The sequence below is a fragment of the Chiloscyllium plagiosum genome, unplaced genomic scaffold, assembly GCF_037043375.1.
Source record: "Chiloscyllium plagiosum isolate Xiang-an unplaced genomic scaffold, Cpla_swu_hap1 HiC_scaffold_48, whole genome shotgun sequence".
NCBI lineage: Eukaryota > Metazoa > Chordata > Chondrichthyes > Orectolobiformes > Hemiscylliidae > Chiloscyllium > Chiloscyllium plagiosum.
In genome coordinates, this window is record NW_028270186.1 from 40,324,863 (window position 1) to 40,396,951 (window position 72,089).

At 43.1% G+C, this 72,089-nt stretch overlaps 1 non-coding gene across 1 annotated transcript; it reads right to left on the reverse strand.

Annotated features, from left to right (window-relative positions):
- Window positions 1–32,223: 32,223 nt before the first annotated feature.
- On the reverse strand, window positions 32,224–32,296 carry trnar-acg (transfer RNA arginine (anticodon ACG)). Its single transcript has one exon. It is a non-coding gene; the product is annotated as a tRNA-Arg (tRNA).
- Between the last annotated feature and the right edge of the window lie 39,793 nt (window positions 32,297–72,089).

The window sequence follows — 72,089 nt, forward strand, 5'->3', positions numbered from 1 at the left end:
TGAATGCATTGGTGCGTATTTTCAAATATTTGCATCTTCTGTCCGATGGAAGAGGTTGGGAAACAGCATTGCGGTGGTGGGAGGGGCCTTTGATTGTGTTGGCTGCATTCCTGAAGCAGTGGGAATTCAAGACCGAATCAATGGAAGGAAATGTGACTTGCGTGATGGATTGTGTTAGGTACACGCATCTCTGCAATTTCTTGCAGTAAGGCCAGAGCAGTTACCAAACGAAGCGTCTGGATAGAATGTTTTCTGCAGTGCAATATTAAAATTGATCAGAGTCATTGCCAAAATGCTACATTTTCTTACCCGTCTGAGGTGGTAGATGCATTGATGTGCTTTTTTGGCTGTAGAGTTGACATGGATAGACTGATTGTTTGTGATATTTATTACTCGGAACTTGAAGCCGTCCATCACCTCCAAATCAGCACCAATGACAGAGACCAGTGTGTGTCCTTCAGTCCAATTCCTGAAGTCAATGGCCAGTTCCCTTGTTTTGCTGTCATTGAGGGGAAAATTGTTGTCTTTACACCATGTCACTAAGCTCTATATCCTGTAGGAGAAAGTGAGGACTGCAGATGCTGGAGATCAGAGTTGAAAAATGTGTTGCTGGAAAAGCGCAGCAGGTCAGGCAGTATCCAAGAAGCAGGAGAATCGACGTTTCGGGAATAAGCCCTTTTTCATGAATGAGGAGGGTGTGCCAAGCAGGCTAAGATAAAAGGTAGGGAGAAGGTACTTGGGGGAGTGGCGTTGGGAATGCGTAGGTGGAAGGAGGTTAAGGTGAGGGTGATAGGCCGGAGTGGGGGTGGGGGCGGAGAGGTCAGGAAGAAGATTACAGGTCAAGAAGGCGGTGCTGAGTCCGAGGGTTGGCACTGAGATAAGGTGGGGGGAGGGGAAATGAGGAAGCTGGAGAAATCTGCATTCATCTCTTGTGGTTGGAGGGTTCCTAGGCGGAAGATGAGGTGCTCTTCCTCCAGGCGTCTGTTGCCATGGTCTGGCGATGGAGAAGGCCAAGGACCTGCATGGCCTTGGCGGTGTGGGAGGGGGAGTTAAAGTGTTCAGCCACAACGTGGCTGGGTTGTTTGGTGCGGGTTTCCCAGAGGTTTTCTCTGAAATGTTCTGCAAGTAAGCGGCCTGTCTCCCCAATGTAGAGGAGGCCACATCGGGTGCAGTGGATGCAGTAAATGTTGTGTGTGGAGGTGCAGGTGAATTTGTGACGGATATGGGATGATCCCTTGGGGCCTTGCAGAGAAGTGAGGGGGAGGTGTGGGCGCAAGTTTTGCATTTCTTGCGGTTGCAGAGGAAGGTGCTGGGAGTGGAAGTTGAGTTGGTGGGGGTTGTGAAACTAACGAGGGAGTCGCCGAGGGAGTGGTCTTTCCAGAACGCTAGTAGGGGATGGGAGGGAAACATGTCCTTGGTGGTGGGGTCTGTTTGGAGGTAGCAGAAATGACAAAGGATGATACGATATTTGGAGGTTGGTTGGGTGTTAGGTAAGGACCTAAGGTGGGGTTCTGTCCTCGTGGCGATTTGACGGGCGCGGTTCAAGGGCGGAGGAGCAGGAAGTGGAGAAGATGCGGTGGACAGCATCGTCAACCACGTCTGAGGGGAAATTGCGGTCTTTGAAGAAGGAGGCCATCTGGGTTGTTCGGTATTGGAATTGGTCCACTTCGGAGCAGATGCGGTGGAGGTGAAGGAATTGGGAATATAGGATGGCGTTTTTACAGAGGGCAGGGTGGGAGGAGGTGTAATCTAGGTCGGTTTTGAGACCTACGCACTATCGTGGTGTCATTAGTAAATCTGTAAATGGAGTTAGAGCTGAATTTGGCGGGACAGTCATGAGAGGGTAAGAAATATTGAAGGGGGCTGAGTAACAGCCTTGAAGGAACTAGTATTGCGTACTATTGAAGAGGAGGAGATTCCAACTATCCTCATTCATTGTGATCTGCAGGTCAGAAAGTTAAAGATCCAGTTCTCGATGTGAGGAAAGTCCTAGGACTCAGAAATGTCGATGAGTCTTATTGGCATTAGGGTCTTTAAGGCAGAGCTAAAGCCAATATACAGAAGTCTGATGTAGTTGTCCATGTTATCCAGATGTTCCAGAGATGAGTGAAGTGCCAGAGAGATGGGGTCTGCATGGATCGATTACGATCGAGGCGAATTCTCGAGGACCTGATCAATCTCGGAGGTAATGTTTGCCCCCATTCCTAACCTCTTCAAGCACTTCATAGATGAGATCGGCCATGATTGTATTTAAAATCGGAGCAGGTTCGAGGAGCCGAATTCCAGACTCATGCTCCTATTTCTTGTGTTCATTTGTTCTTTATAGCTCATAGGGAAACATGTTAACGAGTTGTCCTGGCAGACAATGAAGATCCACACACACAAAACCCATTTCTCGGCTATAAGCCCATCATCCTGAAGGTTTCAGCAATGCATGGGATTATTGAAATACCCCACAGGTAATATGAATGCTTATGATTCAAACATTCATCCTCGTAATGAGAGTGTGTGTGAGACTTTACGTTCTTCTGGGTGTATGGTAGCCGACTGTAAAATGAACCTCAGCAGGAACTGCAAAGAAGAGGGTATCAGAGTCAGGAGCATAAGCAGTCCAAGTGCTGCAAATGTTGTTAGGAAGAGGGCAACCTGCACAAAACTACTCAAGACAGGGGAAGTGGGGCCTGGGAGTGAGGATGTCGATTCAACATTACCAGAAGTGTTAACGTGAGTTGATCAATCAATGAATTAATTAAAATTTGATGAAGAAATGTATCTGACTCTCTCTGTCACTGTGTGTCCCTCTTTTTTATTAAAGTGATAAAATACCGCCCTCTGCTGGCCTCCCAGTGTCACTGTACACGCAGCAAGTTTTTTTTCTCTCTGGGACACTTTGCTCCTGTCCCTGTACATTCTTTTATTTCTGACAGTCTCTTAATGCCCTGAATGACTCAAAGGCGCAAGCGGCTGCGCAGTGACGTCACAAAAAGAATGGCCACAACCAGTGGGGAAAGTCTGACACCGAGGAAGCGAGACGAGGCAACAGGTGACTCGTGCCGGGGCCGTGAGGTGAGGGAGAGCGATCCCCTCTGGCCGCCACGAGAGGAACCAGCAAACACTTTTTGAATGAAAGCAACTAGATATTTTTGGAGAACTAGGTCATTTATTCTCATTTCATCATTCCGTAACAAGGCAGCACCCACCCCCTGAAATACTTCAATACTATAGTACAGGAAATGTATAAATATTAGGAACCACAGAACGATGAAAAGGTTTAACATTGTTGCTTGGACAAAATTTCAGCAGTGGCCCTGTTTTCTGCCTCCCTCCACTTTCAAATCGAAAAGTTACATTTGTTGCCTCCGAGTTTAAATGAACCTTCTCTGAATTTAATTATTTAAGAAAACAAAAGAAGTGGAGAGCAATAGTGATAAGGGGATTGCATTGTTTGGGCACCAGGCAGATGTCTGTGACAGTGCAGATGCGACACCAGGTAGCACGCTGCCTCCTTGAGTCTGGGATGTCACTGAGTGGCTGAAGGACAGTCTGAAAAGGATACTAGCAAATATAAGATGTGGCAATGGATGGATCCTTGAAAACAGTATATAGCAAGCTGTGAGATCAATTGACAACACTGGGTTAAATACAGAGTAAAGTTCCCTCGATGATGCCTAACCAAACATTTTGAAGATATGTATAATCTGAGAAGTGATAGAAAATTAACTCACTCTCAATTATCACCACAGAAACGCACGTCCATACGCATGCGCGCACACACACACACACGCGCACACGCACACACACACGCACACACACACACACACACACAGAGGCAGTAATTCTCGATTGTTATCCAAGAGGGTTCCCATTTTCAACGAAAATAGATGTATTCCAGAACTTACTCACAGAGTTCTTGACTTGATTGTTTCTGTTAAGTTTGGATTCCCAATTATATTCCTGATTCGTAACATCCACATGGACAATTTTCCTCAGCCCATGTGCTATGTCCTGCTCACAAAAGCTGCATTTGATTCCAATACCGTATGTTGTTTGATACAGGAACCTTTCTGTGTCGGGGGGATTGGGGCTTGAGTCCGACCCAGGTGTGTGAATGTCCTGTTTATCTGACATCCAGGATTGTTTATTGAAGCTTTGATGTTTGGAAATCCCGATTTTTTTTTTTTACAGTCCCTTAGTAGAAGTGTATTTACTTTCAGTCAAGTACTCCTTTAACCTGGATCTTATTAATTGATTCAACATCATAGTCCACCACCTTGGACACAAATCGGGAGAGTTAAAGTGGTGGCGTCACCAAATATTTGGAGAGTTTGGCAATTATGACCAGGACTTGGGCCTAGGGAGGTGAAGACGTTTTACTGTGATCGTACAGGAGGTATGGACACCATGAAACATCTCCAAAATAATAACGGATGAACGTGACAATTCATAGATATTCTGGGCGAGCAGAGCGAAACAGGCAGACACACTGAGTAAGGAACAGAGAGCGACAGAAGATTTCCAAAAGGCATCTGCTCAAGTCAGTCTTGATCTAAAATCTGAGTATATTATTGGTGAAACTAGTTTACAAGTAAATTGTGAAGTGGAAGTAAGCTGCTGTCAAACAGATCGATGTAGCGATGGTAAGTGAATGGGCAAAGCCCTGTCCATTACAATACAAAGTGGAGAGTGTCATGGAGAATCGACAGAGACTTTAGTTTAAATGGGGAAATGTTATAGGACTCTGACGTAGAGAGTGATGTGTGTGTCCTAGGATATTAAAACACATAGAGTTAATCTGCAGGGGCAGCAAGGTATTAGCAAGGCAAAGGGATGAAGTTTTCGTTTGTTCATCGGACGTGAGCATCACTGGCTGGACACAGAATTTATCCCTTATTCCCATCAGCCCTTGAGAAGATGGTAGTGAACTACCTTATTGAACTGATGTACTCCATAAAACTTTATTTTTGGAGAAACTGCAGCTTTTTGTATTCCCAGTCCCAATTTTAAACTTAACTGTTTGGGTGGCACAGTGACTCAGTGGTTAGCATTGCTGCCTCAGAGTTCCAGGGACTCGTGTTTGATTCCAGTATTGTGCGACTGTAAATGGAGTTTGTAAGTTCTCCCCGTGTTTGCGTGGGGTTCTTTCGGATGGTCTGGTTTGCTTCGACATGTGCACGTTCAGTAATATTAGCCATGCTAAATTGCCCATAGTGATCAGACATGTGAAGGTTAGGTGCATTAGTCAGGGAAATGTACAGTGATAGGGCAGGGGAATTTCACACCGCTGGGATTATATATTCATTTACTCTCGTCTGAGTGAGAGACTGGAATTCCATGTGTTGTCAGCAAGCTGATGTACAGCAGAACAAAGTCTCTAAGCTAATTGAGGGGAGCAATTCGTAGAACAGGGAGAGAATAGGGAAAAAAACAAATTGCTGATAAAAGCTCAGCAGTTTTGGCAACATCTGAACAGAGAAACCAGAGTTACCACGTCGTATCCGGTCACCTTTTATCTGAGCCAGACCTGAAACTTTAATGCTGATTTCTCTTCAAAGATGCTGCCAGACCTGCTGAGGTTTTTCAGGAACTTTTGGGTTTGTTTCTGATTGACAGCATCTGCAGTTCTTTCAGATTGTATTTCGGTAGTGAATGGAGTTAAGTTCAGAGTAAAGCTGTTTCTGCACTTCAGCTTTTCTAACTACCAGACCATGTTCACCGTGGAATTAGATAATGACGAATCAACCCCTATCCCCAAACTGTCCCTATCAAATGCACTTAGCATAGTTATATCACTGGCTTATAGGCAGAGTACATTTCCCTGTACACTTTCTCCAAATAAACCTCCTAGGGTCCGGGAAAAATAGGGTTACATACAATGTACAGATATGTCCACAAACAGTCCCATGTCAGGGAAGCTCTGTGTTAGATTACAGAGTAAAGCTGCCTCTATAGTGTCTATCACAAACTCTTACATAGCTCATACGCACAGACACACTGTCATGCAGTCACACATGTTCAGTCACACGCACAGTAGAGCATTGAAAACTCCAGATCTCAGAATCTCACACTCGAACACAACGTCTCACTCAGCCAACCTCAGCCACCAACTCTCAGTCAATCAGTCACAGACACCTCAAAGCCACACTCGCTCATTCACATACACAGTTACTCTTTCACAAATTTATACTAATGATACACATTCCGATAGGCTTGCTTGATGGTAAATCAATTTCTTTATTTTTAGAGAACACAAAATTTGAAGGCAATTTACGTCAGGCTGGTCCTTGATAAATTCCTGGTATCTGGATAAAATACATCTTACTCCACGCTAAATCTCTGACAGATTCTGAACAAGACCACGCACCTACAATTCAGTAGCTGACCTGTCATATTACTACCGTATTTTCCTCTTGAAGTTTGGAAAGTTAGACAGACTTTTAAAAATCTCAGGGCACGGACCTTAAAAGGCTTCTGGAATCTGCATCTTAATCAATGGAAACTTTTTAACAGAGTTCTCCATATCCTGCTTTTACAGTTTAATTTATAAATTTACATTTCTACAATATAGGAATGTATCAATGGGAGAAAAAAAAACTTTTCACACATTTGCCCCTCACCTGTGCTGACAGAATTCAGACTCAAACTGAAGATTCTCTGCTCCTGCATCCAGTTTACCAATGTACCATTTGATTTAGATTATCCCTCCTCTAACATCGAAATTGCATCGATTCACATGCCAATTTATTTCATCTGCAGGACGCCGAGAGATGAAAATGTATAAAGTGTGCAATGTGTTTTAATCTGCCAAACCAGGACAAATGATTCCAAAAGTGTCAGTAGCCATTATAGGTTTGTTTCAGGTCGTCACTTCATGTCAGCACAGCGCTGACAGCGACTTTATAAACAGAGAAAGGCAAGAACGGGTTGGGGACTTGGGAGTCCATGTGCAAATGAATGCAGCGTAGATTCACAGAACTATAGTTGGACGGCACGGGTTCAAAAGCCATGGAAATGACACAAACCCTGGACAGTATCCCTGGAATTTTGAATAGTCTAAAATGATGAAAGTTTGAGAGTCAATGAGAGCAACTGCAGGATTAGATAGGGAGAAAATATCGTTGTTGCTTCTGGAATCTATAAATAGGTTCAGTGTCGAGTAATCTAACAATAGACTGGAACCCTTTGAAATCTCAGGCCACGTTCAGCATGAGGTTAGGTTTTGTTTTAATCACCCGACACTGTCCCCATCAATCTCTAACATAGTCATAGGGTTCAGTACAGATTAAAGCCCAATTACACTGTTCCCATCAACCACTCCCAGGGCAGGAACAGCGCTGAGTTAGATAAAGAATAAATCTGCCTTTGCATTTTCCATATCAAACCCTCCCAGGACAGGGACAATACTGTGCCAGATAGTAAACAAAACATCGTCCATATAACCAGAAAATGACTGCATTCCATCTGTTGCTGCCTTGCCTATTGTGGGTCACAGAGTGAGCTCCGAAACACCTCCATGGCAATCTTATCCTGTACCTGTGGCTGTGGCTCTCTATCTGTGCCTGTAAGTCTCTCTCGGTTTCTGAAATTAGCTCCCATTCCCTCGACAATGCTGAATAAATTTCAAAACCAACAATTACATTTAAAACATTTTCGGATACCCTTAAGATTTTTTTGCAGGGTTTATAAATATCATCCTCACGTTACTTGCGGTTATCCAGTGTAATTCCTCTACATTTATATAGTCCGTAATCCACAAAGCAAATTAACATCCAGGGTCTGTGAACAATCTGGAAGTTCCATGAAGTGTCTCTCTTTATTCTATGCGATTGGTCATTAACAGTAAGGAAGCGTTCCTATGATTTTTTTTTCATTGAGACGCCATCAGGAATCCTGAGGACCACTTTTATTCTCAGACTGACTGTTCATCGTCACTGCAAAGAAAAATCAAAGTTTCAAGATGCAGGAAAATCTCAACGAAAACAACTACTGATGTGCTTCCCCAATGTAATCACTGATACTTTTTAGGATGAGATTTTGAGGAGGACATTTAGCGGAATGAAACCAGGAGCAGGACGAAGCCATTCAGCCCCTACAGCCTGCTCTCCATTCAATGTGATCATGCCTGATTCCCTAACTCAACGCTATATTCCCACTCGCTCTCCAAAGGTCGTGGTAGAGAATGGTACAATTACAACAATTGGTTCACGTTTGTCGGAGGAATCGAACAGAAACTGAATGATCCCGTTGAAAATGGTGAGAAGTTCTTAAACATTATCATTCAGGGGGATATATGGTATCAAAACTTTAACTGACAGTGGAGTCAATAATGTGGAGGACAATTGATATAAAAGAGTACAGTACAGGCCCTTCAGCCCTCGATGATGTGCTGATCGGTAAATCTATTTTATGATCAAAATAATCTGCATAACCTATCTTCCATGTGCCTATCCAAGAGTCGCGTAAACATCCATAATGCATCTGATTGAACTACCACCGCCACAGAGTCTGGTCGGTGCATAGAAAGAACTTACCTCTCATCTCCCCAATAACCTTCCTCCAATCACTTTTAAATTATGCCCCCTTATGAAGACATTTCTGTACTGGGAAGAAGTCTCTGGCTATTCATTCTATCTGTGGTTCTTATCATTATATACGCCCTTATCAATTCACCCCGCATTCTTCTTCACATCAATGAGAAAAGCCCTCGGCCCCTCAATATTACTTCATAAGAAATGCCCTCCAGTCCAGGAAGCATGGTGGTAAATCTTTTCTGCAGCGTCTCCAAAACTTCTGCCTTCAGGATCAATCTAGTCAGATTGCAGATTTAAAAAAAATCTGTGACTGATTCTGAACCAGCTTCACGTGGAATATGCTTTACAAATCACAATCCCTCAGGTAGCTGGAGGTTTCGCCATGTCAGAGTGTGATTTTGATTAAATACAGGAAATGTCTCCCCCACGGTCATTGCGTGACTGTTTTGCTCTTTATGACAAACAGAAAGCTCTCGCCTCTCTCGTGTCTGTTTCATAGGAATTCTGTGCTTCATATTAATTGGCCACGAACAATAAGGAAGTCTGGCTCTGATTGTGAGGATATCAGGATCCTGTGGACCACGTTCATCCTCAGACCGAATAGAAATAACTTCTGCATGTGTCCTCCTAAATTCTGCTACTCTTCTCTTCCCTGTTTTCTGCATTTTCAATTTGTGTCATTTGCAAATTCTGAAGACATGTCCCGTTGTCTGGAGGTTGACAGTGAGTAAAGCTCGATGTCCACAACAAAGACTCCTAAGCCAAGCGTCAGCATGCTGACATCTCTTGATGTCAGTGACCAAGTCCTCATTGACAAAATGGGAGTTTGAGGTTCAGAAACTAAATAACTGTGACACTCTGTTCTGTCCATTGACTCTCCACCCCACAGTGAAATTCAAATAATGACCGAGTTCCCTGTTAAAAGCGTCAGTTGGAGCCGCCTCCATTCGAACTCCAGCAGGGCCCTCCACACAAACACCAAGCGTTGTGTCAACAAAAAACATCTCTCACTACACATCTGTTACTTTTGCAGATAATTCCAGCCTGTGTTGTCTCATTCTTGAACCTTATATTCGGGGAACAGTTTCTTCCAGAGGTGTCATGATTTTTGAAAATCCCATCAGATTCCCAATCTGAAAAGTTCCATTCTTTCCAATCCATCCCCATGATTGAAGGTGCGGACCCAGGAACAAATGCACACAATATTCCAGTAATCTGTAGTGATTAAGGAAGTGAGCTCACTCTCCACCACCTTCTCGGGAGGAATAAGTGACAGCACAGACAGTGAAGGCCACATGTCCAGGTTTTTGCAGGGGCCTGACATGCAACGCCAGCCTGTGCTTCTCCAACAAATACCTGACCAATGGAATGATTCCTTTATGAATGAGTTAATGCAGAGAATTATTTATATTTTTCAGTGTAATTCTCTGGTTGTACAATCGACTAGAATCTGCTGTAAATGATAGTCTCCATGAGGTGTTTGGAAGTATATCAGGTATTCGTACAGTAGATATTCGATCCTTTTGAATGGCTGGATTGAACCCAGTGGATGAGTTCCTTTCCTGAACACACGCAGGTTCAATTACCAAGCAAGGTCACAGGGCACAGGTTTCACGTCGGTTCCCTTGGAACTAGCTGTCCAAGCTCCATGTGTAATTGTCAGTGTCCCTCTGTGCAGCCTATAGTGAGGCCCGCAGTGACTCCTTCTTGGATGTGCCTTTCCCCTTGGGGAACACAGACATGGAGATTCTACAGAGGCTGCGCAGTGGGGCCTGACCCCTGAGTCCCATCAACCTGCGGCTGGGTCTCTGACCTCACAATGGGAGATAACCCTCTCTCAGCTCGAGCTGGAGATTCAACAACAGCCAATAGTATTTCTCCCTGTAGCACGGCCGCTTAAACTGGAAGGAAATGAAATCAGAGAAAGTTGCTCGGATAGAGAGAGCAGCAGGGAGAGAAACTGAAGTTCTCACGTGTCCAAAATCAGGTTGGAGTGCAGTGACTTCAGCGATTCTAGCTGTCTTTTGCCATTTGAACTGAACTGATTCTGAAATATGAAAGTTAAATCGAGGAACATGCTTCGTGTCAATAAGGGGGAAAGTGGACTTTACATTTCAACATCAATAAGTGTTAAGCGTAATTTTTAATGAATCCTAATCATACGTTACTTATTATATTGCAAATTAACAAATACTCACAATCTGCTGTAGACACTTACTTTGTCTGAGTTCCATCCGCTTTCGTCAAAACTTAAAAATGCAGCAATTAAAAGGATTTAGAGACAAAGAACAAAGAGGGGAACCGGAGGGAACGAAAACAAAATGGAAGTGCAGGAATGATGAGATAACAAAATGATAAGGATGCAAAACAGAACCTCTTTTTCACAACTTTCTTGCCCAAAGTTGCTTGGAAGCACAAAGTAATAGGTCGGGAATGGGGTTTTACCTATACTTTCAGACAACAGCTCTGGAGAGACATTGGCTACTAACAAATATTTAACATCAATTAGATTCAGATTGCTCCCTGATTCATTAAAGTTCCTGCAGGGTGCTTGGGCACAGGAACAGTCCCTGTTCTCTCAAGGCTGGAGAAGATCAATAAGTCAATGTGGGCAAGTTCAAGTAGAGATTGCTGAGGTGGTGAGTACGTGTGGTGAACCTGGTTAAATTGACAAATAGGGATCAGCGAGCGGACATTTTCTGGAAGAGTTACAAGGTTAAACTGAAGAACTTACATGTGGCCAGAGATGAAAGTGAAATTGAAAGCAAAACACATCATATCCAGCCATTGCCAAATTCATGGCAGCATACTGTCCTTCCAAAAGGTCAGGGTAAGGAGGATCCAGTGTGCCCTGACAGGGTAGATCAGCTGCTGACTGCAGTAACTGGATTATAGGGCGTTGTGGGGTCTCGGGGGAGTGGGGGTGGGGGGCTTCACAGTCACTTCCCGTGAGCAACAGCAGCTCCTCATCCCCCCTGAAAATTACACCAGAAACCACGCAGAAAGCTCCCAGGTTGTAGGCACCCTCTCGTCTTCAGGCAATTAGAGGAGAGCCAGAATGATCAAAACCAACAGAGAAAACAGAGAGCAGCTTGACGTCACTTCAGCTGTCAGTGCAGAGGTACAATAACATCATAGCACCCGCATTTGCTAAGAAGGTCACCTTGAAGTCCTTAGGTTTCACAAGTATCTACTTTGTAATTACATATCACCGTGGTGTGTCGCTATTTTCAATTAATTCTAGTGGGATGCATGACAAGTCAATACCGTCAATTGCACACCCCACTGGGAGCAGGGAGTCAGGGAACTGTCTACAGAAAGTGGCCATTGACAACAGGGAAAGTGGGGGTCGAGAAGAGCGCAGATAGGTGAATTGGAGCATGACCAAGAGTATCAGGAGCTTCCCTGGTCAGAGGGTTCAGGGCTGTGTTAAATTACTGCCCGCAGCATGGAATAATGGACGTCCAGGTTCTCTAATGTGAGATCCTCAGAGGAACAGTGGATACTTGCATTCAATTTACATAAGGTCTGTAGGCTCAGGAGGGCGACTGGGCAATAGTCTGAATTAATGGCAGCATCAGTCACAGTGGTAGGGCCAATACTGGAGTTAATGGGTTAGGAGAGTGGGTCTGTTATGGGTATTCTCAAAAACCGTATAGTGCAGAGGGTCTTGCAACTCAGGTAATTTTCTGTGTCGGAAGCCGCAGACGGTTGGACATACCCAGTATCCAACACAAAAGAAATGACCAGCTCCCCACCACCTCCACATCCTTCATCGGAATTTCAGACGGAGCGTTTGAGAGACATATTGAGATCGCCTGTGAAAACTCACTCTCACGATAGCCCTAGTTAGTTGCTGGAGCACGGGGGAAGGGATCAGCCACAGTGTAGGCAGCATGTTGAAGCTGCCTCTGTTGTGTGGTGGACTGCTGTCGTGCCTGAGGGGAGAGGGAGAGGGTAGATGGCCCTGGGGGACATTGCCTGTACCAGCACTGTGTCACTCAGTGTTCCAATTTCACACTGTTCCAGCACTGCCTTCTTTGAATTGCCCTAGTTTGCTGTACTGGCCTGGTGGTGTCCCTGTGGTTGTCAGGTTGTGCGAGCCAGTCGAATGCCCCCGTCGGTTTTGGTGTAGTGAACAACCCATTCCCGTCCAAGTTATTAAGTACAATTAAATTGTCCGTCCTGCTCGTCGTTCGATTGTGCAACGTGAAAACGTGAGCATATGTAAGGTCTGCACGGCAAGCTTTTCATTCTCTGCTAATGGAATGTCGGACGAGGAGTCGCAGATCTCCCTGAAGCGGACAATGACATCGAGCAAATGCTTGGTTGTCTGCAGACACTGGATAACAGCCCGAAATCGGCGTGCAGTCTTGCACTGGCCTTTATTGCATCCTTCACGGTGCCAGCAGCCACGTTTTCCCAGTCTGAAGCGGTGTCCCAGGGGGATGTCAATAACAGGGCTAATGGTCACCCAGTGGGTCATATGCACAAGCTGTAATACGGTCTGCACATCTTGGGACCGACAGTTGAAAATACAGGAAATCTCGAGGGCCCAATTGTAGAACGGGAGCTGTCACTTTAACGGGTCTGGGGCATCTTGTAGCATGGCCCGGATCTCTGCGTGGATCCAGGTCTTATACAGGGGAGTGCACCCAATTATGATGCGGGGAAACTGACAGTTGGTGGCCTGGTAATTTCGGAAAGCACTCGGGCTTCTTGTGAGTCTGGAGTTATCGTTTGTGTTGGGCAGCAGTGGTGATTCATACTGCCCGGCGGCTAATTGTCCCACCTCGGGCTTGCTGTGTAATGCAAGGTAAAAAAATGCAGCTACTTCATTCAGGCCCAACGGGTCTGGCTTTGAAGCCAGTATGGGAAACTTCGGGTACTGTGGGGCATAGGGCGGTGTGGCTGTATCTGGAATTATTTTGATCACAATGTCGATTGTTATTGCAGCAGTCTTTCGCCTTCGCGGCCTGATACTCCTGGGCAACCTGCCCAAACTTTGCAAGACACTGCAGCATGTATACAGTGTCCCAGGAGGGGTCAACGTGCCCTCCCGTAATGGCCGTGCTACAATATTCAAGTTTACCTGATTTAAAGGACCTCCCATATGGCCAATTTCCTTGTGGACATGTTTAAAAGTCTCCTGTAAAGTGGGTAAACTAATCACCATCCCCTGTCTCTTTCAGCACAGTGTCTGCCAGTGAACCAGGTATAACAAGAGAATAACAAGAGAATCTCCTATCTTTATTTTGATTTTCACGTACTTACAGGGCGGCGTGGTTAGCACTGCTACCTCACAGCGCCAGGGTCCCAGATTCGATTTCAGCCTTGGGCGACTGTCTGTGTGCAGTTTGCACATTCTCCCCATGTCTGCGTGGGACTCCTCCGTGTGCTCCTGTTTCCTCACACAATCACAAAGGTGTGCAAGTCAAGTGAAATCGCCGTGCTAAATTGCCCATAGTGTCAGGTGCATTGCTGGGAGGGAAATGGGTCTGCGTAGCTTACTCTTCCGAGGGTCGGGGTGGACTGGTTGGGTCGACGGTCCTGTTTCTACACTGTAGGGAATCGAAACTTACATGCCTCCTCAATATCGTCTTGTACAACTTCGGTTCTGGGCCGTTCCCACCACATGGTTGGGGTTGCCCAGCTAGCACATCCCAGCAATGGGTGGAATTCCCTGCCCCCATGGCGTACTGGACGTCCTGCGCTGACTGCTAAGCATTGCACTTCAGTTTTCGAGGAAAGACAAAGGGAGTACTTCCGGAACACACAAGCAGTGAGTGATTGGCAGGTCAAGCAATAAAGGATTATCGCGCACCGCACTGTAAACAAACACTTGTCTGATGGATAAAGACACTTAGACGAGACAACTGAAACTGACAATACATGCAGTCAGCAACCGCAAAACAAACAGACACATCCAAAGCAAATGCTCACAAACCATAAGACAGAAAAAAAAGTGAACTGGCGGAGCCCCGGTCAATTTCCTTCGAGCTGAGGACTTTCTTAGGATTGATGCGAAAAATTTAATCAGCAGCCTCTCATTCTATTTTGCCAGGCTTCCCTTGCCCGTCCGGCTCTCCCCTGGCTGGATCCGGGTTACGGCACAAGCTCTGGCCGTGATTGATGCAATTTGGACACAATCAAGCATCCAGCAGCATTAAGCAGTTCTGGAATGGAATCGGGGTTTCCAGCTCTCTTCGTGGGCATGTGAGAATGTCCCTTTCCTTGGCAGTAAGGTGATACCATTGTTGCTCTCCAGAGATGGGCAAGGTATTCTGGTGCATCCCTGGCTGACCTGAGCTTCACGTGGCTTTGATATCACTGGGGTACAAGATTACCCTTCGGCCTTTGGTTCAGCTGTGTTTATCTTGTCGAGGAAGCTTATTGGTAGATTGTCTGGGAAGTGTATTCCCTGGTTTGTGAATAACTGTGATCATGTATGGTTTCCCTTGTCAGCCTGTTTGGTCAATGCTGAGGCATTTTGGGTGTTCCTTGTATGGCTTGGACAGGCTTGATTTTCTGTGTTCTTATTGGCCATGCTGTGTGTAGACAGGTTTGCATGTCATTTCCCATACTGTTGAAAAATAAACTTTCTGATCTGCAAAAGTTGTAAATTCAAAATCTTAATTCAACATCAATCTGTTCACATGGGGACAAGCCACACAGCTGTTCCATGGACGGGAAGGTATTCACTCGGGATCAATCCTAATGGCACGCAAACGACTTCAACAAAGGGAGAGACGATTTGTCTTCTCTTTTGGTAAGCGATTATCTTCACAACCCCGCCTAATGTCACCCAAACGACATGACACTGGAAAGACACTATTCGTCTGTTCTGTGTATGAGAAGGAATTTACTAAATCAGCAAAGGGTCAAACGAACTTGAATGGGCACACTGAAGAGAGGCCTGCACTGAGTGTGGAAAGAGATTCACCTGGTCATCTCTATTCAGTGAGCACGAGTATATTCACACGAGCGAGAAACATTTACTTGCTCCTTGCCTGGGAAGTGATTAACTCGGGTCTCCAATCTCAGCAGATATGGACTTGTTCCCACAAATGAGAGAAAACGTTAATGGTCTGACTTTGAAAAGAGCTTAAGGAGTAGCAATGATGTGATGGAACATCAGAAAACACACGAGAATCCCTACAGTGCAGCATCAGGCCCTTCGGCCCAACAGGTCCACACAAACCCTCCAAAAAACACTCAAATCCATTACCCTCCCTTATATTTACCCCAACTATTAACCTACGGTATTGGTAATATATCATGGCCAATTCACCGATCCGGCGCACCATTTTGTCTTGTGGGATGAAATTTGAGGACCTGGAGGAAACTCACGCAGACACGTGGAGAATGTGCAAACGCTACACAGACAGGCCTCCGAGGCTGTAATCGAAGCCAGCCCCTCATGCTTTGAGGCAGCAGTGCTAAAGACTGAGACACCGTGCGTGGAGAGGCAGTTAATTTGCACTGTGGGTAGCGAGGGATTCAATTACTCATTCGCACGTGTGATAGCCCATTCAGGTGGAATCTGTTTCGATCAGTTGGCTGCTTTGTTGGCTTATAAAACAGTGTGATGCTTGCAGCGTGGTTCGAATTCCTATCAATGGTTTGAGGTTAATTTAAAAGTTGTCTTTCTCTAAATCTTCTCTGACCTGGTTAAATCACCAACAGCCCCTTCTTTCTCAAATGAAGGCAGTAGCCTCTACGGTCTGGAAAGACGGTAATCGTGCAAACAATCCGGTGAGGTCGCATGGGAATGCGATATGGAGTTATTGCATCGAGAATTGAACTGTGTTCATTCTGTCAGCCGGGGTTTACTTCATTGGATGTGTTTAATCTCTTCAATTGATCTGGTGTTTAATTGTTCAGTTTTCAATCACATCAAATTCAAAGATTCTTTTCCCCGGATTTCCGTACAATTAGAGGAGACTGGTAGATATCCATTGACTGCCCTGTACTTCATCCTCTTCTTCATTGTTAAGTGTGGATTTGTACTAAAACATATTTCGATGCAATCAGCATTTCTGAATGCTCTTCACATCGAAATGAAGACCTTGTGAAGGGTATTCACTTATATCAGAGAAACAACAATCCGTCAGTGAGAGCATAAGATTGTGTTCTCATCAGCGTGAACATGTTTATGGGACCTCAATTACTGGAAACTTTTAAAGCATTTCCCACACTGCGTCATTAAAACAAATTATTGTCACAGTGAACCCGTTGCTGTATCAGAAGGATGGATGGCTTACGTGCATCCTTTCACGTTAGAAAACTGAGTAACTCCCTTTCCACACTCAGAACAGTTGAATGGCTTTTCCCCGATGTGGTTGCACTGATGAATTTTCAGTACAGACAAGTAATTGAATCGTCACCACATTACCGCAGTTTCTCTCCAGCGCCCCTCCAATTATATCTCGATAGTTCAGATAGTGAATGCTTTCACTCCACTGTGAATGTAACATTCTGCTTTCATTTTCAAAGGCCGGTGAGGTTAAGGCTACATGGAACAAAGCAACTCCATCAAATTCTGATGTGATGCTTCGTTTCAGTTTCCCAAATGTAAATCCTCATCTTTGATACCCCTCAAATAAAACCAGATATATCTCAGTAAGAGAGAGCTCCTCAAAACACCAAAGCGTATGATTTTCATTCTTCGTCGGGTGTAGGTATTCCAGAACAGGTCAGCATTTATTGTTCATTCCTGATTTGACTGTACAAGGTGGTGATGAGTTGCTTTCTTGAACCATCGTTTCCGTGTGCTGTCGGTAGACCCAAATCATAGGGAATTAAATCCACAATTTGGACCCAGTGATTCTGGAGGAATGGCAATATATTTCCAGAGCAGGATGGTAAGTGGGCTGTAGGTCTTTCCTATCTATCTACTACCCTTTTCCTTTTAGATGGAAGTAGTTGTGAGTTTGTAATGTACTGTTTAACGTCCCTTGGTGCATATCTGTAGTGTATCTTGTGGATGGTGCAGACTGCATGTCTGGGTGTTTGGTTGTGGTGGGAATGGATGTTTGTCGATGTTTTATTAGTTGTGTGTTGCTGCTCAATTCAGTTGCTCTGTTCTGGATGGTGTTGAGCTTTTCAATATTGTTGCAACTGCACTAAGGAATCCTCAAGAAGGTTGAAATTTAAAAGTCTCTTGCAACTCAGATGCTGACTAATCTGCTGTGCTTCTCCTGTGCATTGTTTCTTTAACACTGCAATCATCCAGGCGAACAGAAACTATCCCATCATGTCTCATTCTGTATTGTAAAGGAGTAAACAGTTGTTCGGGAAAGAACAAAAGAAAGAGAAGAACATTTGGTCAATGAGGTGAATAACGCTCTCGCGCGGAGAGAGAACAGCTGTTCGTGGAGACTGCCGGTGACAAACCATAGGTGGCGTGTTGTCGCAGGCTATGTGTCAGACAGGCTTTCGGGAGTCGCGAAAATCTCTGACTATGACCTGCTCTTGTGGCCACAATGCTTTTGGCTGCTAAAGTTAGCTTTTCAAAGACATTGTGACTTTCACTGAACCAAAGAAAGACTTTGGACCCAACTTTCAAATGTCCATCATGAAGCAACGTTCCATTCTCATCCCATGTTTTTCAGAACATTGTCTGGAACCTTAATCGCTGTGGTACTCCAAGTCATCAAATAAATATTTTCCTAATTACACCACCTCCAGCGAAATACTATTACCAAACATATATTCTCCTCCCCGCCCTTGTCCGCCTTCCCCAGGAACCATTCCCTCTGCGGGACCCTGGTGCACTGTGCCTTCTCTCTCAACTCCTCCCCCAACAGCCCCATGGAAACTTTCCCTAAAATCGCGGAATATGTGACACATACATTCATAGAACATGAGAACGAGGAGCAAGACGATGCCGTACGGGCCTTAGAGACTACTTCGCCATTCAATAAGATCATGCCTGATCTTTCCATGGATTGCATCCACTTAACCAACCTCTGAAGGTAATCATTACTTCCTTTATTGTTCAAACAAAAATCAGCCCTATCTTAAAAAAAAATTATTGATGTATCATCAACTACTTCGTTGGCAAGCAGTTCCGTATAGAGTACTGCTCTGGTTGAAGGAATTCCTTCTCAATTCAGTCCTAACTCGGCTCGTCCTAATCTTGAGGCTGTGCCCTCTTGTCCTAGTTTCATCCGCCAATGGAAGCATGCTCTCTACTTCTATCTCACACATGCTCTTCATAATTTTATATGTTCCCATAAGATCCGGCCTCATTCATCTGAATTTTAGATACAATAGTCTCCTGTCATCAGCGAACACCTTCAAATCCGGAATTCCATTCGCCAGAATATTTCCCATTAACCCAATATTTCAATGTTCCTTTGCAAATTTTCACTGTCCTCTGCACTCTATACTCAGCTACTCACCTTTGTGTCAACTGCAGACCTTGGCACGATGCGAATGGCTCCAAAATCCAAATCATCCATATAAGTTGAAAGTAATTGTGGTCCCAGTACCGATCCCTGAGGCAAACCGTTGATGGACAATAGAATAGCACTGATTTATCCCCGCTCTGCGCTTCCTGTTGGACAAACAATCCTGAATCCATGCTCATACTTTACCCTTAACAGCATGCATCCGTTTGCTGTCAGCCCCTGAACCGCAAATTGTCGATGGCATTTTGAAAATCTAGGTACACCAATTCACTGGGTCCCGTTATACACCATGCTCGTAATGCCATCATAGAACTCGAAAAGATTTTTCAGGCATGACGTGCCCTTCATTAACCCATGCTGCGTCTGTCCAGTTTCTGTCGAGATGCCCTGCTATTTCTTCCTCGATAATATACTCAAGAAATTTCTGCACTGCAGAGGTTAAACAAAGTTCTATAATGTTGGGGAATGGGTCTGGGTGGCTTGCGCTTCGGCGGTCGGTGTGGACTTGTTGGGCTGAAGGGCCTGTTTCGACACTGTAAGTAATCTGATCTAATTCCTCATATTCTGTCTGCCTCCCTTTTTAAACAGTGATGTCATATTTTTGTTTTCAAAATTAGCTGGGACTGCCCCAGACACCAACGAATTTTGGAAAAATACGGTCAGCAAACTTCTTTTTAACACACCATCGCGTTTAACACCCTGCGATGTTAAGTAGCTCCAACAATCCAACACTCGATCTTTTGTTATAATGACTGTTCCCAAGTCGTCACCAACCGTCATCACTTTGTCAATTGCTGGCATGTTATTAATATCCTCCACTGTGAAGACCGACACAAATGCCTGTTCAATGTCACGGCTATTTCCGCATATCCCATAAGTAAATGCCCCTTCTTATTCACGAAAGTGTCAACGTTTACTTTTGCCACTCTTTTTCATTTTATCTTTTAATGGAAACTTCTGCTATCGATCTTTATATTCTGTGCTAATTTTAATGTCATGCTCTTTCTCACATTTTCTCTGCATTAAATTCCATTTGCCAACTCTCAGCCCAGCTCTGCAGCACACCTGTGTCCCTGTGTAACCTAAAATATCCTTCAGCACTATGCACAACTGTACCGAACTTAGTGTCGTCCGCATATTTACGAACCCATCCTTCTACGCCCCCATCCAGGTCGTTTATAAAAAATGACAAAAAGCTGTGAACCCAAAACAGATCGTTGCAGTACACCAAAAGCAACTGAATTCCAGGATGACGTTTTCTCATCAAATAACACCCTCTGTCTTTTTTCAGTTGGCTAATTTCTGGTCCAAAGCACGACATCCTCCACAAGCCCATACCTCAGTATTTTGTGCAGTCATCTACCATGGCGAAATTTATCAAACGGCAAACTGAAATCCAAACGTGCATTCCATGAACGGCATTATCCTCATCTATCTGTTTAGTCACCTGGCGAGTTTTAACAAGTTTGTAGCTCAGGATTAGCTTCCACATGAAGATTTACTCGCTGAGCTGGAAGGCTCACTTCCATACATTACTTTACCCTGCTGGGTAACATCTTCAGTGGGCCTTCGGGCGACGTACTGTTCAGGATTTCTGCTTTCTCTTGACATGTTTGGGGTTCATTGGGTTGGTGATGTAATTTCCTGTAGTGATATTATTTCCTATTCTTTTTCTCAGTGGGTTGCAGATGGGGTCCACCTCGATGTGCTTTTTGATAGATTTCCGGTTGGAATGCCATGCTTCTCGGAATTCTCGTGTCTGTCTCTGTTTCACATGTGCTCGGATGGATGCGTTGTCCAAGTCAAAGTGGTGCCTTTCTTTATCTGTATGTAAGGATACCAGTGAGAGAGGGTCACGTCGTTTTGTGGCTAGTTGACGTTCATGTATCCTGGTGGCTGGTTTTCTGCCTACTTGTCCATATGCAAAAACTGATGGCATTTACAAAATACCGTGCAAGAACTAGAAACAAACACTACATTCGACAAACACTATAGTCGACGGAGACAACACATCCATACTAGGACAATCCAAACAGATACATGCAGAAGAATTCCTCGAAGCATGGCATTCCGACCAGAACTCTTCCAACAAACACTTCGAGCTCCACGCCATCGACTACCCGCTGCAGAAAAATAACAGGAAATGACATCACCATCGGAAATTACATCACAAACCCAAAGAACCCCAAACATATAAATTTTAAACGAGAATCATGAACAGTGCTTCGCCTGGAGACCCACTGAAATTGTTACCTCGTCGTGTGATGAAATGTCTGGAAATGAACTTTCCAAATAAGTGAACAAACCGACATCCAGTTTAATGACCTACTCAAAGAACTCAATAATGTTTGTGAGTCTCGACCTCCCATTCACAAAACCGGCTTGACCTTCCCTCATAAACTTATTCCAATCGAGATTATTACAAATTTTATCTCTTAGAACTTTTTCCAACACTTTACCCATAACCGACGGAAGGGTCAATGGTCTATAATTTCCAGGGTTTTCTCTACTTCTTGAATGAGGGAACAACTTTTACTATCCTGCAGTGTTCTAGTACTATACCTTTGGACAATGACAACAAAAAGATCAAAGTCGAAGGCTCGGAAATCCGATTCTTGGTTTCCCAGAGAATCCTAGGATAAATCCCATCCGGCCCACGGGAATTTATATATTTTCACATTTTCAGAGTTTGTAACACCTCGTCCTTGGGAATTTCAATCTGATCTCGTCTCGTAGACTGTTTCTCAGTATTGTCCTCGATAACATTTTGTTTCTCCAGAGCGAACCCTGACAAAAGATATTGCTTTTGCGCTTCCCCCATCACTTCTGACTCTACACACTACTTACCACGACTGTCCTTCATTGGCCATATTTTATTCCATTAATTCTTTTAGTCCTTAAGTAACTATGGAAAGATATAGGATTTTCCCTTATCCTATCTGCCAACAAATTCTCAGCTACCATCCTGGCTCATCTTCAGTCTCTCTTCAGGTCTTTCATGAACCTCCTCAGTAATCATGACTCCTGCACTTGACAATTTCCTCCCTCTCTGACAGGTACATACTTATCAAAGACACAAAGAACCTGCTCCTTGAATAACCTCCTCACTTCTATTCTGCTCATTCCCTGCCGTTTCCTTGCCCAACCTGTGCATGCGTGATCTTATCTAATCGCATTACAATTTTCTTTCCCCCAGCAGGAGCGCTTGCCCTCCGGTGTATACCTATCCCTTTGAAAAGCTCAAGTAAACATAATTGAATTTTGGTAACTATCACCAAAGTGCTCACCTACCGCCAAATCTATCACCTTGCCGTGTTCACTACCCGGTACCAAATCTAATTTGGCCTCTCCCCTTGTTGGCCTGTTCCATTACACAGTAGTTAAGGAATCTCCATCGCAGATACTCAATACTCTCCTCATCAAGGCTACCCTGACTGAGCTGCTTCGACCGATCGACATGTTGATTAAAATCCCGCATGATAATTGCCATACCATTTTTTCAGGTGTTATTTATGCCTTTGTTTCCTGCCCTCCCCAATGTGATCTTAAAATTTGGAGCCGGTAGACTCCGACAATCAATGACATTTTCTTCTTAGAACTTCTAATTTCCTCCCAAATGGATTCAAACTCATTCTCCATAGAACGTATATCATCTGTCAGCATCGGTCTGAGGTTTTCCTTGAATGTTTGAGTTACACCACCTTCCTTACCACCATTTCTGTCCTTCCAAATTGTCTCATGCCCGTGAACATTTCGCTCCTAGTCTTGACTATGCAGTCTCTATGTCTCTGAAATGTCTACTAAATTGTATTCGTTCGTGATAATTTATGCCGTTATATCCCCAACCTTCTTCCGAAAACTACGAGCATTCAGGTATAGTGCCTTTATGGTCGCTTTCCTACCCATTTATTAACAACATCTCTAATAATATCTTCTAAGCTATCCTTTCTTCTTGCGTCTTACTTCTCCTTGCTTGTCCATTTCTGAACTTCCTGCTTAGTACACAAGTGTTCAAATATACCTTCCAGGTGAAGCCACACTTTCCCTACACTTCACACAATCCAGTCTAATAGATTCACTGCTCATATTGTGGTCGCCACTACCTTGGGAAATGAAGTCTGGATTGAATGACCGTTTTGCAGAATGCAAAGTTCTATCGCCAGAAATGTCCCTGAGCTTCCAGTTGACTGCTCCTTTAGCACAGAACCATGTTTCCTCACCAACGTCTCTATCTCAGGCTTACTGCAGTGTTCCACCATAGCTCAGCGCATGCTGAAAAAGTCACAGACCATTTCCTGCTTGAGCACCCCGCGAACATCCATACCAATTTCAATCATTTTAGAGGCCTGAAGTCTCCCATGTCCTGGCCCCCGACACACCCACCAGGCCTAGTTATAGCATAGCAGCCATTACACAATACCTATGGTTAGTCATAAACAGTCTCCGTGAACAGTTGTTCATGTTCCAAACAAATCCTTATTAAGTCCTATGTCCAACTGTCAGTCTCTCTTTCGGCTCTATCCCGACATCTCGTTCACTCCTAATTACTGCGCGCCCACATATCTTCTGCATATAGACCAAACTTTTCCTGGAAACCATCAAGGCTAAGGACGGCGTTACTGGACCGAAAATGTTAACTCCGATTTCTGTTTCCAACATCTTTTGGTCTTGCCCCTGAGGAAGCTTGATACTGTGCTTGTGTGATGACCCCTTGCACATAAGACACAACTGTGTTAATCCTGAAAAGTTCTCTTGTTGATGAATCCCATTGCAATGTGAGGCATTGGCATCGACTTCGTAGGTCAATAAATAAAGAAATCATGTGCTTGGATTTGTGCCGCAGTTCTGTTCTGGATATGGAAAACAGCAGAGAGCTAAATCTCCGCATTGTCAGATGGGAACAGATAGGAATCTCCATAAGTGGTGGAATTAAGTGAAAGTTTTTCAGTTCGGGAAAATTCACACCATTTCTCACTGTAATAGACTGTGGCTATCAAAGCAAAATACTTCATAACCACAAAGGCTTAATACAGCATTTTCGAGTTAAAATATCTGAATGATCTCCTTCCAGTGTGACAGTACAGTTGTGTCAGCAAATGGGATAACTGACTGAATCACTTTACTTGTTCAGCAAGCGAACAGTCCTCTTGTGCTAAGATATAGGGACAGAATGCAGGACGTGGGATGGAAATGTTCTGAAGAAGTTTGACATCGGGACTGATGAAGTGTTCGTGGTTCTGAGCGGCTTGAAGTGGGCATATTCCCAATTCAGGACGGATTTGTATCTTATGTTCCTCTCTGTCTCAATGGAGGAAATGTTTTACTTTCCTCTTTGGGTTTGTAGTGGATTGGACTAACGCAGTTCCACTTTTCAGCAAGATTGGGAGAGATAAACACGGGAATCACACAGCAGTGAGTCTCACATCAGTTATAGGGAGCCTTTTGGAGCAATCCCTGAAGTAGAGAGTTAACTGCCACTTGTCCAGGCAAGGTTTCATCAGGAAGAGTCATCACGGCTTTGTTACAGAATGTCATGCCTAACAGATTGGATTAAATATATTTTATTGGCAAGTGATCGGGTTGTTTAACGAGGGTAGTGAAATTGATGTTGTTTGTGTGGATTACAACATAGCCTTTAACACGACACCACACTGGAGACTGGTAAGAGGATAAAAGTGAAAAGGGATTCATTGTCCCCTGGCAAGTTGGATCCAAACTTAATTTGGTGGTGGTAGGAGACACAGGATGGTGATAGAAGGCTGTTTGTGTGATTGGAACTGGTATTCAATTGTGTAACACAAGGATGAATGCTGGGTCCCATGTCGTTTGTGGATGCGTGTAAAGAATATAGAACAAATTCGGGGGAAATGAGAATCAGAGTTGTCGATGATGCGAATATTAGCAAAATGGTTAATAGTGAGGAAGAAGGTCTTAGGATGGAGGAGCTCAGAGATGGATTTGTCAAATGTCAAATTCAGATAGGGGATGTTGAAATTAACCATGAAAAAACATGATGTGATGCACATTGGAAGTAACACATAAACGGATTACTCAATGAGTGGCAGGACACGAGGAAACCCAGAGGAACAGAGAGACTTTGCATGTTGTGCAACATATCCGTGAAGATAGCAGAACATCGTGACAATCACAACTTTATCAGTCAAGGCAAAATTTATAAAAGCAGATAAAGTGGTGTCCCAAGTAGACAAGATGGTGAAGAAAGTACTTGGCACGCTTTTTGTCATTAGTCAGAAAGTCGATTATCCAAGTTGTAATGTCATGTTGTGGCGATATAGAGCATTGATGAGATCACATTTAGAATACTGATTGCAATTATGGTCAACTTCTCCAGGAAGGATTTTGTAAAAATTGAAACTGTGCACAAATGAGTTCCAAGGATGTTGCGGGGACCTGAGGGCTTGAGTTAAGCGTGGAGATGGGGTAGGCAGGGGCTTTTTCGCTGGAATGTTCCAGGCAGCGCGTAACGTTCTCACGGTTTATAAAATCATGAGGGGCATGGATCGGCAACTGGACTAAATCGTTTGCGCAGGATGGTGCAGTTCAGAACTGCAGGGCACAGGTTTAAGGTGACAGGCACTGAGACACACTAAATAAGGTATAGAGAGTGAGAGAACGATGGTTGATTTCCAAGAGGCATTGCTTCAGCTCAGTCTTTGGTTTTAAAAATAAGTTTTTTTTTTCGTGAAAGTAGTTTTGTAGTTAAGTCGTGAATGGAACGTTAGGGGTACTAAAATTGAGCGATGTGCCAATGAATGGGTACAATATTGTCCAATGCACAATGAAATGGAGAATGCCATATTTCTAAGGAACAATCAATAAAGATCTTTTAAATACAATGTGATTTTGCAGGACTCTGAAATACACACCGAACTGGCTGTGCTGGGTTTATGAGTCACATTGACTTTTCTGCAGGAGCATCAACTAATTCGGAAGGCAAAATGATATTTTTCATCTGTTCAGCAGTGGCGAAGCAAATATATATTCCTCCGTTCCTATCAGCAATTGACAAAGTGAGCATGCATAGCCTGATCGAAACATTCCAGTTCATGAAACTCTTTTTTCCTTTTGAGAAACAGAATGAAGCAGTTATTGAACTGCAGCTTTCTCTTTTCCTTTACCAATTTTCATATCCAAACATTCAGTTGAACTGACAGGATGCTGAATTCTACAACAATTATTTCTTTTCTCTCAGATATTCAGCCTCTGCATTTTTCTTTTCTTCAGTGATCTGAATGACCTGATATTTATGGGGAAATGAATGTTGCAGTTTGTCTCACATGCGACAGAAGAATCAACTGAGTGACAGGTGCATCTTAATTTTCCTATGCAGTTGATCTGAGGTGGTGTCGAGTTAAATGTGTGGATCCGGAAAAGTTCACCCAGGAAGGCAGCATCTTTGGAGTAGGAAAGTCGATGTTTCGAGCATAAGTTCTTCGTCAGGAATGTTGGAAACATTGACACTCCTGGTCCTCAGATATTGCCTAACCACTGTGCTATCTAGTGCCATCCTTCCTGACTCTAATCTCTCGCATTTGCAATCCTCACCTTCTCCTTAGGCGGGGTAGCGTTAGATACTGTTCCTAAGATGTAACAACATGTTCATAATAATAGTTTGGATATGCAGTTAGAAGCTCATCACTGATGAAATTCATTCTCCCCCTCTCAATCTGCCAAGTACATGCAGGTCCTGCGCATCCTTCATTAACATTCCCTGAACACCTGACGCCTGAAAGAAGAAGGCCTCATCTTCCCCTTGGACCCTTGATGCCGCATGGGATCACCAGTTTCCTCATTTGCCCTTCCCTCACATTATTCTAGTTTCATGATTCCAACTCAGCATTGCCTTCATGACTTGCACATCACCTTTCAAACCTACCCGCTCCACCTCCTGTCAGAACTAGTATCTTATTCTCCACCTTTATCTACTCCTCGCATTCACAGCTATCACGCCCCCAAATCCCCGAAGCTCCCATTTATCTATCAGTCCCCACTGCCACAAACCTCATTCCTGATGAAGGGTTTATGGCCGAATCATCAACTCTCCCGCTCCTCGCATGCTGCCTGACCAACCGTGTTTTCTATCACCACACTGTCGGCTCTGAGTTGTCGCATCTGCAGTTCTTACTGTCTCCATTGGGCATTATAGTGTAAAAGTCACATTAGTGGAAAAGTGCAGTTTCTGTGGCTTTCTAAGTTGTTAATTTCATTTGCTCAATCGGCTCTAGCTGGAGTACTGTGTGTCTTTCTGCAATTATCATTATAGCAGGGATGTGATAGCATTGGAAACGGTGCTGAACAGATTTACCAGGATATTGTCTGTTCGAAGAGTTTCACTAATGAAGATAGTTTGGACGGACTGGGCTCTCACAAAGATGTTCTCTTTTCGAAAAAGAAACGGAGCTGTACTTTTTCTCAATGATAATGTCTCTTGCTATCTTTTTTATCAAAGGCATTTTAAAACAGTTCGGGCTCCGAATCGGATAAAGTGTTACAGAGATGAACGTGTTCACTGTGAGGCTTCTCGTTTCTCCGTAAACAGCTGAGGCTGAAGGCCAAAGATTTAATGTTTTAGAAATGAACTGTATAATGGAAAAAGAGTGCTCATTCTGGAAAGTTTAATTCCGGTTTTGAGATCCTGCAGCAGTGGTGCACGAACTAATAACCTCTCTCCTTCTGCCCTTCTAATTTTTAACTGTAAGCTTCTGTTTCATTTTTACTGTTTTTAAGGTGCTTTTGTTGAGGATTGTTGTGTATTTTCAGAACAGCATAAGTAAGTCTGCTTTGGATAGACTAAGTTCTGTGGGTATCCAATATTCTGTTTTTGTTTTTCAATAAGTCATTTTGTGAATAATTTTTGTAACTAGTTTACTCGGGTAATTTTCACTGTACGCTTAACAAAAAAATATAACGTTACGGTCTGGGTTGTCTGCTTAAAAACGTTTTGAATGGTTTAGCCACGCCCATAACAAATTGGGAGGTAGTTGATGGATTAAAAGAGCAACTGATAGGTGCTTGCGTCTTTATTTCGGGTGTTGATTTGGATTGGGATAGGCAATGCTTGGGAAAGCAATGTCTCAATTAGGTTCAAAGAGTTCTGTTGCTATGGACGATGGAAAGTTGGTAGTTTTACAAAAAATAATTCAAGCCGGGCTTCTGGAATTAGCAGGCATACTGGGGTTGTATTTGCCTCTTTCTGTGAGGAAAGGAGAGATCATTCCCGCAGTAGCTCAGCATTTAACTAAGCTAGAAAATCCATGAGAATTTGTAGAGATGGTTAAAATTTATTTGAAAATGAAGCAGCGTGAGTTAGACTCGAGAGATAAGGAAAGGACACCAGATTTGAAGCAGTTTGCGATACGATTTGAAGTAGAAAGAGGGAAGAAGAGAGAGCAGCAGAGTAGAGAGAAAGGGAGACAGGGTTTGAACTTCAGAAATTGGCAATTATTAAAGGAATTCACATTAAAAGGCTGGAGATAAAGGCTAAAGATAAGCTTAATCTGGAAGAGCATATTGTTAAAACGACAAGGTTAGCAGCTGAAATGGTTGATTGTTATGAAGTGGTTCATAAAACACGGATGGGCTTCTAGTATCATTTTAAGTCTGAGGGATAGAAATTGGGGCAAAGAGAAATCCTCACGTGGAAAGGGAAAGTTAAATCTCTGTGAAAATCATTACGATAACTTATCACAGGGTAAATAGTAAACTCTTGAAGGGAACAAGATCTGAGGTTTTCATTGCAATAAAGTAGGCCACATGAAATCAGTGTTGGAGAACTAGGGAAAGCACTGGAAAGTCAGATACAGGGAAACGAAACAAGCCTGGATGTTTTGTTGGCATGGCAATAGAAAGCACAGTGGAGGGTGGAAAGCTGCATCAGAGTGCACAAGCCGATCAGAGGTTGGTAAGGGGGAAGTGCCACATCTGCTTTAATAATATACCTGCAAAGTTAAAGTTCATTTACCTTGGCCAGGGGTAGCAGATAGAGAGGTAACAATATTCAGGGACACAGGATCGTGCCTGTCTGTGATTCAGAAGGAGGGGAAAAATGTACTCCTGAAGAACTATGGTGGGACGAAAAATTGCTCAGTTATGTACAGTGAGGCTAGAGTGGGCAGAAAGAGTGGGGAATTTCTGGTGGGAAGTCTGGACAAACTCTCAGCTCCAAGAATACAATTTGTGCTTGCAAATGATGTAGCTCAATCACCGGTAAGCGTGCTGCCTACTCCAGATGAAAAGTCAGTCGAGATGCAGGCAAGTGCAGCAATGCAGGACGTTTATCAAGGAATTTTCCCAGATTGTGTCTTAACGCGATCACAGAGTCACAAACTGAAGCAGACCAAATCAAAAGGCACGGATAAGGAAGCTGAAATATGATTTAAAAAAATTTTATCAGGTAAGTGGGACACAGCAGGGGACGAGCGTTAATAATGCAAGCATATTCAGCTCTGCTATGCTACTGAGTTACAGCAGAAAGATGAAACATTAAAGCAGTTGGATCAGAAGACATGTACTTGGAAGGAGAGTGAATGCATCCCCGTGTGATATTACTTAGCAAATGATATGTGAAGGAAGAAATGGAGAGCAACACATATTCAAGCAAGTGAGAAATGGGCAGAATTTATTTTTCCAGTAGGGTACAGAAAAGTGGTGCTGCGAGTGCCGCATGTGCCACAAATTGGAGGGTACGTCGGCGTGATGAAAACGGAGGCTAAAATACAAAGACATTTTTACGGCCTGGCTTGCCTTTGAATTTTGCCAGACGTGTCATACATTTCAACTGATAGGAAAACCATTGGAAATAATAAAGCCTGCACCTTTAATATCTATCACAGCGTTCGAGGAATCTTTCTTAAGTGTCTTCATTCATTGTGTAGGATCCCTACATCCAATAAAAGATGGGAATAAGTATTAATTAACAGAAAAAGGATATCTTGACGAGATTTCCAAATGTTGTTCAATCGTGCAATATGACAGCCAAAAGGATAGTGGACAAATTACGGTTTTTTAAAAGAACTAGATTAAGACTACCATCAGAGATACAATTAGCTCAAGGGTCAAACTTCACGTCAAAACTTTTCAAGGAGTGTATAGATAGATTGGAAATAAAACGATTCAAATCTACTGTGTACAATCCAGAATCACAGAGTGCACTGGAAAGGTGACGTCAATTATTAAAGACTATGTAGAGGTTTTATGGTTCGGAGTAGCCAGATTATTTCCATAAGGGAGTTGCGTCAGTGCTGTTTGCGATCTGAGATGTACCAAAAGAATCCACCAAACTAAGTCCGTCTGAAACCAATTTTGGGCATAAGGTAAGAGGACCATTAAAATTTATTAAGGAAAAACTAATAAGTCAGATTACAGAGACCACGCATTTAGATGATGTGCCAAATTTTAGAGTTGGACTAAATAATGTTGGGGAGTTGTCGAGACTGTATTTAAAAGTATCACAGCAAATGGTGAAGCAGGAAGTGTATGAGAAATCAAAAAAATCACAATTTTGCCGCTGGGAATAATGCAATTATTTAAAATTTATTTGTCGGTGAAACTTTAAAGTAAGGTTTAAAATACCTTATCAAATTGAGAGGAAATTGAGTGAGGTTAGTTACTTGATAGGGACTCCAGTCATGAAAGAATCTCACAGAATGTGCGATGGGAATATGCTCTAACGGTATTTTGGCAGAGAACGAACGGAAGATGAGAATGCGTTATTGACTACGACACACTGGGAAGAACCAATGTCAGGGAATTCTGCATTGGACGTTCCTGAAATAAAATTGGATAATGCAAAAGATGTCCAAAATTGGTAAAGTTATTCAGTTATCTTCCAGAAGAAAATCGAAAGAGTTATTACTCTTGCATGGGGAGATCTGCTGAAATATACTGGGAATTAATAATCTAATTGTAGATGATATAAATATAGGAGATGCTGTTCTGACTCTGTAACATCCTTGCAGGCATAACCCTTTAAAGTTGTACAAGTTCATAAGGAGATATCACGTATGCACCAAAATGGCATAGCCGAAGTGATTTTCAATGAATAGAGTTTACCCATCATCGTGGTGCCAAAGCCAGAAAAGACCCAACAGTTATGTGTGGACTACCACAAAATCAATGTTGTTAGAAAGACTGATGCGTATACATATCTGCAGTTGGAGGACTGTGTGGAAAAGATTGGAGGAGCAAATTGCATTTCTTAGTTAACCTTCCTCAAAGGTTACTGGTAGGAAACTTTGTCAGAAAGATCAAAGGCAATTTTGTAACGCCAACTGGCCTGCAGAAATTTAAAGTAATGCCGTTTGTACGAAAAACACTTCAGCCACATTTCAGAGGTTAACTGACAGGGTAATTGCCGAATACGCAACTGATTGGTGTATATTGTGCCTGGTGACTTTCAGACTCTCGTGGATTGAATATGTATAGCATTTATCGGGATTTTTTGATCGATTTCGGAAGTAAAACTGGTTTGGAAACCTAGCTGAAAGTGAATCTGCCAAAGCCAAAGTGATCTTCCTGGGAAACGTCGTTGACCACGGACAAATAGCCCCACGGGATGCGAAATCGAAAGTTACAGGGGACTTTTACACATTGTTGACGAAAAGAGCAGTACTAAGGTTCCCCGCATTGTGTGGTTTTTGCTGAAAGTTTGTGCTGAATGTTAGCAGTGGGCCTATTCCATTCACCGAACTGTTAAAAACAGACAAGAAATTTCAGTGAACACAAGACTTTCAAAATGTTGTTTTTCTCAGAGCAGAGCTGATTGTGAGGAGACATGATTGACGTGTACGAAATAATGAGGAGCAAGGAATTATAGATTGAAGGAAACATTTGCTCTTGATCGATCACCAGGGTTTGTAGATTTCAGATAAGATGCAGAAAGCTTTGAATAGACTGGTAGGAAAACTTTATCAGTCAGCAGGTAGGAGACTCTAGAACTCACACTGTATAAAGATCAGTTGGACAGTTAACCCTTCATTCTTCTCTGATTCCACTGGCCAAAGAGTTTCGAAAAATGCTCAAAGCAGAGCATCACCGCGAGCAACAGTTATTCGATCGGTGGCTTTATGAAATGGAAAGGTGCCCATAACTCACCCGCGCGACTATTCGGCTTCCCTCCTGTGATGACGCTGGGACATTGATTCTCATGTTCTCAGGTACATTTAATGAAGGCATTCTGGTTCCTGCAGATGAGGAGCTCACACCTTATTTCGGGTTTTGAAAAATCAGTTTTTAAGCGGGATTAAAATCTACCCTGCCTGCGAGCCAGGTAGGATTCGAACCTACAGTCTCCTGATTCGTAGTCAGGCGCGTTATCCATTGCGCTACTGGCCCGATGCACAGCCTTTAGAGCCGTGATATTAATACGGACACGGTTAATAGCAGTCATGTTCACCAGTTGAACAAGCAATAAAGATAATCACTGTCACTGCTTCAGTCTAATCTTCATCACCTTTCAAAGCAACGAATTTTCCAAAAAAAAAACACATATGTCCTCATGAAGCTTCCATTCACACTCTGTCTGCTTCGTCATTTAATGGAATGTGATGTGATGAATTTCGAATCCACTTCTTCAGCATCACTGACGGGAACGTGAGCCGAATCACCACATTGTATAAACCAGTTAATTTTCAGAGGTTTCGAGTACATTCGCGACTTTTGTGAATATGCAGGAAAGTGAATACTGTGAACCGAGCAAAAAAAATCCCTTCATGGAAATTAATAAAGTGCAAAGTCAAACATATTAGAACGGCAGATGACGTAAACATTCCTCTGCATCTCTCTGCACAGATGCTTCTCCAAAAATTGACTCTTTGCAGAATTCTTCTTTGTAATTTAGACTGTCCCAGTTGTAGATATTCTTTCAATCCACAAACAAGTATCCTGCTGAAAACTACTTACTTAAGAATAAAATAGTTGACTATCTATTCTACCAGCTGATGTCCCAAAGTTCCGTGTTCCATGTGAATACAAGTTCTTTCAGGTGAAATTGGAGCTCCCAGCCTGAAGTCCCACTGCTTCTTGATGCGTGGGAATTGAAGCCGCCGTCGTTAAGGCGGGAGCTTTTAGCCTCGATATTTCACGCGCCTCTGTATCATCAGAGAATGGCATTACGCTCACCGATTGCATTTTCGCAGCCACATGCTCGCGCTGAACGCCATTACCATTTCCAATTAGTGTTGGGTGCACTGCAAATCAATTTCTCTGATTCCACGCCCTTGAACTGGGATTATATGACATGCCATTATATGATTACGTCAATAAGTGAGGAAATTGGTGAAGTAACCTATGTTAAAATACACTGTTACTGAGAAATACATTTCAGCGATACCCTGCAGTATCCCATGACCCTTTGAAGTTTTGTAGATATCTCGCAAATGTAACATCCTACAATCTCAGTGTTGCAATTTCTACAGTCTCTCCGGACATAGAAGCTATATATATGCAACCGAATCTGAGTTCCCACATCTCAGTCACTGTTTGACAAGTATTCCTTTGTGCGTGTGTTTCTGTTCTTGGCATAACCTCTGCCCCGATCCTTATTGCTTTTTGCATCGTGCTTTTCCATGTGGCGCCAGGATAATGAAATGGTTCTTCCTTGGCATTGTAAACACAGCAAGTTCTGCTCGAATCACAGTGACAGCAATCGGCATTTTCCCGTTTTACTCCATGTAATATGTGCTTCGCAAACGCTGAGAAAATCAATCTTTGTTTTACATGAAAATACGTGGTGATAAGTGTCCTTGTTCAAACACCCGCTATCTCACATCTTTGCGTTTCACATATCATAACCACCCTTTATCGGAGAAACCTATCCCTCCCACAAGAACTAACTCGCCTAAACGTCCACCCTCCCATTTCACTGAGGTATTGCGCAATATAATACTCACATTTAGACTGTTCATTCTGTACTACTGCGGTCACTGTTTTGGGTGAAAGTGTTCAATCCTATGGTCGGCATCTTCAAGCAATTCAATCCATTTAGATGCAGCTGTTCTGTAATTAATCCTCATGGAGCAGCTTTTACTGACACGGACGATAGATTACTGGAACATCGAGCTCAGGATAAGTGCACAGTGCAGGATTGAGCAAAAGATGTTTTATTGGAAACGACAAGTTTCTGTGGCTTTCTCCAGTTAATTATTTCATTTGTTCATTCGGTTCCCCCCTTTAAATATTGCGTGAAGTTCTGCAATTCACATTACAGGAGTCATGTGATCGCACTGGAAACCTTGCAGAAATTTACCAAGTTGAAAAGTTTAGGTTATGAAGACAGATTGTTTTGACTGGGGTTGTTTTCTTAAGGCAGAGGAAACTGTGAGGATACATGTTTCATATGCACTAAGTAATGAGCACCATGGACAATGCAGACTAAAAGAAACGTTTCCTCTTGACCGATCAGCAGGGGCGTAGACTGAAGTTAAGAGGTGGAAAGGATTGAGGAGATATGCAGAAAAATCTCATCAGCAAGCGGATGGTTGAATCTGGATTCACTGTCTGAAGGGATGCGCAGAGGCGAACCCACATAACCTTCAGAAATACACGGATCTGAACTTGAGTTGTTAATACATACAAGGCCAAGTGATGAAAATGAATAAAAATAGTCAAGCGATTGCATCTGACGAAAGCATGTACAACGGCCTTGAGGGCTGTCATTCTACACATACGTGGTATTCGTATAGCTGTCCCTGGTGGGCTAGCAGGTCCATTTTTTCGCTTTCTTCGCTGTCACCCGGCTTTGATTCTCAGTCCGGGAGTTGGGTTTGTTTTGATCATTTCGGCTTCAGAACAGTCAGTTTTAAGTGCAGTAAAGTCAGCGCTGCCCGCAAGCCAGGTTGGAATCGAAGTTCCACACAGTAGATCTGTAGTTAGGTATGTTATCCATTGTGCCACTGGCCCATTGTATGTGCTACATTGTGCGGTAAATTAACTTATATGTGAAGTTGAAGCCTGCCAGTCTTGCTCTTGAACCAAGTCGAAACTTTAACTACAATCTCTGGACCATAACCATGCGCATTATCCATTGTGACACTGTGCTCGCGCGTGCTTGAGGTTGGTATTCTGCAGAGTTGTGATCTAAACACGGACATGACCAATCGTACTCATGTTCACAAGTTGAATAACCAGGAAAGATAACTACCGTTACTGCTTCACTCCAATGATCCACTCTTTGTGCAGCGGGAGGTTTTGTAACGAAAAGACATTCATCCTCATGAAACTTCTATTCACTTTGTGTCTACTCAGCCACTCAATGGGATCTCCGCTCATCTGATGAATTTCAAATTCACTGCACTGATTTTGCTCCATCACTTTTGATCAACTAATGCCTAATCACAACATCGTATTCAAGCTAATTTTCGAAGTCTGAAAGTATTTTAACGGCCGGTGCGAGTTTACAAGAAATTCAATAAAATGAAATGAGCAAAAAAATTCCGTTTCTACCCAGAGCAGAGTTAGCCATATGAGATAGCTCAGAGAGCGAAAACATTACCTCCATTTCTCTCCGTGCAGATGTCAATAGTATCTGCTCCAGATACAGTTGGAACTTCCAGCTTGATATCCCAGTGCTCCCTGCTTCGTGTCAATGGAAGCTGCTGCAGTTCAGGTTGGAGCTCCCAGCCTGATGCGACGTATACTACGTCAATAGAAACTGCTCCACGCAATGTTGGAACTCCCAGTCCCCGGCATTTCAATTCACTCTGTACTTTCAGTGAAATATTTCACACTCAATGATTTCATTTCTGAACACATATCCACTGCCTCATCCCCATCCGCATTTCCAGTTTGATCTTCGCTGCTGCACCACACAGTTTCTCGTATTCCAAGCCTGAAACCTGGCACTATATGATATTCCACAGCAATGGTTTCTTCCTTGCATGACGAAATTGCTAAAGCAACCGATGGTAAACTACATTTCTTTTGCAGAAATACATTCCAGCAATTCCCTGCGCTATTCCCGATGCTTTCATTTTCTGAAGGACTATATCAATCTTCGCCTTCAACAAACTAAGTGATGAAATATCCATCGGCTCTAGAGATACCGAAGTTAACCATTCAGCTCACCATGAGTTTGCATTTCTCAGTCACTGTTTGTCAAGTATTCCTACTGTTCATGTAGTCCTGTTCCTAACATATCCTCTGCCACTATCTTTACTGCTTTTTGCATCATGCTATTCCATGCGGTGCCGGTATTGTGCAGTGGTTAGCGCTTTGCGTCGTGGCAGCAGAAAGATAATCTCCAATTTGACTTCCAGTATTGTCACGTGTTCCCGGTTTATGCAGAGTAAGACAAGCTTCACAAAAGCAGAAGCGAATCAATCTTTTTTGACATGAAAATATTCGTCGACGTGATGATTTTGCTCCTTCAAACCCTCGTCCTTTCACATCCCTGCTGTCTCTGTATCAGGATTTAAACGCACCAATTCTCGGAGATTTCTCCCCATCCCACGATCAGTAACCCTGTTTTAGATTCCTTCTCCAATTTCCCTGAGGCATTTGGCTATCAAGCACTCGCATTGACATTGTTCAGTCTGTGCAGCTGCAGTCAATGTTGTTGGGCGAACGTGACCCAATCCCACAGTTAGGACCTTAAAACCAATTGATCCATTTACATGCTGCTGTTGTGAGATCAGTTCTCATGTAGCAATTTTTACTGACATGTTCCGGAGATCACTGGAACATCAGGCTCAGGAAAATGACACAATGCATATTTAGCAAAGGGTGTTTTTTTTTGGAAACGATCAGTTTTTCTGTTCTACTTTCAATGGAGAAGAGGAGATTGTGAGGAATCATGATTGAAATGTGCAGAACAATGAGAGATAAAGGCATGTTCGGCTGAAAGACATATTTCCTCTCGGACAAACGCCATGTGGAGTCGATAAATGTACGAGGCAGAACGTTTTCAGTAGATAAGCAGTAAAAACTTTATCCACCAGTGGTGATGGATAATCTGCAACTCATTGTGATGAAATCAACACAACCTTCAGAGATATTCAATCTGTATTTGTGATGTTAAGGCATACAAGGCAAAGAGATGGAAAATGGAATGAGGATAGTGAAGCGGTTGTTTCTGCAGAGAACGCGTCCAACACATTTGAGGGCTGTCACACTACGTGCCTCTGACCGCTGTACTCGTCCCTGGTCATGTCGTGGTTCTGAATTGGCACTTTTACCACTGCAGCCCTGGTTTAATTCCCAGTAAGGGCTGTTTTGTTCAGCATCAACAGCGTGGGCATCTATGATAGGATTCCTTTCAATTCTTCGAATCAATCAATGTCTCCATGAACATCAGAGTTAATGTCCCAGCCTCTTAAAGAAGGAGAAGGTGCCTCGGCACTCCATGAACCAACATGAGACTGAGATATTTATTTTGTTTCCTTGCCATTACTATGTGCCGCAGCGATTGGGTCGATGGCTCTGTGAAATTGAAAAGTGCCGATTCGCAGTGTGTGGGACTATTTGGTCTTCTTCACTTGTGATGACGCTGCGACATTGACTGTGATCTTCTCCGGAATGTGTACTCAAAGAGATTCTCGTGTCTGCATATCAGGAGCTCAAACTTCATCTCAGCTTCAGAAAAATGAGGAAGATTAGGTTGTGAGTGTAATGAATACCTGTGTTAACCTCGAGCTAGAGCGGAGTGAAATCTACAATGTTCTGATCTTGAGTCAGGCACGTTAGACTTTGCGCCACTTGCCCCATATGCTCTTCACGCTTTCATGCTTCAGAGTTTTGATGTTAACAAGGACAGGAGAAATAGCAGTCATATTCAAAAATTTAACCAGGAAAGAAAATCACCACCACTGCTTCAGTCCAATCCTCCCCACTTTGTGTTTCAGCGCGATTCATAATGAAAACATATCTGTCATGATGAAGCTTCTATTCAGCCTCTTGTCTGTTCAGTCATTGAATGGGATCATCGTTGATCCTGTAAATTTCAACATTAGTTTCCAGCTTTTCCTCCATAAATCAAGATAAACTCGAGCATAATGTCAACATCAAATAGAGTCATAGAGTCAGAGAGATGCGCAGCATGGAAACAGACCCTTTGGTCCTACTCGTCCATGCTGACTAGATATCCAAACCTAATCAAGTCCCTTATGCCATCACCCCGTCCATATCCCTCCAGAACCTTTCTATTCGTATATCGATCCAAATGCCTCTTAAATGTTGCAATTGTACCAGCCTCCACCACTTCCTCTGGCAGCACATTCCATACACTTATTACTCTCTGTGTGAAAACGTTGCCCAGTGGGTCTCATGTATATCTTTCCCCTTTCACCGGAAAACTATGCCCTCTAATTTTGGACCCACAGACCCCAGGGAAAAGACTCTTTCTATTTACCATATCTTTGATCCTTATAATTTTGAAAACCTCTAACAAGTCATGCCTCAGCCTCCGACACGCCAGGGAAAACAGTCCCAGCCAATTAAGCCACTCCCTCTTTAGCAAATCCTCCAACATTGACAGAATCCTCATTTCTTTCTGAACCCTTTCAAATTTCATAACATCTTTCCGATACGAAGGAGACCAGATATGCACGCAATATTCCAACAGTGGCCTACCGAATGTCTTGTACGGCCGCAACATGACCTCCCAACTCATGTACTCAATACTCTGAACAAAAAGTAAAGCATACCAAACGCCTTCTTCACTATCCTATCTACCTGCGACTCCACTTTCAAGTTAAATTTCAAACTTCAGGATGCTATGAACCTGCACTCCAAGGTCTGTATGTTCAGCAACACTCCCTCAGACATTGCCATTAAGTGTTGAAGTCCTGTTATGACTTGCTTTCCCAAAATGCAGCACCTCGCATTTATCTGAATTAAACTCCATCTGCTATTTCTCAGCTGATTGGCCGAACTGGTCAAGATCCTGTTCTGTGGTAACTCTCTTCGCTGTCCACCACAACTCCAGTTAAATGACAAAAAGTAGAGGACCCAGCACGGATCCTTGTAGCACTCCACTCGTCACGGGACTCCAGTCTGAAAAACAACCCTCCAGCACCACCCTCTGTCCTCTCCCTTTAATCTAGTTATATACCGTTAATTGTTGGAAGTTTAGTTCGCTTTAATGACTTGTATGGGTTTTCAGGAAATATAATATCATGGCACGAGCTGAAAATCACTTCTGCAATTTAACCAAATACGCAGTCAGTCTTATGATAAAAGGCAGAAAAAGAAAATATTACCTGCGTTTCTTTCTGCACAGATTCTCCTCCACGAGCTGAATCTTTGCCACATTTTTCCTTCTTTTTGCGAGATTTCCCTGGGACAGATATTCACTCAATCTACAAACATGGGTCCTGCTAAATACTAATTTAATTCAGATTAAAATAACTGAGTATCCTTTCTCCAACTTTACGTCTCATCGGTCCGTGCTCCTTATCAATACAATCTGCTCCAGGTGAGGTTGGAACTTCCAGCCTGCTGCCACAATGCCCCCTGTTTTATGCCAACAGAAGCCGCTCCATATAAATTTGAGGTCCCAATCTGATATCACAATGCTCCTTGCTCCATGTCAAGAGAAGGTACTACAGGTGAGGTTGGAGTCCCAGCCCCGGCGTTTCATGCACCTTTATACCGTCACAGCGGGCTCATCCTCATGCCAATTTCCAGTTTGATCTTCACTGCTGCGCCACTCAGTCTCTCTTAGTTTAGCCCTGGGAATACGAGATTATATGATATTCCGCAACACTGGTTACTTATGCGGAATATCACACTTCTCCATTTCATAAATCAGAATTCAAACCCACGCACTTTCAGAGATTTCCCTCCCTTGCATGGTCACTAACCCTCCTTTACATCGCTCCTGCCATTTCACTGAGGCATTCCATAATCTAACATGCACATCGGCACCATTCTGTCTGTGTTGCTGCTGTCAGTCTTGATGGGTAAACGTGTCCCATCCCATGATTGGGAACAGGAAACCATTCGATCCATTTCAATCCCGTTGGTTGTGAAATCAATCATCATGTCGGAGCCTTTACTGGCACGGACCAGAGATTACCTGTTAACAATTCGTCTTGATTTCCTGCCGCTAAGCCAGTATGGCACCTTACTTGCTACGTTTCCATTAATGCCACAGACGTTTATCTTTTAACCAGTTTGCCATGGTGAAATGAACACACACCTTGTCAACCATACTACTCTAATACTTGTGGTATGTGGCTTTCAGTCTGACGTCAAGCTGACTGGTTTGTGATCTCTACCACCAAGATGCTCTCCCGACGCCATTCCTCCTATTGTGCCTCTCTTGTTTGTCTTGCCATGACTGATCAAAACAGTGCTCTTGAAATCACTTCAAAAATCATTTCGCATTACAATGACACACTGCATTGGAGTTGTGAAAATCCACTGTTATTTCTACCCTTTTATTTGATCATTATTGAGAGATTAGCTGCCATTAGCTCCACTATACCACTAAGTTTTTTCTGGTCTCTGTGGCACTCTTCCACCAGTGTCACTGCATTTTTTGTTCCTTCGCTGAATTTTTACAGTCGCGTTTGATGTTCATTTAAAACATCATTCCTCAGAACTGCAATTTTTCAATCGAGCAAAATTGCCAGCCTTTTCATTTAAAGTCCCCTCTAATGATATCAAAGGGGCAAAAAAATGAGAGTTTCAGCAGCAGATGAATTGAGATTCGGCGGAGGTATCAATTGTCAGCGTGTGGAGCACATGTGATCGTTGTGATGATAAGATCCAACAGCGTAATCCAGCAGGTTTCATGCAAACATTTGTTTGGTGTTAGCTGCACAAATTGCCACAGTCATTTCCCTTCATTTCGCAATCAGTCTTTTTGTTTTTGGCTTTTCTTTTCCTCCTGTAGTTCTCCCTTGATGGTAGTAACTCTGTCTGACGTTCAAAATGCCTACCTTTCTTATACCCCCAAATCGGATTATCTCATTTGTTCGATGTTGGCAGAATAATAAATTCGAAATCGATTGGCCTTTAATTTACAGAGACGTAAATTAATCTCGTTGGTTAAATTTGAATTGTCGTCAAAACAGTAACCAACTCAGGTACCTATTTCACAGCCAAATGTTATATATTTTCAATTTTCCAGTAAACTCTGAGACTGCTCTCGTAAGCTCTCAGTGCAGAACAACATTCTACCTCTCTTAAAGGTACACCACACACTTTCACCTTCATAACAATTTGGAATTGCACATCAGGCTGTCACTGGCCCACCGCACACAAAACCATAAATACAGACCTCAAACAAAGAACAGTTATAAGTGGATAAAGGAGCAGTAAAATGTGCCATGTCACAGTCAAAGTGAAACAGGGGATAGAGAAAGATACTGTACTTGCCAGCACACAGAAAATAGTCAAGTATTTTGCAGGAATCTACATCATATCATGAGAATGAATTGATCTAATTTCTTTAGATAACATGGTGATGAGGTAGAACTCCATATTACCGCCAAGAGCAGTAGCCTGTAGTGTTTAGTGCAATGCAACACTGCTTCAGACTCTCTCGTTCAATGTAAAATCCATATTTGGCAGTGGGGGAGTAAGGAGCGTTCGAATACAGAGAGCAGAAGTAGAGGAGTGGGAAGAGCACAGAGGAATGTTGGGCTGGCAGCAGTGGTGGATTAATGGGGTGTAAGACCATGGATGGATTTGAAAACAAATATGAGAATTATAAAATCAGTGGAGAGTCATCGTGGGAACCAATGCAGATCTGAACATGTGTTACTGGAAAAGCGCAGCAGGTCAGGCAGCATCCAGGGAACAGGAGAATCGATGTTTCGGGCATAAGCCCTTCTTCAGGAAGCCCTTCTTCGGGCTTATGCCCGAAACGTCGATTCTCCTGTTCCCTGGATGCTGCCTGACCTGCTGCGCTTTTCCAGCAACACATTTTCAGGTCTGATCTCCAACATCTGCATCCTCAATTTCTCCAACCCATGCAGATCAGTGAGTTTTATTTAGTCAGAACAGAAGGGAAGTCAAGGAGGAAATGACAAGTAGTTAGCTTAACATCTGTCACATGAAAGCTTCTCAATATTTTTTTTAATAAAGTTGTTGAGCAAGGCGCTTGGAGGAAGAAAATCAAGGATATAATGAAAATTCAAGATACGTTGCGAAAAGGTAATCAGATTTAACCAGATTATTGATATTCTTTTGTGGAGCTATCGTGTGTTATGGATAAACCGCCATTTACTGACTCATTCTTGAGGCTGTCAAACTTCACTTGAAGGCTCCCACCATTCTCCTTACAATGTACATTCCGATCCAGTTGGTGTCATCAACAAGTTTAGAAAAATTACAAGAGGTACAAATGTCCAAATCATGTATAATGGTTGGGAACAATTTGGTTCAAGCATTGAACCATAGAATCTCTGCAATGCAGTCACTGCAATGAGGCCCTACACTCTCCCTATAACGCTGCATTTCAAGCTGCCCAATCCACTTAGCCTGTACAATCCTGGATATAATGGGCAATTCACTTAAACCGTGAATGTTTGTACTGTGTGCAGAAACAGCAGTATCCGCAGGAATCCCACGCAGACACTATGAATGTGCACAATTCATGTTGGCAATCGCTTGACGATGGAATTGAACCCCGGGCTCTAGCACTGTGAGGCAGCAGTGCTGTCACTGATCCTTGTGGTACTCCACCTGTAACAGAACACCAACGTGAGAAAAGTGCCCTTATTCCTACTCTCTGCTTTCCAGGTGGTAAACAATCCTTAATGAATGCTGGCACGTTTTCTCCAACCCCATTGTGTTTTGTGATGTTGTGTGGGACCCGATAAAAAGCTTCCCGAACAAGCAAAACAGTGGGGTTCAAACGTGAATTCCACTCCACAGGAGACTTTGCAGAGATCACATAACTTCAGAGATGATTCCCAGCGCATCCACATTCTCTCATTGTTTTCCTCTTTCTTCAACATTTTGGGATGAAGCCTGTCTGGTCTAATTGACTCAAACTTTAGTCCACTTAACTTTTGAAGTACGACCTCTTTCCTGTTCTTATTTCTTTGTCCCTTGTTTCGTATTTTTGGGACATGTAATCTCCCGCTGAAGGGCTTCTGATTGGATGTTGACTGACGGCCTGTGTTTTTCCAGTACCACATTCTTCGACACTGATTGCAAGCATTTGCGATCCTCACTTTCTCCTTTTCCACAATCTTGACATTTGCATAGTATCTCACTGTGCTGATTCGCTTTGCGTCTTGCCAGGCCAGATGATCAGCTGAAGCCTCGCCCACACACACGTGCTGTTTCTCCCGACTTTGAACGAAGTTTGTACCTTTCCTGTTCAGAACACCATACTATTCAAGTTCGGATAAATGATGTGACTCCGTCAGACTCTGCTGTGATCTTTGATCCAAATTTGCTGGGTGCAAATCAATCCTTCTAATACCGTGTAAAATTGATTGGAAGAATATGATTGAGAGAGAACCCATTCAAAAATGCTCGGTCAAGTGTCTAAACAACTCTTTATGTGGCTCAGTGTCAAGTGCTGCCTTTTCACATTCCTGTGAATCATTTTGGACATTTTGACAGATGGAAGACGGGGTAGAATTATAATCTTATATTGCTGATTTGGATATCCATTGCAATTCCTTCATCATTTCTAGGTGTTTAACCTGTAACTCCTCACCTGCCAGTAATCTGGGACCACGTGCACTACGTGGACTGCAGCAGTTCAAGAAGATCATTTATCGACGTCTACACAGGCAATTAGAGATTGACAATATCAGCCAGTCTTGCTCATGAAAGGGCTGGAGAGTGGGGTGAACTAATCTGATCAGGGAACCAGCATTGACACGATGCGCCAAATTATCTTGTGTTGCAATCATTCGGTAATTGCGACTAAAATTAAAGAAAAAAAGACTCACACAGGCTGCCATGCATCTGTTTCTGCATTCACCACTCAGTAAGAAAGCAGCTAATCGTCGGAACATCTGTACTTTTAAACTCAGTGCTGTGAGAAACACCTGCAAGAAAATAATAGCAAAATACTGCAGCAGCTGAAATATTTTTTAATAAAACAGGCTATGCTGTAATTACTTAGCTGGTCGGGTTTGTGCAGGGAAAGTAGGTAGATGAATGTTTTAGCGTGCGCATACAGACATCAGGAAATAAAAATGAAGCAGATTTTCTTCATCCTTATGATCTGAGAAGCAGAAGGAAAATGGAGTAGATTTGTGACAGTCACAGGCTCTGGGGATGGTAATTGGTGGGAAAACTCATAAAGACACGGTCGACAAGAGTTATGGTAAAATAACAAAAAGGGGTATCTAAAATTCATCACTGTCAATCCAGGTAAGAAGTTCAGAAGACACAAATATACCTTGGTTTGGGTTTGGTGTGTGTAAATACTCTCCTCTGAACTCACTGTAAATGCAGTTTCGTAAACCCTTCTCTACCAGCCCAGGAGAGAAATTCACAATCATTGTGTCCTGGTCACAGTCTTGTTCCATGTACTGTGCTGTACTGTAGAAGTTGGCGGACGTTATCTCAAGTCCAAATGGCACTCCGTCAGCGCCTAGTAACACCGGATCCATTGCTCACGCCACCTGAACATGCTTAAGAGAGGATAAAGCAAACATGACTGACAAGAGAAGACAGGGAGAGCACAGAAACAAAAGAAAAACACCATCTGGTGTAGATTAGTGAAACTTAGAGCATTTGGAAGGGTTCAATAACGAGCAGAGAACAACCGAAATGGCAAGATGACTTATTAAGATTTAGTACGTAAGCGTGTGAACTTGAAATATAAAGAATGGTGCAAGAGTTGGTTCACATATTTAAAAGGTTACAGAGAGAATAGTAAGGTAAAACAATGACTGCAGATGCTGGAAACCAGATTTTCGAGTAGATTGGTGCTGGAAAAGCACAGGCATCTTCCGAGGAGCAGGAAAATCCGACGTTTCGGGCAAAAGCCCTTCATCAGCAATACAGTCAGAGCGCCTGAATGGTGGAGAGACAACAGAGAGAAGAGTGCAAATTGGTGCACTGGAGAAGACGTAATGGGGAACAACGAAATGGTGCAGGTGAACACGTACTTTGCATCAGTTTTCACAATGGAAGACAACAACAGAAAATGTGAATTAATAGACACGTAGGGAAGAAGTGAATGAAATGCCAACAATAACCAGAAGATGCCAGGGAATCTGCAAGGTCTGAAGGGATTAAGTCACTGAGACCAGATGGACTGCATTCCTGATTTCTGAAGGAGATTGCTGAGGAGATTGTGGACGCGTTGGTCGTGATCAGTCAGGAGTCATCGGCGTCAGGGTGGGTCCCAGATGACTGGAAATTTTTAAATGCAACACCCCTGCTGAAAGAAAGGGGAGAGGCAGACACAGACTACTGTCGGCCATGCTAACGACAGTGTTGCACAGCACTTGGAAATGGATGGTAAAATACAGCAGAGTCTGCATGTCTTCATCAAGTGGACGTCATGTCCGACAGCTATGATAGATCTCTTTGAGGAAGTACCAAGTCAGTTAGGCAAAGCAGAGCCAGTGGACGTGATCTAATTCAATACTCATAAGTCCTGTGATAAGGTGCCATAGGGCATACTGCTAAATAAGGTAAAAGCATGCTGTTAGTGACAAGGAGGGAATTGGCTGACTGGCTGAGTGAGAACAGAGGGGTCTTTTACAGGATGGCAGCTACTGATTTTTTAAGATTTGCACAGCCATCGGTGTTGAGAGCATGACTATTCAAGTTACACGTTAAACATCTGGACAAAGGAACAGAGTGCATTTTCGCTTCAGTTGCACTTGACACAATCGTAGTTTGAGAGACAGGTCGTGTCAAGAAAGCTGGGAAACTTCATAAGATGCTAGGCAGGCACAGAGAGGGGGCAAATAAGTGGCAAAAGCAATACAAAATGGGATGTGTCAGGTTATGCAGTATGAGAGGAAGAAGGCAGGCTTCGACTAATTTCTGTTCACGGAAAGACTTTAGAAATCCAAAGCGCAATGTGATTTGGGAGCCCGAGATCAGGCAGGTTCAGTTGGAATTCAGGAAGGAAAATTCAATTTTATAATTTATATCAAGGGGCCTCAAATACAAGAGCAGAGATGTGCAGTTGAGCATTTATATAGTCGTGGTAAGACTGCATTTGGAATATTGCAGGAAGTTAGGTCCGATATCTAAGGGTATTTCAGAGTCATACAGCAGTTTAGCAGACCATTCACTCCATATATACCATGCAGAACTCATTGCCAAATTAAAATAGACCCGCCTGCCTGCCGTTGACCCAAAAACTTCCAATACATTCTTAATCAGTTAGTTATCCAAATGACTTTTAAATAATTTAACTATAGTTGCATCCATCACTTCCTCTAGCGGTTTATTGCACACAGTGACCAAAGGGTGTAAAACAAAAGCTGCCACTCATGTCCTTTATAAATGTTCCTTCTCGTACTTTAAACATATGCCCCTGGATGCGATCTCCCTCACCTTTGATGGTAATCTTATTTATGCTCCTCTTGATTTCACAAATCTCTAGAAGGCCAAACATCGAAGTCCTCTGCTCCAGTGAAAAATAAAACGCAGCCTATTTTTAAAACAGAAGACTTCTATTCATGACATCATTCTGGTAAATACTTTCTGAACGCTCTCCAATATAATAAAATCCTTCTCGTAACGAGGAAACAAGAACTGTACACAATACTCCAGAAGATATGATGACATTGGATAGGGTCCGAAGAAGGTTCAAAAGAATGATCCTGGGGGGAATAAATGCTTGTCATAAAATGTTGAAAACTCGGGGGCTGTACTTGATGCAGTTTAGAAGTTTGAAGAGAATCTGATTGAAACTTAAACAACAAAGAGAGGGGCAATTAAAGTGGCTGTGGAGAAGTTTTTTAACTAGCACGAGAGACCAGGAGCCGACTGCACAGTATAGAGAGAAAGGATGACCATTTTGAAGTGAGATGCGGAGGAATGTCTTCAGCAAGAGGCTCGTCATCCTTTGGAACTCTGCCGTAGAGGGCTTAGTGGTCAAGTCATTGCAATTTTTCAAGACAGACATAGATAGGTCCCTGATTGATAAGAGGATCAACAGTTACAGGAGATGGCAGAAAGCCGAAGAATGAGGTTGAGAAACATATCAACCATGACCAAATATTGGAGAGGTCTCGATGGGTTGAATGGCCGAACGCTGCTCCTTTATCTTGTGGCCTTCTCGCTATTGCGTGTGACTTCAACCTGCCCATAGACTGAGCAAGTCAGATCAGTAACAATACTATGGAGGAGACTTACGTGGTGTATGTATGAGATGGTTTTCTGAGTCGGTACATTAAGGACAGAAATGGAGGACAGAGCATCCTTGATTACGTACTGTTTAATGGCTATTGGTGAGCTAGCTTAGTTGGCTGGTCGACGAGATTTCGATGAAGAGTGACAGCAGCAGCATGTGCACAGTTCTCTTACTGGTCTCATGAAGTCCCCACATTTTCACCTTGTGCCTGAGGCACAACTACTCTCAGGTTCAAGCACCAACAGTCAAATCGCGAGATCTCTCTCTCTCTCTCTCTCCCTCTCTGTCTCTAATGAGTCAGCAGGCCTGGGAATATGTCAACTTTGATTTCAAAGCTTTACTTGTATATATGTCAAGGAATAATTGACAATCTATCTCTATGCTGTCCCTCAGGAAGAGTGAATAAGTCAGTGAGAGAACTCTTCATTAAGGTGGAGGGTGATAGAGCTGACTCAGATTATGAGCCGAAATCTAAATAGAAGAAATGATACTGATATGAAGCGTGAGCAGGGTACAACGAATTGGGGAACAGAACCTAAAGGGATGACAAGCACTTCAAAAACATTTGCAGGAACTGCAACTGCTTCTCACTCCTGTCTGACACAAAGAAACCGGGAAACGTGGCCATGTCATGGCTAACAAGCGATATTAGTCATAGTATTGCACTCAAGGAGCCTTACAAATTGGGTGAAAATAGCAGCAAACATCAGACATTAGCAGACGATGAAGTAAGAATTAATACAGAACGAAAATTTCGTTTAACAGTAAGCATATAATGAATTGTTAAACTCCTGAAGGTATATGAATTGAGAAAACAAAAAACGATTATTGAAAACAAATCCCTTTCAATGAGAAACAGAGGATGTTATAATGCGGGATAAATATATAGCACACCAAATAAATATGTTTATTGGTTCTGTCATCACAGATGATAAAAGTAAAATTCCTAAAGTGCTGGGAAGAAAAGGAGAGGGAGGAACTGAAAGAAATCAGTATTATCAGGGAGATTGTGTTGTGGAAATTGATGAGATTAAAGACAGTAAATTTCACCAACTGCGAATCAAACAGGAGTGTACATGAAGTCACCCTAAATGCAGTGAATGCGTTCTGTAACTAGAGTGTGGAGTCTACAGAGAGTAAATTAATTGTCATATTTCAATATTCTATCGACTCTGAAACAATATCTAGGGCTTGGAGTTCAGTTAATATGACGCCACGATTTATAAAAGGAAGTAGCGAGAAAACATGGAATGACAGAAAAGTTAGCCTAACACTGGAAAACAGTAATTGGATTGGACAGAGCCAGCATGAATTTACGAAACTAAAATAGGAAAGGCGATCTCGTCTTCTTGTACACAAATCGCTGAACGTAAGCATGCAGGAGCAGCAGCAGGTGAGGAAGCCAAACGGGGTGTTTGCCTTTGTACTGAGAGGATTTGAACACAGGAGCAGGGAAGACTTGCTGAAATTGTGCAGGGTCTTGTTGACAGCACAACCGAGAGTGCAGTTTAGTGATCCATATCTAAAAAAGGATGTTCTCCATTCGGAGATGGCACAATAAACGTTTACCAGACTAATTCATGGGATGACAGGACTGACGTATGAGGATTCGTTTGGATGAAAATCACTCAAGTTTAGAATGATGAAGTAGGATGTCACCGAAACGAGTAAAATTTTAAAAGGTACGTACAAGGTAAATGCAGGAAGGATGCTTTCAATGACCAGGGCGTCCAAAACATAGAGGGTTGGGAGGTGGCGTCATTTCTAAGAATATGGGTAGTCCATTTAAGACTGAGATGACGATTTTATTTATTAATCAAAGACTGGTTACAAAGTGAAATTTGATGCCACAGAACGTAATTGAAGCCAGAATGTAGAATGTTGACAAGATGAAGATATCTAAAGTTTTGAGGCAAGAGGGATCATAAGGTGTAGGCCTAAAGAAGTAGCAGGTTACTGTGCGGAATGATCGTATAAGATCACACTGAATTATAGAGAAGGATCAAACATCACAACAAGCCAGGCCAGTTCTAATATTTCATATTTCCATTCTGTTAAAGGTGGGATATGAAAACCAATTGTTTTAACTGACACGGATATCAGTAACATATTGTCTAGATTTAAAAAATAATTCTGTAAGTACTTATCAAACAGTAATCGGGGAGCAATTTTAGCATACGAACTTTAGCAATTCGAGGAGGTGCAAAGTAACTTTTGAGATTCGTACACTGGCTGTTCTATATCTCAATTTCAATTCAGTTCTCAAATTGCTGAATGTTCTGACAAAAGCGAGATAGTATGTATGAAATAAGTAAACGTCTTTAAAATGTTGCTAATGCTGGGTGGAGGGGGTGGTAGGAAAGTGTGGGGAAGGGGAGCAGTGAGAAAAACAATGGGTCGGGTTTTTGTTGAGGGATTGGCCACGAATGGCCCCAAATTCCAAAACTCCCGCGACCCGCTATCCTGCTCAGGAGTCTTGTCTCTCCACTTCCTGCTCCATTCTTTCCGTCTCTGACAAATTTACAGCAAGGTCAGTGATAGAGGTGTTCATGGGGTACACTTTCCCACCAATTCCAGTCACTAATACACTCCCAAGCGCCTCCCAACAACATTACATCCTCATGGACCACCGCAATCATTTCAAATAATATCACTTATTTTCAGCTCTTCACACTAAAGATAGATCAACCCACCGTAACCTGATAAATTTTAAAAAATAAAACTGAAACATGAATAGCGGTCACTGACAGGGGCCTGTTTCTGAGAAGAAGACTCATGCTCTCTGTGGCTTAATTGGCGATCCCAGATAAACTATGTTTGGTTCCAGAATCATTTCATGACCAAACCTGTAACCTCTAACTGGGCTATAGCATCTGGCGCTTCCCTCCCCTTTAGCCTTAATTAACGATTGTCGATTGGAGACAACAACATTTCGTTCCATTGAGCACTCGCCGCGAGCATGCTCACAGGTCATGTTAACCCTATGCATCCTGCAGGATCCATCCCAAATAATGACGTGTAATGTTCAACAGCGAAGAAGAGGTGGTCCTACAGGACCAAGCTGGAGACACTGGTCCTCCAACCAATCAGAGAATCTCATGGGCTCGCTGGGCGCTCTGATAAATCAGAGAATGCTGCTTGTCTAAAATAATCTAACCAGAACTTCCACACACCAATGCTCAATCAAAGTTCGCTTGACAAATTCTTCCAGTTCAAAACACAATTGTTAATGATGACTCTGTTCCCTTTCCCGCAGACGAAAGTGAGGACTGCAAATGCTAGAGATCAGAGTCAGCATTAGAGTCGTGCTCAGAAAGCACAGCAGGTCACGCAGCATCCGAGGATCATGAAAATCGAAGTTTCAGGCAGGCACCCTTCATCAGTAACCTTTCACGCAGCCAATTTATGATCAATATTGCTACTATCCCTTCTATTCCTTCATCCCCAGGTTTCATGCACAGCGGTCTCACAGAACGTTTGTCTTTTGTTTTGCAAATCTACATTTATCTGATCGCTTTGGATTAGCATCATCAAGACTACTTCTTACCTCATCAAAATAATCGGCAGAAGGTTCACCATAATTTTCTATGAACTATTTTATTTTAACTTTCCTGAATGAAACACATATTTCTTCACGGGGCACCTCATTTTGTCTGATATTACCGTTTGCAACATCTTTCATACAGCTTTAAACGGTTATCCTGTCAGTACTGAATTAATTGACAACACGTTTCTCATGGTAAACTGAAAGCGTGCATACATTTTAAAGATGAGGAAATGTGTCTGAATGAGTTGTGACTTGGACATTAGTTATCGTGAATACAAAGTAATGACAATCAGGTTGTGATGGTGTTATCTCTACCACACTTTCAGAAGCTGCCAGACAAGCTGAATACTTCCAGCATTTCTGTTTTTTTTTTAAAATATATATCAGATTGCCAGTATTTGGATTCTGCACTTGAAGTTGGGACAAAAGGGATGAAAAGTGGGTCGGAAGCAGGAACAGTCACCTCGTTCAGTCATGCAACTCCCAGCTCTTCCTCTGGTTTTGTAGTTTTGAAACAACACTAACTGGCTTGAATATTGGATATTAATGATCATCTAAATATTTACATGTTACACTTTTAGCCCAAACATGGAAGAAAAAAAACATCAATTTATATCAATTTCACAATTTATGTGTGCATGTCCAGGTCATAATTCTACTTTTAAGGGGAAGTCAGCATTTCATATTGGTAACAATAAATGCTAACGATTCGCAGGCCATGGCTGTGAGAGCACGGAATACAAATGACTGGACTTCCAGGGACAGTCGCTGTTTCTATCAACATGGACCCTGTCTGATTCGGCATTACAGTCTCCCATCCTTCTGCTCATGATGCCTTCAGTTCTGTCTTGGTTTTGTTCCGACTGGGTTCTAATGCACGGGCTATCCAATCATCTATTATGTTGCTTTTTCTAAAGAGTGAGGATCCTTCTCTCAGAGCACACTGCCTCCGTAGTTCAATGTTTAGATAGGGGAGGAACACGGACAGGGGAATGGCTGAATGCTTCCTTTCTTTGCTGCAACCAAACTCTGGTCTTGAAATTTGAAATGGGACAAAATAAGCCAATTGAGTGCAATCCTATTTTCTGGCTGATCTCTCCAAAGGCCACAGTCATTTCGCCAGAATGTGTCTGTGTGTTTGCCTCTGTAAGTGAAATGGGATTTAGATCACCGAAGGGGTGTAAACGCAGGTTATCCATCTTAAACTTCAGTCGGATACATTGCAAAACGTGCCTGGATGACAGCATTACGACGAGTGCTTGAAACATTTGAGAACACAACGGGAGAGGCCAAGAGCTGAAAACTTGGATGATGGGCCTCTTTCCATTCTGTAACCAGTCGATGACTTGCTCAAACTTATGTACTGATAAATTAAACGCCATATGCTTTGGCATTAAAAAGCAGTTCAACAGCTTGCAAGGAAGCACTGGCGGTGTATTGGTTAACAGTTGGTGTTTTGTTCACTGCGGCCAGGGTTGGGTGCCTGGTCAGGGAATCAGGTTATATTGTTGCTGAGAGTGACAACAACGACAGTGGAGCAGCTCTGTTGGGAATGCTTTCAATATCTCAGATCAGTTCATGCCTCGAGAACATCAGAGTTCATGTCCCTGCTCCTTCAAAGTCTCTGCTCATTCGGTCAGTTCATCCTTAATTCCCCTAAAGATTCACAGAGTTGAAACGGGGCTCCTTTTAATTGTTTCCTTAAAACTCCCACGGGTTGCAGGTATTGGATAGGTTTGAAATTGATAATGTGCACAAGAGCAGCGTGCGAGATGCTCCTATCTTCCCCTCCTCTGACAGCGCTGGGAGGTTTACTCTGATATTCTCGGTTGCATTCATCGATCGGAGACATTAATCGGTATATTAAAAAGTGCCACAAATAATTCAAACAGAATGAAATTCTTTCAAATGTTCTGGCTACAAAGTATTCAGAGACAGTTCATTTTTGAGAGATATTTAGGAAAACCGAGCTTAAGAAGATAAACAACTTGCTTTGCAAGATGCTTCCAATGAAGACGTCAATTCTTTTGAACGATTCGGTGGAATTTTAGTTCTTTCTATTACCACAGACACATCTTGCGAGAGTGACAAATGCCTCAGTAGGGACCGACTTTCAGAAAATTAGGAATTTAACCATTTGGCTACTTCTTCCTTCACTATAGACTTGAAAACCAGAGCCTGTTTACGTAAGCAAAGATGTAAACAGGCAGCAGGCTGCCATTCGAGGACAGGCCAAGCCGTTTAGAATTGGTACACGCTGAACGTATACCTCCTGAGGCAGCCTGGCTTCCTGTAATCTCCCATCATCCTGCCTGTTTACTTTGGATTCCTCGAGTTGTGTTGTTGTTACATAGGAAGAGAAGCATTAAGCCGCTTCCTGTACGTCTCCTCCCCAACTGTTTCCCCGTTACTCTTTGGCTTCTACTCTCTCATGTTGCTCTTCCTGCCAAACTGTAGCATTCTTCGCGTCAGCTGCTTGTTATCCACATGTCCCTCGAAGGAGAAACACAGAAGTGGAATTTCAAACTCAAACAGCTTAGCCCTGGAGAAAACTACTTCACGCTTTTTCATCAGAAATAATTACCACCCTATCTAACCCTATGATTATCTTATATGTCTCTATTAAGTCACCTCTCAACCTTCTTCTCGCCCACGGAAACAGCGTCAAGTCCCTTAGCCTTTCCTCGTAAGATCTTCCCTTCATACCAGGCAACATCCGAGGAAATCGGCACGCTTTCCAAAGTTCCCACATCCTTCTTATAATGTGGTGAACAGAACTGTACACGATACTCCAAGTGTGGCCGCACCAGAGTTTTGTACAGCTGTCGCATAACCTCATGGTTCCGAAACTCGATCCCTCTATTAATGAAAGCTAAAACACTGTATGCCTTTTTAACAAGGAGAAAGTGAGGTCTGCAGATGCTGGAGATCAAAGTTGAAACTTTATTGCTGGAACAGCACAGCAGGTCAGGCAGCATCCAGGGAACAGGAGATTCGACGTTTCGGGCACAGGCCCTTCTTCAGGATTCCTGAAGAAGGGCCTGTGCCCGAAACGTCGAATCTCCTGTTCCCTGGATGCTGCCTGACCTGCTGTGCTGTTCCAGCAATAAAGTTTCAACTGCCTTTTTAACAACCCTGTCAACCTGGGTAGCAAATTTCAAGGATCTCTGTTCCTGAACATCTCCACTTCCAAGAAACTTAACATTAGCACAATACTTTGCACTCCGGTTACTCTGACCAACAAGAATCACCTCACACTTTTCCGCATTAAACTCTATTTGCCACCTCTCAGCCCAGCTCTGTCGCTTATCTCTGTCTCTCTGTAAACAACAACATCCGTCGTCACTATCCACAACTCCAGCGACCTTAGTGTCGTCTACAAATTTACTAACCCATCCTTCTACGGCCTCATCCAGGTCGTTTATTAAAATGAAGACCAGCAGTGGACCCAACACCGACCCTTGCGGTACACCACTGGGTACTGGTGCCGAGGATGAACATTTCCCATCAACCACCCCCTTCTGTCTTCTTTCGGCAAGCCAATTACTGATCCAAACTGCTATATCTCCCATAATCCCATTCCCCCGCATTTTGTAAAACAGCCGACTCTGGGGAATCTTATCGAACGCCTTGCTGAAAACCAGATACACTAAGTGAACCGGTTTACTCTCATCTACCAGTTTGGTCATCCTCTCAAAGGTCTCAATAAAAGTTGTGAGGCACGACCTACCCTTCACAAAACTATGCTGACTATCCCTAATCAAATTATTATTTTCCAGATGATTATTACTCCTGTCTCTTATAACCTTTTCCAACATTTTACGAACAACTGAAGTAAGGCTCACTGGTCTGTAATTACCAGGGTTGTCTCTACTCCCCTTCTTGAACAGGTCAACCACATTTGCTATCTTCCAGTTTCTGACACTCTTCCTGTGGACAATGACGATTTAAAGATCAATGTCAAAGGCTCGGCAATCTCCTCTCTGGCTCCCCAGAGGATCCTAGGATAAATCCTGTCCGGCCCAGGGGACTTATCTACATTCACACTCTGCAGGATTTCTAATACCTCTCCCTTGTGAACCTCAATCCCACCTAGTCTAGTAGTCTGTATCTCAATATTCTCCTCGACAACATGGCCGTTTTCTAGGAGATTAATGTCGAAAGATATTAATTTAGTGCTTCCCCTGTGCCCTCTTCTCCACACACATCTTCCCATTACTATCATTCATTGGCGCTAATTTTCAGATTAGATTAGATTAGATTACTTTACAGTGTGGAAACAGGCCCTTCGGCGCAACAAGTCCACACCGACCCGCCGAAGCGCAACCCACCCATACCCCTACATTTACCCCTTACCTAACACTACGGACAATTTAGCATGGCCAATTCACCTGACCCTGCACATCTTTGGACTGTGGGAGGAAACCGGAGCACCCAGAGGAAACCCACGCAGACACGGGGAGAATGTGCAAACTCCACACAGTCAGTCGCCTGAGGCGGGAAATGAACCCGGGTCTCTGGCGGTGTGAGGCAGCAGTGCTAACCACTGTGCCACTGTGCCACCGTGCCGCCCACTAATCTTACTCTTGTCATTCTTTTATTCTTTAAATACCTGTAGAAAGCCTCAGGGTTTATGCTGACCCTATCCACCAACAACGTCTCATGTCTCCTCCTGGTTCTTCTGAGCTCACTCTTTAGGTCTTTCCTGGTTGTCTTGTAATCCTCAAGCGGCCTAACTGAGCCTTCACATCTCATCCGAACATAAACCTCTTTCTTCATCGTGACCAGAGATTCAACTTCCTTCATAAATTACAGCTCCCGCGCTCTACAGCTTCCTCCATGCCTGACAGGTGCATACATATGTTAGACACTCAGGAGCTTTTCCTTGATTAAGCTCCACATTTCTAATGTGCCCAAAACCTGCAGTTTCCTTCCCCATATGCCTAAATCTTGCCTAATCGCATCGTAATTGCCTTTTCCCCAGCTGTAGATATTGCCCAGTGGTATGCATCTGTCCGTTTCTATCACTAAAGTAAACATAACAGAATTGTGATCGCTATCACCAAAGTGCTCACCTATTTCCAAGTCGAACCCCTGGCCGCGCTCATTACACAGTACCAAATCTAATGTGGTTTCACCCCTTATTGGCCTATCCACATAATGTGTCAGGATGCCCTCCTGCACACATTGGACAAAAACGGGTCCAACTATAGCACTCGTACTATTGTGTTTCCAGTCAATATTTGGAAAGTTGAAGTCCCCCGTGACAACTACCTTCTCTGTCTCATTGCTATCGAGAATCATCTTTGCTATTCTTTCCCCAATATCTCTGGTAGTATTTGGAGGCCGATAGAAAACTCCCAACAGCGTGACCTCTCCTTTCCTGTTTATAACCTCAGCCCATACTACCCCAGTTGATGAGTCTCCAAACATCCTCTTGCAACTGCAATGCTGTCCCTTGACCAATAATGCCACTTTTACCATCTTCTCTGTTTAGATTAGATTAGATTACTTACAGTGTGGAAACAGGTCCTTATGCCCAGCAAGTCCACACCGACCCTCCGAAGAGCAACCCACCCAGACCCATTCCCCTACACCTAACACTCGGGGCAATTTAGCATGGCCAATTCATCTAACCTGCACATCCTTTGGACTGTGGGAGGAAACCGGAGCACCTGGAGGAAACCCACGCAGACACGGGGAGAATGTGCAAACTTCACACAGACAGTCGACCAAGGTGGGAATTGAACCTGGGGCGTCTGGCGCTGTGAGGCAGCAGTGCTAACCACTGTGTAACCGTGCCGCCTACTGTTCTTACTGAAACATGTAAATCCTGGGACCTGCAACAATCATTCCTGTGCCTGCTCTATCCATGTATCCGAAATGGTCACAACATTGACGTCCCAGGTACCAACCCATGCAACAAGTTCATCCACCTTATTTTGGATGCCCCTGGCGTTGAAGTAGACACACTTCAAACCAACACCTTGTTTCCTAGTGCCATCTTGCATCACTGATACTTGATTTCGGATCTCCAAACTCTCAACCTTTTGTATAGTCGAACTACAATTTTGGTTCCCATCCCCTTGCTGGGGATTAGTTTAAACCCACCCCCAATAGCCTTAGCGAATATCCCCTCCCCAGGATATTGGTACCCTTCTTGTTCAGCCGAAGACCATCCTGCTTGTGCAGGTCCCACCTACCCCAGAAACTATCCAAGAATCCAAAACCCACCAGCCTCCACCATCCCTGTAGCCACGTGTTGAACTCCAATCTCTTCCTATTCCTCACCTCACTAGCACGTGGCACGGGCAACGAAACAGACACAACAACTCTGTTCGGCCCAGCTCTAAGCTTCCATCCGAGCTCCCTGAATTTCTGCCTTAAATCCCCATCTCTTTTCCTACCTATATCTTTGGTGCTCGCTGGACCATGACCTGTGGCTGCTCCCGTTCCCACTGAAGAATCCCAAAAACACGATCAGAGATATTATGAACCCTGGCACATGGGAGGCAACACACCAACCGTGAGTCTCTTCCATCCCCACAGAACTTTCTATCTGTCACCTAAGTATGGAGTCCCCAATGACTACTGCTCTGCTCCTCTCCCCCCTTCCCTTCTAATCAGCAAGGATAAACACTGTGCCATAGCCCGGTGTCACACTGATTTCCCCTGGTAAGTCGTCCCCCACAATAGTATTCCAAACGGTATACTGTTGAGGGGAATGGCCACAGGGGAGCTCTGCAGTGCCTGCCAGTTGCACTTCCGTCCCTTGACTGTAACCATTTTGCCTTTTACTTGTACCTGAGGAGTGACTACCTCCCTGTAACTCCCCTCAATAACCCTCTCTGCCTCCTGAATGATTCAAAGTTCATACAGCTCTAGCTCCAGTTCCCTCACGCGGTTTTCATGGAGCTGGAGTTGGGTGCACTTCCCGCAGATGTAGTCAGCATGGACACTAATCATGACCCTCACCTCCCACATTCGGCAGGAGGAACATTCAAATGCCCTCACCTCCATTCCCACGATTCTAAATTCCCAAAGAGACTGTTGAAAAAAACAAAGAATAAAAAAAACCTCGTTATCTTACCAATCTTACATTACCCACACCTTAACCCACCTATCACACTCTCAGATAACATGTCTCCTCCTATTTGACTCTGTACCGCCTCGGCTCAAAAGCCTCATTCCAAATGAAGAGCTCTTGCCTGAAACGTCGATTCTCCTGCTTCTCGGGTGCTGCCTGCCCTGCTGTGCCTTTCCAAGTCCACAATCCCCACTCAGTGGCGAGGCAGTGGATTTGTGTTGGGGACTGATGATAGAGGCCTCACTTTTGCACAATGCAATTGTAGGTAATGTATGCTCCAACAGGACAGGATATCAGAGAAGTCCGGACAGTGTTTGACTTCGAGCGAACAGGGATTTGATGGTGATCACATCCACCTGTTGACCTGCTCCTTCGCAGAGGTGGAGGCTTGCAGATTTCCTGTCAAATTGTTGGTGCCTAAATCCCTTAACTTCAATCCTAGCTTCAGGCACAATCCACAGTTTGTGAGAGAGTCTTTCTCATTCTCTTGATTTAAAAAAAAATTATAATATCAATTTCACAGCATATTAGAAGGGGTAGTTTTAATAAACAATCTGTCCACCATGATAAGATGAAGTCGCGCAATTTATCCGAAATAAAACTTGATCAGAGTTTGAACATGGAAGGAAAAGGCTCCGGTTACAGTGGGAGAGAATCGTTCACTTGTGTGTGTGGACAAGGCTTCTGCACCCACCAGAGCTCACAAACTACAATTGTAGTCATATTTAAGTGAGACTGTAGACAAGTGATGATTCATTTCTCCATCTGAGCTGAAACCCCATGAAAGCATTGATACCAGGAACAAGCTCAATGTGTGGGAAGGGATACACTCCTTCTCTGACCCACTGCGACACCTGCTCGATCACAATGACGAGAAATCATTTCAATGTCTGGATTGCGGAAAATGCGATAACACGTCCTGTGATTGGATTATCCAATACCATGCTCATACCCATGAAAAACCTTTCATCTGTCCAGAGTTCCGAAAATGTTATCATACCTCTGTGTAGTTGATGCGTGGGAAATGTGCTCACACGAATGAAAGTCCTTTAGAACTTCTGGGGGCCTGGCGTCCGATCCACGTGCTCACCCAGAGGACAGATATCTTCAATTCCACAACTGTGGGACATGCTGCAAATGTCCGATCGACGTGAAGTCCCATCAACATTACTAACTGCTCTTTTCAACGCCCAGACCGTGACTAGGGTTGCAAATGCTCCTGGGGACTGACATGGCATCGACGTATTCACAAAGAAGAGACCCTTCAAATGCTGAGATTGTGGTAATTACTGCACAAGTTCCTTCGGATCGTTTAATCATGAACGTCTTCACATTGTGGAGAGACTATCAAATATCCGGTGTGTGGGATGTGCTCTCCAGTCCCTGCAGGACTGATGTCCCATCGACATTTTCACAAGTTGAGAGACACTTCAATTGTTTTCACTGTGGGACTCGGTTCGGGCGATCATCTCAACTCTCAGTACACCAGCGAGCTTGCAGTGGGCAGAACGTATTTTCATGCTTCATTTGAGAAAAAACAGTTAGCCCACTCATCGACCCTGCTGAGACCGCAGAGAGATCCACTGGGGGAAGGAATTCACTCACTCATCAATCCTGCTGAGAGAGCGAAGATTTTACATCTCTCAAATGCGATTGGACTTTGTTGTTCGTGACATTCAGGACTGAAATCAAAGTTTTAATATTTTAGATAAATGTCAAACAAATCATTTTTTTATTCAATAGCGTACGAGAGGTCAATATAAGGATGGGGTTCCGTAGTACTTGAAGCATCAACACAGGTTCTTAAGGACAAATGTAATAGAATTCTATGAGGAGGTAATGAGCAAGTGAGAAACAGTATATTCTGTGAATGTGATCAGCTTGAATTCGCAGCTGGCATTTGTCAAGGTGCAGTATCGGAAGCTGCGAAATAAGGGTCTATGGTGTCAGGGGCAAAGTACTGGCATGGCTTGAGTTTTGGCTGACTGGCTGAAAACAGTTGGGTGAAAGGGTCTTTTCCAGGATGGCAGTGTGTGGTTCAGCAAGAGTCATTTTTGGCACCACAACTATTCCCGTTATGCGTGAATGATCGGGTCAAAGGACCTGAGAGTTTTGTTGATATTTTGCAGAATACATAACAACAGGTGGAAGGACAGATGGTTTTGAGGAAGTGGGCAGGCTGCAGAATGACATGGACTTGATTAATGCATGCATTAAAAATTGTTGCAGTTAGAACACTGTGGAAAAGAGAGAGGTCATAAAGTAATGGAATGATTAGAGGCATAGACCATTTTGTGACGGGGAAAGGCTTCAGAGATCCCTCGGTTAAAGGCACTTGAGAGTCCTCGTTGAGGTTTCTCTCATGTTTAACTTGGAGGTTCTCTTGGCCGTTAGGAGAGTAAATGCAATGTTGGCATTCATTCAAGCGAGTTAAGAACCAACTGCAGAGGTTTGCAACTGACGCGAGAAGAGGCTCTCGTCAGACGCATTTGGATTATCTGGAATAGCTTTTGCCCTCATGTCTAAGGGGAGATATATTATGAGTGGTGGATAGGAGGTTTACAATGGCTGACACAGTGGTGGCACTGCTGTCTCCCAGCCTCAGCAACGCTGGTTCAATTTCTTCATCGAGCGACTGTCTGCAGTTTGCACGTTCTTTCCGTGTCTACGTGACTTTTCTCCACAGAAGGAAAATACGTTGTTGATGTCATTTGGCCATGGGAAATGCAGAGTTAGAGGAATCGGGTAGAGGCGTGAGCTTATGTGCAATGATCTTCGAATGTTTCATGGGTTCTTCTTGGGCTGATTTGCCTTTTTGCACATTGTCAGGATTCTATTAGAACAACGTTGATCGCAGGGATGAAGGACTTGTCGTCGAAGAATTCATTATTTAAAAAAATCACAGTTTCCATGTAAACATGCGATCTCAAGTCAATCTCTTGAACAATATGAGGAGTGGAGGGGCATTCTTCAAAGGAAATCATGAAGGCAAAGCGAACATATTAGATAGCCTTAGCACATAAATTTAAGGATAAAGTAAAGATATTTTATAAGTACATTCAGTGCTTGAGACCAAATCGGATCCCAGGAAGATGGAAGAGCTAACATTTGTCTTGTACCTCAGCAGATGGGAGAGACACTAAATGTTCATTTCACATTAGTGAACGAAATGGAGGCTACAAACATTTATGTTTTGAAAGTAGTTCACATTGAAAAGAGGAAGTTCCGGAAGACTTGGAAAATATAAAGTTGGATATTTCTCTGGGATCTGATCTCGTACAGCAAGGGCTTTGTGGGAAAACAGGGAAATAAACTGTTGGGCCCTTGGTAGAAATATTTGCATCACCTATTACTGCGAGTGATGTGTCCAATAAATAGAGTGTAGTTTTGTTGAGGAAGGGATGAATGTAGAAAACTGTAAATGATATACCTGTGACGCTTGCTAAGGTCGTGGGTAAGTTGTTGGAAGCAATTCTGAGCAATCGGATTTATATGTATTTTGAGAGACGAGTAATGAATGGGGCTAATCAGTTTGGTTTTGTGCGAGGGAATTTCTGTCCCACAAACGTGGTTGGGTTATTTGAGGACGTAACCAAGAATATTGATGATGACTAAGTGGTAAGCACTGTTCAGTTGGAATTTAACAAATCCTTTTAAAAGGTTCCACAAGGTTGATTAATTTTTAACATAGAATTAAACGTAAGCTTTACAATTAGATATAAAATTAATTTAATGGTAGAAGGCATGAACGGTGGTGGAAGGTAGTGTTCCGACTGGAGGACTGTTACCAGCTGTGTTCCACAGGGTTCAATACTGAGCCCACTTTCGTTTTTCATTCATACAAATGATTTAGATAAAAATGTATAAAACATGGTCAGTGAGTTTGCAGATGATATCAAGATTGGTAGTAGAGTGGACAGTACAAAAGATTGTGTCAGATTGTAACAGTAGATTATCAGTAAAAACTACTGAAGTAATTTATTTGATTTATTTGATTTCCTCTTGCTAATCAAATGTTGGACCCGGCAGTTCGAACGAAATCAGAAGCACTGTGGTCAGAGCAAACGCTCACAGTTGAGGAAATACCCGGGAATCAGGGTGATGTTCCTGAGCAATTGCCTGTGTGTGATGATATCACCCACATGAATACACAGCATTTGGGTTTGCGCAAACAGGTGATCTCGACAAGGAATGTGAATGTCTGTGGATAAATCGAAAAGGAGATTTATCAGAACAGTCAAAGAAATGCGGAATATTACATCTAAGTTCAGGGTGGAGAAGTTGAAGTTGTTCTACAGAGATCAAAAACGATTCAGGTGTAATTTGTTCAACATACCAAGGTTTTAATACGTTTAGGAAGTTAGAGGAAGAGCAGCTATTCCCGTTTATGAGAAACAAATTTATGATATTGTGCAAGAATTACTGCGAGTCAGAAGGTAAAACTTCCATGTTGCTTTTGTCTTAGCGAATAAAGTGGCATGATTTCATCTTGATACATAATTTGGTTTCCGTGTTCGAATCTGTAAATCCTCCTCTGACATGGTGTAAAATAATTTTGCAAAGGTCATCTTGGTCCGGGACTGAAGTTCAGAAAAGAAGAAATATTTATGTTTTTTTTTTTGGAGCTTGCTGTGTTTACATTCTCCCTGCCTCACTCTGTGCAGAAGGACTTAAAAGCTCCATTCCTGTCAGCGCAGGTGCGACATTCACAAAACCAGCAAATATTATCACCCACAATGCTTGACTTCAATTGTCACCACTTTGTGACACGGTACGTTTCATTTGCAAAGAAAGCACATTTATCCCCATGAAGCTTCCTTTGACCCTTTGTCTGCCCGTCCACTCAATTTGATCACTGCTGTTCTGATAAATTTCACCTCTACTCTCCTGTTGTTCTTCCGTAATTCGACGGAACCTCGAACCGAATCCTAACTTCATGCTAATTTCTGGTTGTTTATTTTACATCAATGACCAGACCAGAACAAACTTGCAGGAAATTGAATAACACACAAAAAAAATTTAAAAATATCCTTCCAGAAAATTAACCGACTGCAGTGTCAGAATATGAGAAATGTCAGAGTGCAATGATATTTAGTCCATTTCATAATGCACAGATACTCCCACACGAGCTGAGTCTTTGCAAAATGTTTATTTAAAATTGTAACAATTCCCTGGGGAAGATCCTCCCTCAATCCACAAAAATGTATGCTGCCGAAAACTATTTCAGTTCAGATTGAAATGGCTCAGGGTACTTTCCATCAACCCAATGTTTTCTGCGCCATGTCAATTGAACTGTATCCAGATGAGGTTAGAACTCCTAGCCTCTTCTCCCAATGCTCCCTATTCCATGTCAACAGAAGTTGCTCCAGCCGAGTTTGGAGCTCCCAGCCTGGGCGTTTCACGCGCCTCTCTGTGTTCATAGAAGGAATGCATGCTCACGGACTTTGTCAATGGCAGATGGAGTAGAGATCCACGCCTTCATTCCACTCCCAATTTCCGATCGGATCTTCGCCACTGCACCACTAAATTTCTCTGATTCCAGACCTGGGAACCGGTGTGATGTGAGTGTTCAACAGTTATTACTATGTGGTCCCTCTGTACTGATAAAGTAACGATGTGAAACTTCGTTGTTTTTGAGACTTACATTTCAACAATTTGTGTACTATCGCCTGTACATTTAATCTTTGCTAGAAATCTATTGAACTCAGTCTTCAACATTCTCAATGATGGAATCTCCACAGCCACTGAGGACATCTAAGATGACGATTCATTCCAATCTCAGTTCGTTGTCCGCTTGTGCATGTGGTGCTGTTCCTCGCCAATCTCAGCCATTGCATTTATTGCTTTCACTGTTGGTTATTATTTCATGTGATCGTATGGTGGCTCATCCTCTGCATTGTGGCCGAAGCAACCTCCATTCAAATCCGAGTATCAGTAATGCGCATTTGTTCCATGTTACTCCACATAACCCTTGCAAAACAAACGCAGAAAGGAAACAATCAATTTTAATGTGAAAGTACTCTCTAAGGTGATGATTTATTTGCTTCAAACTTTATCTGCATCGAATCTCGGAGAATTTTCTCCCTTTCACAATCACTATTCTTCCTTTCCATCCCTTCTCCCATGTCTCTGGGGCATTGCACAAATTAACATTCACTTTCACATTGACACCGGTAGGTTAGTGTTGCAGCTGTCACTCTTGTTAGGTGAACATGCCCGATTACCACCATGAGGACCTTTAAGCCACTTTATGCAATCAGATAATGTGGTTGGTTATCAATCCTCATGTACAGTGTTTTATTTGCATGGACCAGAGTTCATTGGAGCACTGGGTTCATGAAAGGATACAGAACAATTTCGAGGGAAAGAGACTTTATTGGAAAAGACCAATGTTTGTGAATTCCCCACATTTATTTCAAGTCTTTATTCGTCTCTCACTAGAGTATTATGTACAATGCTGCAATTCACATAAACGATGCGATATGGCAGCTGTGGAAACGGTGCAGAAGTGATTTGCCAATATATTGTCTGGATTGAAGAACTTCAGCTATGATAGAGTTCATTTAGACTGGCCTTGTTTTTCTGAGAGCTGTAGATGTTGAGAGGTCACAGTATTGAGATGTCGGAAATAATGAGTGGAATGGGTTGGATACACTTAACGAAAACTTTCCCTATGATGGAGGGATCAATCAAACGGTAGCGATAGATTTAAGATAAGGGTCATAAATGTTCGAGTATCTGTACATAGAAAACGTTGTCAGCTGGGGAGTGGTTGAAATCTGGACATCACTGTTTGTATGTGTCAGAGCGGCAGTAATTCTCACAATTTTTAGAGATATTTAACTGTGAATTTGTAATGCTTAAGGCATACAACGTTAAATGATGGAAAATGGGATGAGGATAATCAAGCAGGTGTTATTGACAAGAACATGCGCAGGTAGCTTGCAGGCTCAGTTAGCTCTGACATCCACCGTGTAGCGTTTGGTAACCTCAGTTGTCACGTGGGAGGCCAGGGTTCATTTTCCCGCTGGGGCGGCTATAACTGTTTTAGGGTTTCAAGGTTTGTGTTAAGATCTGCAGTTCCAGTGAAGGGTGTAGATGGTGTGCGGATGTTTGGTGGTTTTGGGAAGTTGGTTGGCGGCCGTTTCCTCCAGTTTCTCGGTGATATCCTCAAGGCAGATGAAACTCGTGTGAAGCGCTGCTGTCCTGAAGCGTTTCGAATTGGTTTGATTTCCTTCCCACAGCTTTCAGTTGCTGGTTCTTGTCGTCCTTTGCATGTCCCAGTATGTTGGGTCCAGATCAATTTTTTTTTTTGATGGAGTCATTGGATGAGTCTCGTCATTCTAGAAATTCTCTGGCTGCACTTTATTTAGCTTGTCCTATTATTTTTGTGTTGATCCAGTCGAATTTGTTGTCCTGGTCATCGCTGTGCATTGCTACTCGGAACAGCTGGTTGTGTTGTTTACTGGATCCTCCAGAAATACTTTGCAACATTAGATATTGCCGCAGATCCCTTGCCAAAATCAACGCGAGGAGGACATGCCATGACCCAACTCACCAATCACTCTACATTATAGGTTCAAATGTCTCGGCATGTACAGGCATACACCTCTGACCACTCGGATTTAAGAGAAAACATAAACCGAAAGCCACGTTTGACAACATTTCACCAAAAAATGGCCCAATACCCATCATCTGCAGGACACATTTGGACAAACAATGTTGTACGTAGTGACTGCAGGAAACATTATAAAGGACAGACAACTCATGATACGCATTCATGAAGATTAACTTGACACAAAACACCACTGACAGGTGTCCTCAGTAGGTTGACTCATGACACTGAGTGTCGCTGATTCCGTGGTTCGAAGTTCGGTTGTGTGACAGTCTGAGCAATGGAGAGTGCGTTGCTGAAAAAGTACAGCAGGTTAGGCAGCATCCAAGAAGCAGGAGAATGGACGTTTCTGACATGAGTACTTCATCAGGCATTCGGCCAAAACGTCGATTATCATGCTCCTCGGATGCTGCCTGACCTTCTGTGTTTTCCAGCACCACACTCTCGATTCTGACCTCCAGTATCTACAGTCCTCACTTTCTCCTCCGTCTGCAGCAATAGTTAGTTCCTTGTGTGAGGGAACTGTTGAGATCACCAATTTAAAATTCGTTTGCTGATTGAGATATACAACCAGGTACGTAACCCAAAAGAGTGTTTATGTTGTTTTGAGTTCCCTGGCTGCTCAATGTGTGCTTCTGTGATCGCACAGTTGGCAGTGCTCCGGGGAGCGGCTGCAGTTCTCTGCATTCGGAACCTAGATGCTATTGGTGCTGTGTGATTTGTTCTTGATTTGTGAAACAGAAACACAGTGACGGATCAACTGATATTGCAAGAAGGCTAACAGGCGTGGAAAGTATCGAGGCACTGGTGACATTTGATTAGAGATCACCGAAATCAAGGAGAAAAGAATTTTGAATTCTTTCGAGTCGTGATGAAGAACAACCAGGGAAATAAGTCACCAGCATGTACAGTTTACAAGGGCACTCACAGGAACCAAAATGCGAAATAAAACGTACAAAATGACGTAGACAGATGAAGGATGACAGTAATCATGGGTAACCTGACTTCCACTCCCCAGGTTCCCTAACTCCCACTGCCAGCCCCATTGCAAACAAATGTTAGCGAGCCATAAACATCAACGTCGTCCATTGGAATGATCCAAGTCTTTTCTAAATTTTCGATTAGGCTATTAGTTTCAGTTATTTTTCTTTCCTGGGAAACAATCGTTTTCATTGTCAGCATTCGGAAAGGAAGCCATCCTTTTTGTCAGGGAAAGAATATGATACTAAACTTTGTGCCGTGTATAATATTCTTTTGCGTCACATGTTTCTTCTACTTTCTCTCGATTTTAATAGTAATCTGTCTTTTGACTCTTCCGACAAAAGTGCATGACCGATTAATCCGGACATGAAACTGCACCTAAATAGTTTGTCCCCACTCCCGCAATCTATCTATATGCCTATGCATATTGCCATGATCTTATCATAACATGCGCTCCCACGAGTGTGTATTGTCAGCACATTTGGACACTTTTCACACTGCCACTTGCTGCATGCTATTAACAGAGAGATAATTGAACCCTTGAACATACCCAGTCTTGACAAGCCTCGGCTGTAAATACTTCTACATACTTGCTACACACTGAATGTGAGAACATTCTCCTCATTTGTTTCTTAAGAGGGTAACGCCTTCCCCTGAGATTGGGATCACTGGTCCTGCACAATTCTGGATATAAACAAGAGCAGGACAAACTTTGAAAGTAAACATAATCTCACTGGCGTTTCCATTGCAAGTTCTGAGTTTTCTTTTTTGACCTCTGTTTGAACAAACTGTTCTGATTATCACATTATTATTGACAATGACACATCTGCTTCACAGGTGCTTCAGTGCCTGTGATTAAAGTGGAGCTGAAAAGCGCGATAGAAGTGCATCTTTATTCCTCGAACATTTCTTGACATGCAGGAAACTTGCGTTCTGAACAAGAAACGGACCTGACTCAAAACGGACCTGTTTCTCTATCCACAGATGATAAAAAAAACGCATGGGATATATGTAGGTTTCACTGACTTTATTTGAAACAAGTTGTCTTTTTCCATTAAACGTCTTCACTCCTCATTCTCTGGTCAATTACCTTGGTCAGAGGCAGCAGTTCCTCCTGACGATTAATCCGCCCATCCACAGCTCTTTCTCCCACATCATTATAAACGTCCCCAAGAAATTTCTCATTAATCTTCTTTGCTCCAATCAAAACATTCCCAGGGTCGTGAATCTTTGTACATGGTGAAAAGCAGAATTATGAAAAGATTCTGCGAAAATATTGCCAATTGTCAAGTGGGAAAACTGTCAACAAGCAAAACAGAAATCCCAGACTCGAGCTTTCGGAATCTTTAGATATTCCTTGGGCCGCGGATTCAGTGGAAAATGAAGGGTGAAATGGCCGACTGGGCAGAGACAGTTTAGACATCTTTCCGTTCTTTCGGAGGCCGGTACTTTGACTCTGATATTCTCCGGACATGAAATGATCTATGATAGTGAAGGATTCTCGTTCCTGCGCTCAGGATGTCAAATCTCATCTCAGTTCCAGGGCAATTCGAAAACACGGGAAGAGATATGACACTGAAAGGCTGGAAGTGAGACAATCTCGGTTGGCGGATAACTGGTTCCGGTGTCATGGGTGCGTCTATAGAGGGTGGGATCAGACTATTCCCATGTCTTCACCGTGAATTTCCCTGGATTTATTTAGGAAAAATGCTAATTAAAGATGATTGTCAATATGGGAGGGGCAGGCTGCAGCTTGCATTCGGGGGTCATTGAAGCCGTTGGCTCATTAGTCTCTGTGACGATGTTAGTCAGTGCGTTCGGCTCTTCACTGACAGGTTGCTGTTCTCCTACGACCCAGGAACAGAGCGACAGCTGTTCTCACACCATCTGTTTTTTTTTGTGCGCACAGTTTTGGGTTTTTACCAAGGTCAGGAAAATGTTTCTCAGAAGACTCAAAGGGAGAAGTTCCCCGTTTTAGGAGAGCTGTTTCCCGGTAACATGTATGTGTTTGCAAAGCATGAGATCAGACTGCTCCTATTGTCCACAATGAATGCCCCAGGATTCATTTTGGAAACTTTAACCAATTGAGGACAATTTCCATTCTGCGAAGGGCAGGCGAAAGCTTGAATTCACTGACAGTCTGCTTTAGGAGATCCTGCAAGGGGTCTGCTACAAGGGACTGCCTAGTCTCTGTGGAGCAATTAGTCCTCTCGTTTCGCTGTTAACCGAGAAAGTGTACACACGCATGGAGCGGCAGGTGTTCTTATCCATCCGACTCATTTGCTGTGCACTTTCGGGTTTTTAATAGGGTTAAGGATATGTATTCAAACGGAAAGCAAATCCAGTGAGGAGCCACAAATGCGTTACTGTATTGTTGACTGGCTAGTGAAGGGTTGTGGACACTCGGAATCTAAAACAAAAACAGAAACTGATGAAGGAACTCTGCAGGTTTGCCAGTACCTGTCGGAGAAAACAGAGTTCAGAGAAACTCCTGGAGAAGCTCTGAATTGTTGTCTCTATTTGTCTCTCCCCAGATGCTGCCAGATCTGTTTAGTTTCTCCTGCAATCTCTACCTTTCTTTTTAACTGAATGACCATTTCAACCACCGAGATTGATTACACAGACCAAACATGTCCTGACATTTAACCCTGTCGAAACTGTGATGATTGAATTCAAACAAACCGAACAATGATTGCCTATCCCTCAGCTCCACAGGGAGGGAGTACTTGAAACCTGTTTAGTAGCACGCTTCTGCAGATGTGGCCATGTAGTTTAGGCGATGGGCGTTAAATGCAGTGTGGATTTCTCATTCAGTTAAGCATTTTGCTGACTGTGATTGAAAGCCGAGAGTGAACTTGAAGAGTACTTGTTCTCTGCTTTCTTGTTTGAAATTCAATCGCAGGATCAGGTGAATTGCGTAGACTCAAATAAGGAACGTTAAGAATCTGCAACCAACTGCCTGTCAGGATGGAAAAGACAGAAAACTCCAGAGCAGGTAAGACCCATTTAGTTGTCCACTTCCATGACTGAATACATTTGCCCCTCTGAACCAATTGACGCCAAATGAGATAAGAACAGTTCAGGGGGTTGTGTTGGACTGGTGCAGACATATGGGCCAAAGGATATTATTGTGCTAGACACTTCCATGGCCAGCTTCGAGGAGGTCATTTTGTCAAGTAACAGGACATTCTTTGCAAAATGTCCCTCGGCGAGGAAGAGGTCGAAGCTACTCTCCCCTGATCTTTCTGTCCGTCACGGTATTCATTGGGACATTTCAATTGTTAATAACTGTTGCGGTGCATATTTGTGGAATCAGTCTATATAATAATGAGGACAACGAAACTGTGATGTTTCATTACCCAGCAGAGAGCAAGCCCTTGCAGCTCACAATCCCTGGCTCTGCTTTTGAAATAAAGATTACTTTCTCGATGTGCCTGTGTTTATATCAAACAGCTCATTGACATTGGGACTAGACGTTCAGAGGAAGCGGGAGGTGTGACAGCGACAGAAACAGAACAAGACGAGACATGAAAGTGTTTAGATTTTGCCGTGTGCCCGTTGCTTTTAGGGAGGAATGTCTGCTGGGCGCTAACCTGTCAGGTCCCAGGAGTCAAAGGGCTGGTTTTGGTGGGATTTGTGTTATTGAAAGTTTCACATGAGAAGCGTTTGGGACCATTTCAGCTCAGTATCCATTTCATATCGCGGCTCACAGCAACGGTGCATATTTTTTTGGGAAGTGCCTTGTATTCTACTTAAAGCTTCCTTTCTCCGGAGATACTTGTAGACATAAAGCACATGGAATGGGTATAATCCTGAGGACTCTGTCACTATCGGGTAATGAGCCTGCGTGACTACCTCTGTATTTGAACATGAGAATACGTTCCTCAAAGGGGTTACAACAGTGTGACCAGGTCAACCTTCAGTACCATTGTTATGTCATTTCAGATCACATAGACAATTTCATTGCTGCAAACTGGGACGGGAATAGATGGATGCCTGATAACGTACAGTTCACGATGGACGAATGGCCCTTCAGAACTCCTCCCTCACATGCTTTTTAAACTCGAGGCCAGAGAGAAACTGACCTGACGAGAAAATCGCTTCACAACCTTCCAGAACCTTATTATTGTCCATTCTACTACCAATTTTGCAAACTTACTTACCATGCTTTCTATCTTCCTACCTACATCATTTATTTAAATGAAAAATAAAATGAATGTGCACTCAGCCAATGGGATACCATTGGTAACAGTCCTCCAGTCCGAAAACTGCCTTCCACCACCATTCTCAGCATCCTGCTATCGAACTAATTTTATATCTAATTGGAATCCTTACATTTAACTTATGCGATTTAACTTTATGAATTAGTCAACCGTGTGGAACAGTGTAAAAGCTTTTATTAAAGCCCAAGTGAGCAAACTCTACCACGATGTCCTCATTGATCTTCTTGGTTACGCCTTCAAAAAACTCAATCAATTTTGTGCAAAGACAATGCTGATTATCCCGATTCATTCCTTGTATCTAAAAATTCAAATAAATCCTATCGGTAAGAATTGCATCCAACAACTTACCCACGACCATAACCAGACACACAGGTCTATCGATCCCAGACTTCTCCATGAATTCCTTTCTAAACAAAGGCACAACATTAGCCATCCCCCAGTCATTCGGCGCCTCACTCGTAATAATAGATGATAAAAATATTTCTACAAAGGGCCCAACAGTTTCATTCCCTAACTTCCCACAGGTTTCCGGGATACAGGAGATCAGATCCCAGAGAAATATCGAACTTTATAGTTTCCAGGTCCTCCAGCACTTCCCTTTTTCAATGTGAACTACTTTCAAAACATCAGTATTTAGGTGTACCCGCCATTTCGTTCTCCACAGTGTAAACTGACGCGAAATGAACATTATATGTTTCTCCATCTGCTGAGGATCAAGGCATAGGTGAGCTTTTTCATCTTAAAGTGGTCCTATTTCGTCTCAATTTCTTAATGTACTTGCAGAATCTCTTTAGATTATCCTTAACTTTATGGTCTGAGGCTATTTAATATTCTCCATTGACCTTGATGATGTCCTCCTCAAGAATGTCCCTCCACTCCTTATATCGTTCAAGACGTTCACTTGAAACCATGCGTTTATATGGAAGGTGTCACCTCGGTTAAAAAAATTCATATGACAAGGCCTAAATCCCTGCGATCAACGTTGTTCTAACGGAATACCTAAAATGTGCGAAACGGAGATTTGGACCAAGAAACCCCCAATAACCATGCGAAGGGAATCGTACCCAACTCACACCTCTACCCAATTCCTGTAACTCTGAATTTCCCATGACGAAAGAACGTCAGCTACACATCTTTAGTCTGGGGAGGAAACGCAGGCTGAAACGGACAGGTTGTGCCAACTCCAAATTCACATTCGTCCAATGTAGATGTTGAACAAACATCGCGGAGGCTGCAAGATATTACTACTCACCACTGCGTCATCCATTATAAACCTCCTATCCACCACGCAAAACATACCATCACTTAGATATGGGGCCAAAACCTACTCCCAATGTTCCAAATGCAATGGTCCAGAGCCTCCTATTGACTGAGGCCTAAACCTCTGCCCGTGCTTTTCAATTTGCTTGAACAAAACGCCGACATTGTATTTGCCTTC